At 33.8% G+C, this 62810-nt stretch overlaps 1 protein-coding gene across 3 annotated transcripts; it reads right to left on the reverse strand.

The window, feature by feature from the left end:
- Nucleotides 1-33109: 33109 nt before the first annotated feature.
- LOC136209002 (villin-3) lies at nucleotides 33110-46245 on the reverse strand. Of its 3 annotated transcripts, none has more exons than XM_066000334.1 (24): nucleotides 45883-46245; nucleotides 43587-43744; nucleotides 43359-43458; nucleotides 42612-42680; nucleotides 42253-42489; nucleotides 41960-42137; nucleotides 41662-41794; nucleotides 40602-40761; nucleotides 40375-40525; nucleotides 40192-40295; nucleotides 39924-40082; nucleotides 39070-39138; nucleotides 38921-38989; nucleotides 38662-38799; nucleotides 38387-38512; nucleotides 37525-37672; nucleotides 37366-37376; nucleotides 37145-37285; nucleotides 36862-36987; nucleotides 35988-36047; nucleotides 34929-35030; nucleotides 34401-34647; nucleotides 33728-33966; nucleotides 33110-33650 (listed from the first exon to the last, which is right to left on the reverse strand). In XM_066000334.1, exons 2-24 carry the CDS (start codon nucleotides 43640-43642, stop codon nucleotides 33537-33539), a joined length of 2937 nt encoding a protein of 978 aa, XP_065856406.1. In that variant the 5' UTR covers nucleotides 43643-43744; nucleotides 45883-46245; the 3' UTR covers nucleotides 33110-33536. The 3 variants fall into 3 exon arrangements, with proteins under 3 accessions (XP_065856406.1, XP_065856407.1, XP_065856405.1); XM_066000335.1 differs by having other exon boundaries at nucleotides 43587-43852; XM_066000333.1 differs by having other exon boundaries at nucleotides 43587-43741; nucleotides 45883-46244.
- Between the last annotated feature and the right edge of the window lie 16565 nt (nucleotides 46246-62810).

Raw genomic sequence — 62810 nt, forward strand, 5'->3', positions numbered from 1 at the left:
ATGCAATGCGACATTTGAGTGTAATAAGTTTCCGAAAGATCCGGACGTTAATGGGAGGAAGCAGACTTGTGTGTGTATGAGCGTGGGAAGCGTTGCCAACCTTATAACGTTATAATATTCAAAATCAATAATAATAATAATATTGATTTTATGTAATTGGAAGTCACCAATTAGTGAAACCTAGAAATCGATCATGGATCCAATTGAATACCGCTGTAAGATAGATCTCAGCAGAAAACTGAAAAATAATAAAAGCAAGTATTTGAGTTCAGTAGTGTCTCACAAAATCATTGACCCCAGAGTTATAATAATATAAGAAAGACAAAATTGTGTCAAGCAATAGTGTGGGAGTTGAGAATTTATATTGGGATTTTTTTTTCTGGCGTCCAACACCATAAGTTTTCGGTCATTTTAGTGTATTGAATACTAAAAGAATTAAAAGTGTTCAACTTTAAAGAAGTAGATATATTTAATGTTTTATGAATCTAATACCAATTTCTTAAAAATCATACTATTTTTTTTAATTATGAATTTCTTATAATTTTCATAAACTAAAATTAAATTTAAAACTTAAATTTTGAAGTCTTAAAAATATAAATTTGATTTAGGAAAAAAAAAATAGTTCAAAATGTTAAAAAGTTAGGATTTGAACCCATGATCTTTTACAATAAAACATATTTTTTAACCAACTCAATCATCTTAAAATATTAAAATTACACTATACACATAAAGTTAGGGAGACTATCAGATAATAAACTATTAATACTACTTAAGGACGGAACACCCGAGCCTTGAGCTGGCCCTTCCTTTGGTTTCAAGCATTGACAAACTTAAAAGCATCCCTAATTTCAAAAGGAGGAATAGGCATAATCAGACTTGTTTTCTATATATATCTCTCTTTATTTCAACCTTATTCACCTATTTGGATTTTGAGCTTCTATTAAATGGTGAAAAGAGTTTGATAAACAATTCTTTTTAGGCTTAATACATCATTTGCTCCCTGAACTTGTTCAAAAAGCTTGATTAGCCCCCTGAACTTTTTAAAGTGTTCTGATAGCCCCCTAAACTTACATAAAATGTTCAGTTAGCCCTTTGAACTTACGTAAAATGTAATCAATTGGTCACTCGATCATAAAAAAGTAAGTTAAATGCTGAAAATGTATTCCACGCATCTTAGAATGTTATTACATAATTAAAAAATAGATTAAAAATGAAGTTATTGCTTGTTCAACTATACAACTTGTCTTCTCTAATATTAGAATCGTATACTCCGATTTTGGTCGTTTTACTTTTTTTAAGACTCATGGAATACATCTTCCGCATTTAACACACTTTTTACGACCGAGTGATCAATTGATTACGTTTTACGCAAGTTTAAGAGGCTGACTGAATATTTTATACAAGTTCAGGGGCTATCGGAACACTTTGAAAGTTCAGGGGGCCAATCAAGCTTTTTGAATAAATTCAAAGGGCAAATAATGTATTAAACCTTCTTTTTATATAATATAGAATTTGATAGAATATATAATAATTGTAATTGAAGCAATTAGATAAAAAGGGCAGGGATGACATATTTGAAGGCGAAAAAATAGTGTGGTCATGGATAGAATGTGAGGCAACTACGCAGAACATTCATTTTAGCCAACTCAACTCAAACCCATGTGCTTTGCTTTTCTGTAATTCTCCGCGTTTTGGGAGGCACAAAATGTACTAAAAACGTGTAATTTTTAAGCATTTGCTTTTCCTTTATTCCCACATCTTTTACTTATAAAATACTACTAAAAAATAAAAAGATAAAATAAAGAACAAAAGAAAAATCTTTCCACTAATGACCAATCATTACTCCTAATGACAAAACTTAATCAATTAACATCACATGCCATTCTAACTTTTTTCACTTTTTTTTTTTCACAAGGAAAAAATCAAAACAAAAAATTAAACATTAACACTACAAATAAAAGACAATCCTAATAAATAGTCTTTGATGAGAGTAGCAATATAATATAAAAACGATTGAATTTGGGAGATACTACTCAACATGAGTTGGTGACCGAAGAATCCATTCTGATTAATGTGAGTACTAAACAATTGAATATGAATTGTAATAGATGTGTGAATCTACCTTAACTATGTGGTGTTCTGATGTATTTATCAGGTGTTTGGGCAACTTCAGTAGTCGATTTATGATGTATGCCCTATATGCTCTTGTAGACATGTGTCAATCTCTGAGTGACGGATGTCTGTTGTAGTCGAGGCAGTTTGTAATGTGCCTAAATTCTATTCCCTAGATTTCTGTCGTGTAATGTGGTACCGTATTCCAGTGTTAATTCGAAATAACCCTCAATGGTCCACATGTCTTGACAGTTAATCATCCTAGCGTGGTTTGATATGAAGACTCTTCTTGCACCGCACATCCTTGTATTTTTTAGATGATGACACATGTACATATCCTTATATTCGCATGATATTATATACCCTCTTCGGCTCCCGAAACTCTTTAGGGCTTCGTCCATTTGTGGTCTAGGGAACTTACATGCTTTTGAGTAAGGTTTGAGATTTTGGCTAAAGTAGAAACTATGTCGCGATATGGTGTTCCCGCGTCGTATTGTATTTTTTCTTCTTAGTAGATAAGACGTCCTAGTGCTCGTATGCTAGCAAGAAGGAATCATCAAGCTGTAAAGAACCTTGCTGCTCTTAATGCCGAAGTTCTTATAGGACTCAATTTTGTTGGGGTTTCAACCATCATATACTCTAAGGCCCTATTTGTTTTTCTGAAATTATTGGATATGATTTTTTTTGTATTGGAAAATAATTCTTTTTTTTTTCTGATGCTTGTTTATGTCTTAAGATAATATCATCGATCTTTGTGAAAAATCTCACACTCTCCGTCATTGTCAACCAAAACTTCCCATTTACCACTACATTCTCTGTCGCGTACACATTTTTTGAATTACAATTACTACTTACATATATGCAATCCCCCATTATATTCACCACCACCGACAACACGTGAAATTCCTCACCTCTCACCTTTTCCACTAGCTTCTTTGGCGTATCACCAATCTCTTGTGTTCCTTTTGTGTTGTTTGTTGCATATCGCTATGCGTGATTGTTGTGATTTGCCTTTTATGCTATTACTATGAATGATTGCCCTTTATTTATTCCGGTTTCTGACATGTCCCTAATCCATACATGTGCCTATTGCAGATATTATGAGTTATAATCCTTGGCCCCATGACACAATTCAACCTATTCTAATTGAGTATTTTATGGATTGGGGTTGGTTGACCCATGAGTTTTTTTTTTTTTAATGAGTTGGATTGATTTATAATCTAAATAACAAATTAATTTCTTATACATTCTTAACTATATAAAAACGCACTAGAACTCTACGAAATTCGCTATTGCATTAGAGCTTTGCGAAATTCACCATCTAACCACGAGATACAAATTAGTCTTTCTTTTTGTCCTTTTTAAGCATAAACTAGTCTTTGTTTGAACTATGTAAAAGTTACAATTGCCTATGTTTATGGGGAAAAGGAAGTAATTGGATCATATTGAGATTTAATTAGTATCACATCTAAAATAATAATGAGAAAAAATCACATATGATTCTGTTGAGGTTTCTTAATTGGTTATACTGTTACTGACATGTGGAGTAGTAACTATATATGGTTGGTAGTTAGTTAAAAGCATTATCACTTGTCTCCATATTAATTAAAAACAGAATTTCACTTTTTTATGTACACTAGTAATTAATAACATCAGAATTCATTAATTAATTCAGACTGTATTTCCTTTAATTGTAAACCTAACTTCATCCATAACATCCTCTTTCATAATTGCTTATCTCACTTACCATCACAAAACAAAATTTCCGGTGATCTCTTTTAAATATAAATATAGATTATATAATGTAACATTGCTATCATACTTAGTAATTTTTAATTTTTAATGTTGAAATTTGAATGTGAATTTCTTTGGCATACTTAAAAATTCTAGTGATGAATCCATAAATCTATTTGAAATTGATAAATCTTAACATGTTAACTCAGTTGATATCAAAAGTAAAGTGTATCTGAATTTCGCTGTTGAACATAATTGGTAGCTATTATAACTGATTGGCTTTCTAAAACAAGATGCAATTCACCGTGAGCAGTAGCGTTCACCTGGACCCTGAAGGACCAAATGAATTTGGTCATTCACCGTTTGATCCAGGCTCATTAAATCTACACCTTAGGATACTTTGAATCTCCATCGTAGGATTTTAATGAGCTTAAATCAAACGGTGAATGACCAAATTCATTTAGTTCTTCAGGTCCAGCTGAACGCTACTCCACCGTGAGATAGATTATAGACCAAATTCACAATTTTAGATGTAATGGATGTTGTATTTACTAATATACCCATCATAGAATTGGATATCTACACAATGAAATTTGTATCCGATGTTAGTATGTCTTAAGTCCATAATCCAAATTACATCACTTAAACTTTAATTATCATAGGCAATAATTTATAAAAATATGTTAATTCATGTACATGTAAAGCCCACATAATAGATTTGAAGAGGGCTAGGCCCGCCCAATAATGAAGCAAACCAGAAAGAAGCAGTCTTTTAGACCTTGTGATTCACTTCTATAATAGAAAGACTCGAGCGAAAATCAATATGAAAGAGAAGGAAGGAGAATACTAAGACATCTTTTCGAGAAGAAGAGCTCTAGCTGCTCGTGAGTCTTTCTTTTTTTTCCCCTAAATGTGGATACTAAACCATATTCCCCATAATATATCTGGCGGCAATGCAATCTAAACTTCAATCTCCTACTTTGTAGAAATATGGATATCGGCACACGCATAAGTGTAAATCATGACAAAATATTAAGAGCTCTAAATATGCTATCATTATTGTAAGGCATATAAACAATTTTGTACATTAACTATGACATAGAACTAAAGTAGAACCAATCATCTTTAGTGTAATATTACCAACAATGATCACATATGTCAACATAATCAAATAATATGATATAGGTATAGATGTGTAACATGAAAATTACATTTAAAGGATTAATCATTATATTACTCGAGACTAGTGCACTTGCTAGTATCTAATTTTTTTTTTAAAAAAAAAGACTAATACTAATCATAATTAAATGTTGAAGACTTAATTTTCTATTCTTAAATCAACAAAAATATTCAAACTTGTCCAAAATAAAAATAGAAATCAAATTCCACCAAAAAAGGTGGTCTAATAATTCTTATTCAAATCTAAATATACACTAGTGCTCAAAATGAAATCTTAATATGCACATTCCCTTTGCTTTATATTTTGTCATATTCATATATATAGATATAGATCTATTACCGAGATGCAAACATGTCCGACAACCTTACATAAACACGGGTAGGGATCCTCTAGAGTTGAAAAGCCTCTAGAATTGGTGGAGTTGTAATCTCAACCATTAATTACAACATTAATGGATGAGATTTGATTGACAAATTTTAATATATAATTAGTCATTTATTGATCAATCAAATCTCATCCATTCATTTTGTAATTAATGGTTGAGATGCATATAACTCCACCAAGTCTAGAGGATTTCAACTCTAGAGGATCTCTACCCACAAACACATAAATGTGAATAATAATGCTAAGAACTATTCACAAATTGTATTTAAGCATAGAAATCAAATTAACCTCAAAACAAATAAAAAAAAAACAACGGTATATTTCTTTATGTGCCAAACACAAATTTTTTATTGTGTCCAACTTTGTTGTATAAGAAATAAATAGTTTCTAAATCACGTTTCTTTTGTTCTTTAATCACATCGTACTTGCAACTTCAATATTTTCCTTAACTTATCTTTTGAGGTACATGCCTTACGAGTACATTTAGATGTCTCTTGCTGAAACATTTTTCCATCTTACATACATTAAGAAAACAGATAAGCTAATGTCCATAAACATGATAATTATAACTAATAAATTTACAGAATTGTACAAGAAGAAAAATAGAAATGAAAAATAGAATATAAGTATTTGTTATCTTTGAATTGTATTCGTAAAGAGTGTAGTAAATTTAATCTGATGCGTTTATCATATAGTATAGTAAATTCGAGCGTACTGATAAGGTTTGAATAATCTAGTTATCCTTTTTACTCACAAATTTGTTGTAGATATTTTCTAAGACATTTTCCAAATGATTTTTTGCATCTTATTTTTAAAAAAATTTAAAACAAAATCAAAATACACTAACTTATTAGAAAGATTTAGATAAATAAGAAATAGTTTAGTTTAGCATTAATTGGATAGACAACAATGTCAACATCTAAACATGTCTTGTTATTAATTATTATATGAGCTGGCTTTTTATAAAATGACCCCCCAAACCATGTCCAGCCCTTTTAAAAAAGCATGCAAAAAGGTTTATCATTATTATTATAATAATTATTAGAATAATAATAATAATTATTATTATTATCACTAAAAAAAAGGTCAATCTCATTGTTTGTTCTTTATAAATCAATCTCATTGTTTTTTTCTTTTATAGAATTCTCTTTGTTTTTGTGACCAGGGGCGGAACCGGGGGGTTAGGGGGCTCGAGCTCCGACAGGCGGTCGGAGAATTGAGAAAAAAAAATTTAGTAATGGTGTCTGGTAATATTTTGAAGAGAATTATATTGACTCTATCTAGCATTATTTCAATGTTTAAAAGTGGTTGTAATAGTTAAGAATGTTTACTTCTATTTGAAAGGTTTTATGTTCGACTCCTTTCAAACTCATTTTTTTAAAAAGTTTTTATTTATTTTTATTTTATTTTTCAATAACTATAAAAACATGTTACCATTATTAATTAATTTAAATGGACTCTTTATTTTTATTTTGATAACACTTTTGAATTCGTTTTTAAAATGTCTTTATCATTAAAAAAAAGTAAACATGTTTAATTTTCTATTAGTTCAATGCTAGTTTCTAAAAAAAAATGATAACATTTTTAGAGTTTTAATGCGTTGGAGGCTAAAAAAATTTTACCCAACCCTAAAGGGTTGGACTTTGAAAATTTACCGTCAACCGCACAGTTAATTTCGATTTTTTTTTTACATTTTGAATTTTTTTTTACTGATATGTTTGAGCCCCGAGTCATCCGGGATCCTAATTCTGCCACTGTTTGTAACCAAATCCAATTAGTATCAGATTTTAAGTACATATAATCACTATTTTCCTGTGTTTATTATTTATATTTTATATATGAAAAGTATTTTTTTTTTTAAAGAAAGGAATACCTACTTTTCTCAACATCACATAACAAATAACAAACCGTACCAACAAACAATAAAAAATAACACATAAACCAAACCGGTTTATTCCAACATTTTATATGTGGTTGGTTTTGGATTAGTAATAAGTTACAGCTAGGAAAGCAGCTCCAGCTCCAGCTCTTTTGGATGAATAGAGTCCCGAAAGCACATGCATGATGATGATTGTAAATTTTGAGTTCCACACAAACTTCAATTTATACAAAACAAATACTGTATATAAATTAGAGATTCCAAGTCTCAACGACAGATTTTCCAGCTACTAGAAGGATCAAAATTCCTTTTCAGATTATAATATATTTCCTGCCAGATTTTTCTGAGTCGATGGATGGAAATTTCTTAAAAATTCTACATATTTTTTTTCGGTAAACGTAAAATTCTGAAATTCCATTTTATGTTTTTAATTATTTTTATTATTTTTACTTTTTCTCCAGTATCAGGGCCCACGGACCCTCCGTGATACCTCTGATTGGGAGAGGTTTAAGGTTTAATCCGTTTCTTTTTTATTTGTTTCTATCAAAATCCAAATTTTTGTTACTTTCAGATTTTTTTTCGATAGGAGTTCCTAAAAACCCGTTTGTTTTACCTACTATTTGCTGTTCCTGTTTGCTGTTTACTATTCCGGTTTGCTGTTTGTTGTTACGGTTTGCTGTTTGTCGTTACGGTTTGCTGTTTGCTTTTGGAAAAAGCTGCTTTTCCAAAAAGCAGGGATTCTCTGCTTTTGTAAAAGGCTGCTTTTCAGGTGTGAAAGGCAAACAGGAGATCACTAACCAAACACTTAATACCGCTTTTCAGATTTAAAAGGCAAACAGGAGGTCACTAACCAAACACTTAAAACTCTCCCCTTTGAAATGAAAAGGCAAACAGGAGCATGAAAAGGAGCAACCAAACGGGTCCTTAGATTTTCAAACGATAATTTATTTTTCTTTTTTCAAATATACCCTTAAATTGGGATTGAGAAAGGTATTGGAATTTAGGATATGTATTAAATTCAAGGTAAATTACACTTATAGCCACTGAAATTTACTCACTTTTCATAGTATGACATTAAACTTTAAAATGTAACATAAAAGTTACTCAATTTTACATTTTCTAACATTATTGTCACTAAACTTTAATAAATGTCTCAAAATAACTATTGACGATCTCAAAATAAAACATCTCAAGAGGTGATTATAGTCTAAAAAACGTTAATTTTGATTTTTTAAGATCATTTAGGTGTTGTTTGATTAAGAGAGAATAAATTTATAGAAAGAGAAAGCTCCAGAAATTGTGATTTTGAAAATAAAAAATGTAGTTTCTTTTTAAATATCTTCTAAACAACTTTAATTTTTGAACATTTATATTTTAGGATTGTTAACGGTTATTTTAAAGTGTTAGTTAAAGTTTAGTGAACATATTAAAAAGTATAAAATTGAAATATTTTAATGTTTTGTTTTGAAGTTTAATAAGTGTGTTGTTATACTTAGCCACAAATTCTCACCCCTAGCCCAGTGAAAGGACGAAAATGCCCTTTCATTGGTTTTGGGAGGAAAAAGCCTATTTTTTTACCTTTCCGGTACACGGGCGTGTGGCTATCACGCCTCACCGTGTGGTCGGGCGTGATAGCCACACGCCTCACCTTGTGGTCGGGCGTGTAGCTATCACGCCCGACCACACGGTGTGGCGTGTGGCCATCACGTCCGACCACACGGTGAGACGTGATAGCCACACGCCCGACCTCATGGTGGGGTGTAATAGCCACATGTCCGCGTGTCGGGAGGGCAAAAAAATTAGTCCATTATTCAATTAAACCCGTAAATACCTGTTATATGTTCAAACTACACAGTTTTAATTAAAACCTGTAAATAACATACAATTTTAATTAAAACCCGTAACAATAATATAAGTTCATGAATAAATATTAACTAAAATTAACAAAATAAAAATTTACAACAACTAAACTTAACTAAAATTAACAAATTAAAATTTACAATATAAAAATTTAGTTAAACTAAATTAAACAAATTAAAAATAACAAAAATTTAATTAAATTCAACTAGATTAAAAAAAAAATTGGCATATGGGCATCACGCCGTCACCATTGTGAGGGCGTATAAACATCACGCCGCACCACAGGTGACGGCGTATGAATATCACGCCGTCACCTGTGGTGAGGCGTGAGGCTATCACGCCTTCACCTGTGGTGCGGCATGATGTTCATACGCCGCACCAGAGGTGACGGCGTGATCTCCACATGCCCCATGTTCCGATTCCGATTTTGAATAACAGTAAAATCCGATGCAAAAAACGTCCAAAAAACATCAAAATCAAACGAAAATACGTATCATAGGTCCCTTTCCTTTACCGATCCATGTTTTTGTTGATAAATTAGTAGATTAAAGAGAGTTTAAGTTGTTTGAGAGGATTTGAGAATTCTAAAAATTGTCTAAAGGGTATTTCGGTCTTTTCACATGACTATGGGTGGGAATTTGAGGCTGGGTATAATAATTCACTTTAATAATCATACCAACATGAGTGTAACTTATCCATTAAATCCATAGTTTAGAACTAATAGGATTTAAGTTGGTGCATTAAATAATTTTGAGTCTTTCTTAATCCTAGTAATAACATTACAAATGACGGATTCTTATTTTATAACACAATTATTTTCCAAATATTTAGTTTCCACCAAAATGCAACAATTAAAATCCTAGCAGCTAAGAAAAATTTCAAGTTCGTTCACTCGTGAAGAAATTAAAAAAAGCTGTTTTCTCAATGCATCCCGACAAGAGCCCAGGTCCAAATGGGTTCAATCCATTCTTTTACCAACGGTACTGGAATATTGTTGGGGAGCAAGTCACACAAGCTTGTCTAAATTGGCTCAGTTCTGGTACCTTTCCTGAGGAGATTCACGAGACAACTCTGGTTCTCATCCCTAAAAAAGCCAAACCAGTATCAGCTACGGATCTCCGTCCTATAGCGCTTTGTAATGTCATTTACAAGATCATATCGAAAGCTGTAGCGAACAGGCTGAAGCTTATTATAGCAGACTTAATATCTGAACAGCAGAGCGCCTTTATCCCTGGAAGACTAATATCAGATACAGTTATGGTTGCCTTCGAAGTTAATCATTACTTAAATAGGAAAACCCAAGGTAGGAATGGAGTGGCGTCTCTCAAACTTGATATGTCTAAAGCTTACGATAGAGTGGAGTGGAATTTCTTGGAGATGATGCTTAGCAGGCTCGGATTTGAAGAAACATGGATAAATCTGATTATGCAGTGTGTAACAAAGGTTCGATATCATATTCAGAGTGGATCGCATCGTTTGGGGCCTATCATCCCACAGAGAGGGCTTAGACAGGGGGATCCCTTGTCCCCTTATCTTTTCCTAATTTGTGCAGAAGGCTTATCGTCTTACATCAAGCAATGTGAATCCCAAGGTCTCATCCATGGATGTAAAGTGGCAAGAACTGCCCCTACCATATCTCACCTATTTTTTGCTGATGATAGTTACATGTTTTTCAGAGCCACACATGATGAATGTGATATAATCAAGGAGTGTCTAGCTAAGTATGAAAGAGGTTCGGGGCAGAAAATTAATTTTGATAAGTCGTCAATCACTTTCAGTAAAAATGTTCATCCAGAGATCCGCGACTCTTTAAGTAGAAGCCTGGGAGTAACACAGAACCAGATGGTTGGAAAATATCTAGGGCTACCTTCGGTTATTGGAAGACGTCGAATTGAAGTGTTCAGATATCTTGAGGACATGATCCAGAAGCGGATTTGCAGTTGGAAGGCTAGACATCTGTCAAAAGCGGGTAAAGAAATAATGATTAAATCTGTGCTTCAAGCACTCCCAACCTATGCAATGAGTCTCTTTCTGTTACCCCAGACACTGTGTGATGAGTTGGAGTGACGGTTAAATGCTTTTTGGTGGGGATCTAGCAATATGGGGAAGAAAATTCACTGGAAGTCGTGGTAGGGGCTGTGTCTACCTAAGAAGTTGGGAGGAATGGGTTTTAAGCGGCTTCATCTCTTCAATCTAGCTTTACTAGGCAAACAGGGGTGGCGGCTACTAACCAAACCTGAGTCCTTAGCAGCCCGAGTGTTCAAAGCAAGATATTTCCCCAATTCATCCTTCTTGGAAGCCAATATCAGCAGCAATCCCAGTTTTATCTGGCGTAGCATCCTTTCAGCCCAACCTTTGATCAAACAGAAAGCACAAAGAAGGATTGGCAACGGCACTTCAACCAAAATATGGAGCGACCCCTGGCTCCCTGATGCTGTAAATCCAAAGGTAGAATCTCTTCATGTACCTGGACTTGAAGATAAAACTGTGAGTTCATTGATGGCGACAAACAGTAAAACAGGGGATCCAGGTATACTGGAGGATTTGTTCATAAATCGTGATAAGGAACTAATTGAGCAGATTCCTTTAAGTATCCGCGATGTGGAAGATATCTGGTGGTGGAATGGTAACCCCCAAGGCGCTTTCACTGTCAAATTGGGTTATAGGTTCTTAATTGGAGATTTAAACACGGATACGGTGACGATTCAGAGTGGAGTTTGGTCTAGGCTGTGGCGCTTAAATATCCCCCCAAAGGTGAGAACCTTTCTATGGCAAGCCTTGAATAACTGGATACCAACTCATATTCGGCTCCGTCAACTTCGCCTTCAAATCGATAGCAACTGCCCAATTTGTCTATCTGACGAGGAAGACCTGTTTCACGCCTGACTGTTTTGCGCAAATGCTCGTCGCACGTGGAACTTTGCAAGATGTGGGGATCTAAGTCCCGTGGTCAACAACTTCTCTCAATTTTGGCAATTGTTAGACCAGCGTGGTGATGAACAGGAGATAGCAGAATCGGCAATGGTCTGTTGGGCGTTATGGAATAATAGAAACAATACCGTTTGGAGGAATGAGAGGGAGGATCCTGGCATATTATTCAGTAATGCAACTGCCTTGTTAACAAAATGGAGTTCAGCACAGGAAAGAGACCAGACCCTTCCCTCAAACTGTCGAGCAGCGGTGCGATGGGCCCTCCCAGCCCAAGGAATCTTCAAATTAAACTTCGATGCAGCACTATTCAGTAATAACAGACTCGGTTTTGGTTTCGTGGTTCGGGATTCGACCAATGCCTTCATTGGTGCAAAAAATGGAATCATTACTGGTGCGCCGGATCCCCTTCTAGCTGAAGCCCTTAGCTTCCAAGAGGCACTCAGCTGGCTCAAATCCAAGAGGTATTCAAACACAGTTGTGGAATCTGACTCTCAGTTGTTGGTTCTAGCTTTTCATAATATTAGTATGGTAGAGTCCCCTTTTGGTTTGATCATCGAAGATTGTAAATCCCTTGCACGGGATATATCTCTTCTCTCGTTAACATTCATAAAAATATCAGCGAATCAGGTAGCCCATAGCTTAGCTAGAGCGTCTGCTTCTATGTCTGATGTAGGTGAGTGGAGGTCTGTTCCACCACCTTATATTCTTACTATTCTTCAGTCAGAACCTTAATAAAGCATTCTTTCATTCTTTTCAAAAAAAAAAAAAAAAATTTCAAGTTATTCATTTAGATTTTCGGATATTTTTTCGGCTTTTAGCTGGAATATAATCTTCTTGGTTTGGTTTTTTTATTAAATAATTTGTTTTTCATAAAAATGCTTATAACTTCATTAGATTAAATATTTTTTTTATCATTCTTTTATTTAGAGGTTTTGTTATTTCTCATTTTTCTCCACATGGTCGTGGTCTATCTCTCTATATAGACAGTGGCGAATCTAGGACTTGAGGGAGCGGGGGGCAAAATTCTACGTAAAAAAAATTTAGACAAAAAATGTAAAATTGTTCAATTTTTTATGACAAAAAATGTAAAATTGTTCAATTTTTGGTGACGAAAAATGCAAAATCGTTCAATTGTCATGCATTATTTTCATGATTTTTTTTTGATAAAAAACGTAAATTATAATATTTCCGACTCGTAATCATCCATTTCCGGGATTCTCGGGTTGGTACGCATCAAATATCCCTAACGTTTTGGGTCAGGTGCAATTTTACCCCTAACATCTAAAATGGTGCAATTTTATCCCTAACGTTGATAAATTGGATCAATTTCAGACACTATTATAAAATACAGTCATTTTTTTCTTTATTTTGCACCAATTGCATATCAATTTTATAATTTTGCACAAATTTTACCTCTAACGTTGATAAATTTGATCAATTTCAGACACTATTATTCATGACCGAGAAGACATCTTGATGAATTATTTTTCAAATTGACCCAATTTATCAACGTTAGGGGTAAAATTGCTCTTGGCTTCTAACGTTAGGGATAAAATTATACTATTTTAGACGTTAGGGATAAAATTGTTCCTGACCCAAAACATTAGGAGTATTTTTATACTTTAACCCTTATTTTTGGATTTAAATTTTTTTTTTAATGGGATGAAGGGGGGAAAATGCCCCCTTTGAACCCCCCCCCCCCCCCCCCCCCCCCCCTACATCCGCTCCTGTGTATAGATAGTTGTGGCTTGTCTCCCTAAATGAGTGTCATCATATATTCATTCATGAAAAGACTGGATAATTTTATCTATTACCACATAGATATGACTCATTGAAAGATGGAGAAAAAGACTCCCAAGTCGATTCTAGGGGAAGTGTCTTTCCCGCCATTGTGCTTAAAAATAGGTTTAAGCACTCTCTGCTATATATTCTCTATCATGATCTATGATATCGAAACCGATTAAAACTACTTTGATATATTTATGGATTGTAATTTTTTAATTACTTATATTGAGATCTATTATTTTTTCTACTTAAAAAATTTGAAAAGTGTTATTTAAAATAAATAAAAAGAATATGGAAAAAAGAAAATATTTTAATTGACTAATCAGTAGTCTTAATGATTTTCTTTTAATATATGCACATTTATTAAAAATTGGAGGATGTAATGACCATGGGGTGTTTATTTACTTAATTTTCTTTTTATATTTACGTTTTTATATTAATTTTTTTTTGTATATTTAATTAAAGAACTATTATTTGCTTTATTTAAGAAAAACTATTATTTGCTTTATTTTAAAAAAAAAAAAACTATTATTTGCCTTTCATAAGTTGGGCAATTTTAATCTTTCTTAAGTAATCAAAGCTCTTATCAAAAAAAAAAAAAAAAAAAAAGTAATCAAAGCCCACCGAGATAATTCACGTCAATTTTAAAAATCATAGGATGCTTTATTCTTGTCGGAAATTTTCAATTTATTATTCTTCTAGAATTCTATTTTATTGGCTGTTGAAAATGGCATTAGGGAAATTTGAAGAGTGACCACAATTTTGGCTTATTAAAAAGACAATTTGTATAAATGATAAATAGAAATATTAGAAAACAATTACTGTAGGACCAAATATATGTTCCTTTCACAGATTTCAGCTAAAAATGATGCATCTAAAAGGATATTTCATGTAATGAGAATAACAATTGCCACATATATATAAACATAAATACAGATATTATATCAGTATAATTCTCTCTTACTTTCAATTTTTATAAAATTTACTTATCATAGAATATTATACATTAATTTAATTAATATACATAATTAATAATTTTTATCTAATAAAATAATTTTTACCCAACATGATTTATTCAATATTTATTATAAATTCTATGAGAAATATTTATCCAACAAAATAATCAATTCAATACTTGATTTGATTATGTAATTTTGAAAATTAGCTAGAATAAGAAATTTTTTATAGTGACAAATGAAAAATTATATTATATTTCTGATTTTTTTTTTTTGACATTTTACAAAGTAAATATAATTTTGAAATAAAACATTACAACTGTTTCTACCATTGTAGTAATATAAAAAGTTTTATATGAAATAAAAGTTTTTAATAATATCAAGAAATGACGGTTGACGATAATTTTGGATCATTCGAGGCGTTTGACGTATTCATCTGGTGCATATCAAACACGCACCAGATGCAAATATATTAGCGCCTCACGTGGTTTAAAACCTCTTTTACAACTTTCGTTTTGGATTATAAGAGGAGAGATGAAAGGTTATTATTAACATTAGTAACTTACTAAATAAGATAACATCTAAGTAACAAAAGCTTTAATGGTTGAGAACAAACTTTTTTACAAGGTAACATTGTTGGTGTGCCCTAGTTCATAGGCATTGGTTCTTATAAAATGTATTTGTGTCACATTAATAAAGGCATTAATCTAGTTCATGTATATCTTGTGCTATAATATGAATAGAGAATCTATTGATTGATAATCGTAAAACCATATCCCAAGTCTATTCTATCATGGGAATGATTAGGACCACAGACTTGTATATTCGACGACTGTATGGTAGTAATTGATACTAGCCATAGCACTTGATAAGTCAGTTGTGAATATGGGTACATATAGTATACATGTGACTGGATCGACCCGCTCGAGAAAACTACATGGTGGTTGTGATTAGTTTTCTTAAGTAGGTCTCTAACTGTCTTCAGACCAGATTTCATTATAATATCAATGTGGGATCCGGTTCACTTTGACATGCGCCTAACAGGTCTGTAACAGGATGCCAAATACGGGTATGATTGGGTGAACAGGTGAACACATTGGCATTGATAGTGAAGTGATGGAATTACCGCTCACATAATAGTGAGATGATATCACAGGCCACTTGATGAGTGAGATTGATAAGTGTGTGGCCATACCCTGATAAGTAGTTTACTTATCGGATTCATTAATCTACTTAAGATCAAGAAATATCATAAACATCAGAGAGGATGACAGCCGCCATGCCTCTAGTTTATAATATCGATATCAAATGGTAAAAGACGTTAAGAGATAACTACAGGGTCTCTGCATCTTTAGACTGCTGAAACTCTGTCTTAGTTAGAGGCAGTAATGGTTTGCTAGAACCCACTTACTGCCTGTGAGCCATAAGCCCACTGCTAGCTAAGGACAGTCCCATAGGATCGTGCACATCGAACATCTGAGTTAGAACTTATAGAAGGGTATATTGGAGAGATAGAATTAATTAATTGATTGACAGTAAAATATCAAGGTAATTAATTGGTGGTTAATAAATTGATTAATTGATACATTGTATCAAGGTAATTAATTAATGGTCTTAAGTGTTGAGTATTTAATTGATTAATTAGTTTGCGCGATGTAATTAGTTAATTTGTAAATTAATGAAATTGCATTCGGTGAATAATTAATTAGATCAATACGTTAATTTATTAATTAGTGTTATTCATTTAATTTGGATAATTAAATTTAATCTAATCATAGTTAATTGCATAGAATAAATATTATGGGTATTTATTTATGTAATTAGATTAGGATTGGATTAGTTTTGTAATTAACCAATTAACCCTAAACCAATTAGGTTTAGGAATACACTATATATATAAATTAAAACACTAAAACCCTAATTAACTACAACATATCATATGTGATTTCGGCTACCACACAGATTCACTAACAAAGTGAATTCGACAGAAACATGTTTTGAAAAGTGGGATTTGTTTGGCAAATTATATAATCTCTCCAGTTCTTCATCCGTTCTTCGGCTAGCACCGGTTCTGGCTCAATAGTTGTTCGTGCACCTGACTACGGAGATCTTACTACCTTGTGGATTCTTCAGCCGTCTCTAGAAGAGACAGTCCGGGTATGTTTATATCCTTAAACGGATCAAAAGGTTTTATTCAATCAATGGTTAACAGACAAAGATCAAGCTATAAGGGATTAGAAATAAATTTTAAACCGCAATTCCGCTGCGCTACAGTTGATTAACTGGCAATAATCCCTAACAGTGGTATCAGAGCCATGGTTTAGTCCGTTTTGATTGATTGAAAAATTAATATGATTTGGTTTTATTATTTTTCCAAATCAAATTTTTTTGAAATTTCCTATTAATTCCTCGTGTAGAAATTGTTCTAGGAAGTTTTCTACTTTATTTCTGTCTGTATTTTTGTTGTGTTTGGTTCTGAAATTATTTTAAATAGTTTAAATTTTTTAAAAAAAATACAGCAGCGTTTTTTTCGTTAAACAGAGAAAAAAAAAAGTTTCGGACACCGAACAGCAGTCACGGGACTGCTGTCCGCGAACAGCAACCCCGTTGCTGTCTCGGATCCGTTTTTGGGTCTAAATTTAGTCTAAATTTAGATTATAGGGACTGATTTTAGGTTTCAAATTTTTCTCGGGTAATTTTAATAAAATCAGGGCCCTAATACCGTTTAATTCATTAAACGTGTTTTGAATGAAAATTAATTGGTATTAAAACGTTTTTTATTGGCATGCATATTTAATTTTAATCGAATTGATAATTTGTGTAAAATTGAATATGGTTAATTTGTGAAATTGGCTCAATAGACCGTGACACCGGTTTAAATTGGGAGGGCTAAATTTTAGATATGTGACGATCCTAAAATTCAATGGGAGCAAAATTGTAATTTTGCATACAAATGGATGTTAACCGTTTGGGCCAAAGGGCCTTAGTCACATATGGTAAAATTGGCGATTTCACCCTAAGTAACTCGGCTTAACTTTATTAGATGATTTTGGAATGCCATGATCATGCATTATATTTATGTGTCTTACCGTGCAGCAATGTATTATAGAGTTCTATTGGCCCTAAATTAAAGTCGGTTTGTAATTTAATTTATTTTGGAAAATATGGCCTGTGTGCCATTCTTTCATTAATGTAATTTTAGAATAGGTTCTATTCATAAAATTGTAATTGGTCGTGAAGAAGCCCAGATGGTCCAAGCCCATGGTGGGAGCCCAAGGAGACTTCAAGCAAGCCCGTGAAGATTAGATAGTATATCTAGTTTCACTAGGATGTATTATAAGGCCCATAGAGTCTCTATGTTTATTTTGATTATACAATTGCTTAGTATAACATGAAATATAAGTAGCAACGATCACCAGATCATCACCTGCGATAATTATATGTTAAAGCCGTATCACTTAATTAATCCGGATAATGAAATATTGAGTCGCTTAAAAGTGCTTTCCAGATTCACACATCTTCCTCCCAGGTAGTGCTACAGTGTATGACGTGCCCTAGCAAGTATGCTGTAGTAATTAGTGGGCCGTCGAGGGTTAGGATACTTCGGTATGGCTAACACGTGTATGGTGGTTGGACTCAACATGGGTAGCATTAGCTCAGAGCGGGCCCTAAGCGTAGATGGGCTAAGTGTCACAAAGCCCATCAAACCAAGAGTCCTTGTGGAGGATTGGATAGTCTATCCTACCAAATCGTCAATAGTCGACGGCGGAGCCCTAGCTCGGTTGATTATTGATGGATTGTGGATCTTGGTCAAGACAGCCAAATAAATATCACCAATAATGAATTAAAATGGATTATTAATCTTTGGCTTAAGCCCTTTATTCTAACTCTAATGTAATTTTTCCACGTAGATTAAACTCCACATCAAAATTACACGGAAAAGAAAATTAAATAGCTGCAACAAGCAACAACTCACTCAGACCACTCCTGGAAAAGGAAAAGCTTTCAGGGACTAATTTCCTTGACTGGTCCAGGAACTTTCAAATAGTTCTTAGACATGAGTCGAAGGAATATGTACTGACTGATGCCTTACCAACAGCTCGTCCTGCAGGTCGGGGCGTAACCGCTGATCAAATAGCGGGGTACGACCGACATGTTAAGGATGACAGAGATGTGTCATGCATTATGCTGGGTACCATGGTTCCTGATCTTCAGAAACAGTTCATGGAGCAGCACGCCTTTGAGATCATGGATCAACTCAAAAGGATGTTCCAAGATCAAGCTCGTCAGGAAATATACTTGACAACAAAGGCGCTATGCAGCACGACGATGCAAGCCGGGACTTCTGTTAGCACACACGTGCTAAAGTTGAAGGGTTTTATTGACACATTGTCAAGGCTTGGCTCACCAGTGCCTGCACAACTAGCAGTCGACATCATTCTTGGATCACTTCCGGCATCCTACAATCAGTTTATCATCACTACCACATGCAGGGCGTTGATAAGTCTGTAGTAGAATTGCTTGGCATGTTGAAACTTGCTGAGCAATCCTGCAAGAGGACACTTATTTGATCCTAAATTAAAACTTTAAAATCAATTCGAACCTTAACTATTAAAATTATTAATTAAATCCCTGAGCTAAGAAAAATTATCAATTGAGTTTTCATCTCATCCTAAGATCAGAAATTGTGACTATTTGATATGGACTGTAATGATCTCTCTGTTGTCTCTGAATGGGTTTAAAGAAGAGAGTCTGAAACTGTTCAACCGAATGATGTTCGATGAAGACTCAATTGATAGTTTTGTTTAGTTCAGAGACATGATTCATGATTTTGTTAGTTTAAAGTCCTAATTAATTTTGAAGCTTTACTTTTAGGAGCCAAATGGATAGTATGCCTATTTAAAATGTATCATATTCAAATTTCAGAATGCTGATTTATAAAAAAATTATTTATTTTATTTTATTAAAATATATATATTATTATTAATTACTTTTTATACAATATTTATGTTTTTAATCCGTTTAAACTATTTTTCAATCATTTTTATTTATTTTTTAAACTCAAAATACTTAATTTTTTAATTAACTTTTAATTTATAAAAAATATAAAAAATCTATAACTATAAATAAAAAATAAAATTAATATTAAACTTATAAATATTAAAAATGTCTTCTCTTTTAAATTGCATATTTTGAAAAAAAAAACGAATAAGCCATTTTGGTCATAAATTATGAAATTCACGTGTAAACAATTTGGTAGTTTTATTTTGACTTGACAATTAGTAATGTGTTTGATTTCCAACTGTACACACTTCCTTTTATTCTCATGTCGTGTAATTTAATACCATTTTTTTTTTTTGAATAATTTAATATCATTTTTAATAAAACAAAAAAGCCTTCATTGTTTGACCTGGAAATAAATTTTTTTTTTAAAGAAAAAAAAAAAAGAAGGACCGACACCCCAAAAGAGCCACGTGTCAGAATTCTTGGATATGAGATAACGTAACGAGTGCAGTAGGCATTGATTGGCAAAACACATCTTTAGGTCCTTATATAGTAAAACCTCTGTAAATTAATACTCGATAAATTAATAAACTCTTTAAAATAATAATTTTTTCTGGTTCCAATTTGGACCAGTTTAGGTACCTTGTTGCTTGGGACACCCATCCTGAGTTCAGGAACTTTGTTAAGGATAATTGGCAACCCCATTCTAATGTTCTCCTTGCTGCTGAGGAGTTTAGAAGAAATGTGGTGGGATGGAATAAAAACATCTTTGGCCATATTATCCGAAGGAAAAATAAACTCTTAAGGAGGATGGAAGGCATTCAACGTTGTTTGGAGATCCGTTTTGACCACAGTATGAATTGTCATCTTAGATCTCTCCAGAACGAGCTGGAAGCGGTCCTTAGACAGGAAAAGCTCCTTTGGTTCCAGAAATCTAGGAAGGCTTGGATTAAGGATGGTGACCAGAACACCAGATTCTTCCACCTTTCTACTATTATTAGAAGGCAAAGGAACCAGATCGACGCTATTAAAGATTCTAATGGTGACTGGATTTATGAGGAAGAAGATATTCGTCGCCTTGCTCTTGAGTTCTATAAAAACCTCTTTAAAGAGGAAGTTGTGGATCTGGACAAAGCCCACTCTGGGGTCACCTTTCCTAGGCTGGAGGAGGAGGTAATTGTTGATGCCTTTCATCCTATCGACCGGAAAGAAATTGATCTTGCCTTCACCAGTATTGGAGCTACTAAAGCTCCAGGGATCGATGGTATCCCTGCTAGTTTCTACCATAAACACTGGGGCTCGGTGAAGGAAGGTGTCTATAATTTTATCTTTGGAGTCTTCCGCGGTTCCAACGAGATTAGCCTGGTGAATAAAACCCTCCTGGTTCTGATCCCTAAGGTTGAAAAGCCCTCCTCCTTTTTACAAATGAGGCCGATCAGCCTATGTAATGTTTTATACAAAGCTATCACTAAGATTGTGGCGAATAGGATCCAGTGGATCCTTCCTGAGATTATTAGCCAAAATCAAGGTAGCTTTGTTCCTGGTAGGCAAATGATGGACAATGTGGTAATTGCCCAGGAGATGGTCCATTCCATGAAAATGAGGAAGGGTAAGAAAGGGATCGTGGCTCTCAAGCTTGATCTGGAGAAAGCTTATGATCGTTTAAACTGGAGCTTTCTTTTGGATAGCTTAAGTAAAGCTGGTATTCCTGAGAACTGGAGGAGTTTGATTGAAGGTTGCGTGTCTTCTCCTGTTTTCTAGGTTCTGATCAATGGAGATATGTCTGATGAGTTTTTTCCTTCTAGGGGTATCCGTCAAGGAGATCCTATGAGCCCTTTCCTTTTTGTGATAGCAATGGAAAGGCTGGCTCACCTAATTCAAGAAGCTGTGAATAAGGGGAGTCTCCATCCTGTGTCCATTAACAGATTTTGCCCTCCTATTTCCCACTTGTTCTTCGCTGACCATGTGATGATCTTTGTGGAAGGGAATGAGGAGCAAATTGGTGTGGTCATGAATATCCTGGAGTGCTTTTGCGTTGCTTCTGGCCAGAAGATCAATGTCCACAAGTCCCGGATGCTTTGCTCTAAGAACATGGATAGAAGCCTCTGTAATAAGCTTAGCGATCTTTCGGATATCCCTCTTACCCAATCCTTGGGAAAGTATCTTAGGATCCCCCTTCATAGTGACAGAGTTTCCAAAGCCTCCTTTAAGGAGACTCTGGACAAAACTAATGGGTTATGTGCTAGTTGGAAGGCCAATTCTCTTTCCTTGGCTGGCCGTCTAACCTTAATTCAGTCTGTCAACTGCGCAGCTCCCAATCATATCATGCAAGCATGTAAGTTGCCTGAGCGGGTTCTCAATGAGCTTGATAAAATCAACCGGCGTTTTCTTTGGGGTGAGTCTGGAGAGGGTAGGAAGATTCACCTAGTCCCTTGGAAGGAGGTCTGCCAGCCTAAAAGCAGGGGGGGTCTTGGCATCAGACAAGCTAAAGATAACAATAAGGTCTTGTTGATAAAGCTCCTCTGGAGAATGTGGCAGAACCCTTCTTCTCTTTGGGTTCGATTGCTTTGTGGCAAGTATCAAAAGGACAAAATCTTTGGGGGCCCTAAAGAGAGGATTGACAATTGTTCTTTCCTTTGGAAAGGGCTCAGTGCTGTGTTTGCTGAGTTCTGCACGGGCGTTGGCCTGGAGGTGGGTAATGGTAAGTCCATAAGCTTCTGGTATGACACCTGGATCGGAGATAAACCTCTTATAGAGGTTTGCTGCTCTCCCCCGCCTAGCAATTTCCGCAACTAGAGGATTGCCGATGTGGTGGACTCTGATGGGGACTGGATTTGGTCTATGTTTGATTCCTTCTTGAGCCTTGATTCTCTCCTCAGAATCAGGGGAGTGAAGATTAGTAACCTTGAGGAGGACAAGGATAGGCATTGCTGGGCCCTGACAAAAAATGGAGCTTACTCTTGCAAGTCTGCCTTTGAAGCTTTCACTCTTGACAGATCCGACCCTCTTTCGGACACTTGGAAATCCATTTGGGCTCTGAAAATCCCTTACCGAATGAGGAGCTTCCTGTGGCTTGGAGTCAAGGACAGGTTGCTGACTAATTCGGATAGACATAGACGTCACTTGGCGGATTCAGGTGCTTGCAGTAGATGCAGAGGCCAAGTTGAATCTTTGTGCCATGCCCTTAGGGACTGCCCTAAGAGTAAGGAGGTTTGGCAGAAAGTTCTTCCGCACCACATTCTCCCCTCCTTCTTTGCCTACCCTGAGAATGACTGGTTCTCCAATAGGGTTAAAGGTAGGTTAATGGCTAGCATGGAGCAGGGAGACATTTTATTTGCTATTATCTGCCACCACCTTTGGAAGTGGAGAAACGAGGAGATCTTTGGTGAGAAGACTGTTTTTATTCAGAACTTACCCGAGTTCTTCTCTAAAAAGCTCCTTACCATTACGGGGAGCTTCAAAGGGGACCCCCTTGCCAATTCTATCCAGAATAAAGAGGTTCAACTCGTTGGGTGGTGTAGGCCGAAGGATGGGGTGGTTAAGTTGAACACGGATGGCTCTTGTCTCAACAATGGAAAGATCGCGGCTGGAGGCGTGCTCAGGGACGCGGGAGGTGCCTGGTTGTCTGGATTCACCCATAACCTGGGTTTGGGCTCATCCTTTTCAGCGGAACTTTGGGGTATTCTTTCTGGAGTCAAGCTTGCCAGAAAGCTGGGTATTAAAAGGCTTGCTGTGGAGTCTGATAATATGGAGGCTATTAGTATGATATCTAATAATCATGTTTTTTGTCTTAGTAGCCAGAACCTTATCAAAGCAATAAGAAGTCTTGGCTCCTCCTTTGAGTCCTTAGAGTTCAGCCACATCTACAGAGAACAAAATCGAATTGCGGATCGCTTGGCGGCGGCTGGGCACGAGGGGATGTTAGGTGTTTCCACCCTTTCTGATCCTCCTATCTATCTTTCTTCTCTCCTTTTAGAGGACAGAGTTGAGGTTAGCTTTCCTAGGCTGATCCCAGGTTAGCTTTTGTCTCGGTGTTGGTTTGTTTTCTTTCCTGTTTCTACCAAAAAAAATAACTCTATAAATTAATAAAATTCCATGGTCCCAACATTATTAATTTATAGAGGTTTTACTGTATTTCAATTTTTTGTTTTTTCTATCTTTTATTTAAGGCTTAATACATCATTACCCCTGAATTTGTCTAAAAAGCTTGATTGACTCTCTGAACTTTTTAAATGTTCTGATAGCCCCCTGAACTTGCGTAAAATGTAATCAATTGATCATTCGGTCGTAAAAACGTAAGTTAAATGCGGAAGATGTATTCCGCGCATCATAGAATGTTATTACATAATTAAAAAATAGATTAAAAATGAAGTTATTGTTTGCTCAACTATACACCTTGTCTTCTCTAATATTAGAATCGTATACTTCGATTTTGGTCGTTTTACTTTTTTTAAGACTCGTGGAATACATCTTCCGCATTTCACTTACTTTTTTACGACCGAGTGATCAATTGATTATATTTTACACAAGTTCAAGGGGCTAACTGAACATTTTATGCAAGTTTAGAGAGCTATCGAAACACTTGAAAAGTTCAGGGGACCAACCAAATTTTTTAGACAAGTTCAGGGAGCAAATGATGTATCAAGCCTTTATTTAATTACATGAAGACTTCCATCATTCCTTTGGAAAAAAAAACTTTCAATCGTTTATTTTTGGAATAAAATTCAAATTTATTCCTATTACTTTTTGAAATTGATCTTGAAACTTAAGAGATAAGTTTGCACTTCTTAGAAAATTTATTAGTAATGTATTTTATCTCTCAGTTTTTTATAAAAAAAATAAATAAATAATAATTTCGAGATTTTTAAAAGAGTAACATTTTGGACACTTTCACTTTGTAGAAGATGACATGTCAAATGTTGTGGTATGTTACTCACATGCTAGGAGAATTTATGTGAATAAAATTTTTGTGTAAATGGAATTGGAATGAAATAATTAACACATATGACATGTTCGTTTTTGTATGTCAATTATTGGTATTTTAATATTGGGTTAAGGTATAAAAATACCCCTAACGTTTTGGGTCAGGAGCAATATTACCCCTAACGTTTAAAATGGTGTAATTTTACCCCTAACGTTAGAAGCCATGAGTAATTTTATCCCTAACGTTGATAAATTGGGTCAATTTGAGAAATAATTCATCAAACTGTCTTCTCGATCATTAATCTTGTCATCTACACTTCACATGTGCATCATTTTATCAGTAACAAATCACAAACATATGTTGGGATGTGAAAAAAAATAAAAAATAAATAAAAAAATATAGTGTCTTTTGTACGAATTGAAAAAAATCAAAAACATCACCGAATTTATAAATATTAATCTCCAATTCTATTATGAAATTATAAAACACATGAAATCCTTTTTTTAGAACGAAGTAATATACAATTGGTGACAAAAATATCCGTGTTTTATAATAGTGTATGAAATAGATCCAATTTATCAACGTTAGGGGTAAAATTGCTCTTGATTTCCAACGTTAGGGATAAAATTGCACCATTTTAGACGTTAGGAATAAAATTGCTCCTGATCCAAAACGTTAGAGGTATTTTTACACCTTAACCCTTTAATATTTCACTTGCCTATCGAATTTGTTTAAAAAGATTGTTTTGTCTCTTAAACTTTCAAAACGCCTTAATAACCTTTGAACTTGCTAAAAAAAATGCATCATATAGATGTTAAAAAAATTATAGCGTGTGAGTTATTGAAAATAATGATCAAGAGTGTAAATATAACCATCCATCGACTTAAAATTTTAGACCATGTGATTTGTTGACCTTTATTAGAATTGGTTTCGACTAAGGACCAACAACCCTTGCAAGGATGTATTCAAGACAAGGAAACATACGTAACTTGATACAGATCGGTCTTGTCTGAAAGTTTTAATCGCAAACTTATAAAGATATTTCTTCTCTAGCTAAACTAGAAGGAATGAATCCTGGATTTTATGGACTAAATCCATACGAATATGAAATCCACATTGTTGAAGGTGAAAACCTTAACAAGCTTCTTGAAAAAGATTAATATTTGATTGATAAAAAGTTAAGGAATTACAATGAAAGACATGAATTTATATCATCTAAAACCTAATTGTTAAATTACAATAAAGGGTAAAGAACATAACTAATTAAAATACCAAGATAAGGGTAAATTGGGTTAAATATAAAGGGGTGACATGGATGATAAATAGTAAGTGGCATGGGTTGTAAATAAGGAGTTGCAGGATTGTAATTAATGAGGAAGCTAGAGTAAGGAGCAAGTTCCTTAAAATGAAGGTACGCAGAGCGTGCCCAATCCAAGCCCCACGTATGTGACCTCCTGGACTTCTCTCCGGATCAGTATCCATTCCACACGGAGCGTGCCCAAATCTACGCGGAACGTGGATTGGCTGCTGAACTCTTCTCCGGATCAAACCTTTCTTCACGCGAAGCGTGCTTTAATACACGCGGAGCGTGTCTGAGCTGCTGGTGTGTTGTGTGGCACTGTTTTGGCCTCTTTACTCGCTTGTTGCTCGTGCTTTGTTCTTCCTCCGACTTCCTTCGTACGGACCCGATCCCAGAAGGAGATGCCCCGCATCATAACTATTTTATGATAATATTAAAATCAGATTTAACAAAATTTAAATAAGAACTATCCATGGAAGATTCTCAATCGAGATAAGAATATGATAGTCTGACACTCAATCTTTGATCTCAATGAAGAATATTTGGAGAGACTATCTTAATATAGCAACAATGTAGTAAGTTTTTCCAAAAAGTTTAGTGAGTTAGTGAAACACTTGTAAAGTTCAGAAAGCTAATCTACTTTCATGGACAACTTTAGGGAGCTGGTGATACGAAATAAGCAAGTTTAGGAAGTTGATAAGACACTTGCAAAGTTCAAGGAGACAATCTACTATTTTGGATAAATTCAGGAAGCTGGTAATGTATTAAGTTTTTTTTCATTACAAATGTCCTATAAGTCTGTAGGATCGCACATATTCAAGTTGATATATCATTTATAATGAATATTATTTGAATTGGATATTCAAAATAGAATTAGAATTGAATAAAATGAAATAGTAAATATTTTAAATAACAGTAGTTATGATTTTGCATTAGGAATTCAAAATAGATATAGACTTAGAATAATAAAATAAAACATAAATATCATACATTTTTTTTTGTTTATATAAATATATAGCACAATTTTTTTTTAGAACTACAGACCTTGGGAGATACTTAGGCGTTCCGCTTCTGCATCACCGTGTCTCAAAAGCTACTTATCAGTAAGTGGTTGATCGTCCATGATAAAATGGCTGGCTGGAAAATAAATTGCCTAAATTTTGCAGGAAGGGTGATCCTAGCTAAATCAGTGCTAACTACAATCCCAACTTATACTATGCAGACGACCCTCCTTCCTAAAACAATCTGTGACCGCCTGGACAAGGTCTGTAGAAAGTTCATTTGGGGTTCAACTAGCTCAGCTAGGAGAATTCATCTGCTCAACTGGGAGTCTGTCTATAAAAATAAAGGGAACAGAGGCCTTGGTATTAGAACTGCCCGGAGAACCAACTTAGCAATGATTGCCAAGCTCAGTTGGAAAATTCTAGTTCAGCAAGAGTCTCTTTGGCTCCGTGTTGTCCTAGCCAAATACTGTGGTAACCGAGAGGGACTGGAAATGTTTCGCTCAAATCCGTCTCATTCCCATACATGGAGGAGCATCGTGGGGGAATGCAATCATTTCTGCTGGTATCGGCAAGCAAATTTTCAATGGGCAAGATACTCTTTTCTGGTTTGACGTGTGGTGTGGAAAAACAAAACTCATTGATGTTGCCATTAGTACTATTCCAACTCTTCAGTAGTGCTGGAAAGTAGCTGACTATTGGGATAATGACACCTCTTGCTGGAAATGAAGCCTTATTAATCCTTTTCTAAACTCGTCCTCCCTCCTTAAGGTAGCGGCGTTTGCAGTGTGCCCTCAGAGTAATACGTCGGATATCTGGTTATGGGCCCAAAGCGCTTCTGGAGAATATACTGTCAAAACGGGCTACAAAGCTTTGGAAGCTGCTGGGGAAAATGTGACGGACCCGCTGTGGGATACAATCTGGAAAGTTGAAGCTCCTGAGAAAGTAAAGTATTTCGTTTGGCAGGTTGGTCACGATTGCATATTAAGCAACGCCAATAGAACCCGTAGACATCTAGCTGTTGATCCGGGTTGTGATCGCTGCAATTTAACTGAAAGCTCCCTCCATCTCCTCCGCGATTGCCCTGACATCCGCGCTGTCTGGAATCGCGTTGTTCCTGAACCTGGTAAGGACTCGTTCTTCCACGCAAGTTTACGCCCCTGGTTATTACAGAACCTTAAGAGCTATGGTCATTATCTCAGTATCTCGTGGCCCCTTTTCTTCGTTTGCAATCTCTGGTGGATTTGGCGCATTCGGAATGATCGGGTATCAGATTCTACAAAGAATTTATTCAAGCTAAACAGACCCTCACTGACAGGCCGTATTGCAACTCTAGGACTATTTGGATCGCGTGGCAGCCCCCCGGAGAGGGATGGGTAAAAATTAATACGGATGGAGCATCTAAAGGTAATCCGGGCCCAGCCTCGGCTGGAGGCCTCATTAGGGACTGTCAAGGTAGGTGGTGCGGTGGTTTTGGAGCAAATATCGGGTATTGCACATCTTCAGTGGAGGAACTTTGGGGGCTTTTGTTCGGGGTTCATTTAGCATGGAAAAATGGTTGCAAAAAGGTCATCTTTGAGCTCGATTCACAAGTTGTTCTCAGATTCATGACTGAAAATATGAATTCTCATCATCCTTTCTCTTGGTTTATCCGGCAATGCATCTCTTATCGAGACAGAGATTGGGACATAGTTTTTATTCATTCTTATAGAGAAGGTAACCGTGCTGCTGACTAGTTGGTGAATTTCGCAGGGTCTTTCCCTCTTGGTCACCATGAGTTTGGTGTGCCACCTGCAGGCCTCCAATATATCCTTGCTGATGACAGCAGAGGCTCAGCGTTGAGTAGAGTTATCCACTCCTATACTTAGTTTCCTCTTTTCTTGTTCTTTGTTTTTTTTCTTTTTCCTGTTTTTCCTAGACATTTAGCCTTCCTTTGTTCACCAAAAACATTTTTTTTTTAAGAAACACAAATATATTTTCAGGTTCTCTGGACATTATTCATGATATAGATAGAAAAACAGTTAAGTGTCGTTTGGTTCCAATTATTTTATAAGAATAGAATAAGGATTCCTTGAAAATATATATTCCTATATTTGGTCGATGGAATGTGATACAAATGAATAGTTAGATTTGTAGTTCAAATGACAATATTACCCCCAATTGTAATTTCTTGTTTATTTTTAAAAAATTAATTATTATCATCAACTATTCAAATATATAATATATATTAAAGTGAACAAAGGGAAAGCGCAAAAACGAGAAAAATATGAAAACACGAAAAATGAAAAAAAAAATGGAAAATGTAAAAACATGACATGAATTTTAACTATTGCCATCAGTTTTTCACGTTTTTTCAATTGTTCTTATTTTTACCATTTTCACGTTTTTTCAATTTTCCGCAATTTTACCATTTTCGCATTTTTTTCAAAATTTCGAATTTTTTTATCGGTTTTCACGTTTTTCAGTTTTTCGTATTTTTTACTGTTTTTCATGTTTTTTCAATTTTTTTTGTATTTTTTTTACCGATTTTCACTTTTTTGCGTCTTTGCCATTTTTCATGTTTTTTTTAATTTTTTGCATTTTTACCGTTTTTCACGTTTTTACCATTTCTCACGTATTTAACATTTTCGTTTTTTCCGTTTTCACTTTTTTTATATATTTTTTGTATTTTTACTGTTTTCACATTTTTTCTGTTTTTCCTTTTTTTTTTTATTTTTCGTTTTTTCAACATTGTTTTTGTTTGTGTTTTTACCGTTTTTACATGAAATGTGAAACAAATATTTAATAGATATGAAAGGAATAATTTTAGAATTAAAGAAATATTAGTTGTGAAATAGTTATTTCTAGTTTAAACTAAAAATCCATTCCACCAAACAGGGGCGGAGCTAGGGGGTAGGGGAGGGTCTCCCGACCCTCCGACCCTCCGGAATACCCTTGACGAATAGTGGTCCAGTCCCGAGAAGCCCCCAAAATATTTAAAATTAGTACTTATAATGTAAATTGTGATTATATGACATGAAACTAAGTTTGCATAGTTGGTTGTAGACTTGTAGTGTTGATTAAAGGAATCTCTACATCCAACACGTTAGGGATAAAATTGCTCATGACTGCCAACATTAAGGGTAAAATTGCACCATTTTATACGTTAGAGTTAAAATTATTCTTAGGTGTAAATATTAGAGTATTTTTGCACCTTATCCTTACTTTATATTGAATTTAGTTGTTTTGTACCTTAATGTTTCCAATTATGATCAAATTTACGCTTATACAGGAATTTTCACATGCACCTTAATGAGCAAGTGAATTTGATCATTCACCGTTAGATATAGACTTATTAAATCTAAGCCTCAGGATGCTTTGAATCTCCACCTTATGATTCTAATAAAGCTATATCTAACGGTGAATGATCAAATTCTACATGCTCATTGCATGTGATCATGACTGTACGCTTATATTATCAAAAATTTGAAAATTTTGATTTGACTACTATGAATCAAAACCTTAAGTCGTTATTAAGAAAAAAAAAATATTCATGCAATGGAGCTCCTCCGCACCTTGAGCTCTGACTCCGCCACTGCCACCAAATAATGGAATACAAATTTCATGAAATATTTATTAGATTAGGAAAAAAAATTAATGGCTACTGAACTAATTCTTCATTTGTGATCGTTCTTGTGGATACTAGTAAAGAGTCTTCGCTTTGGGGGCAGTGCTGATCCAAGTAGACAGTTTGATAAACTGAGTCAATTTTGATCTACAATGCTATCCTTTTCCGGTTTAATTGGACCGTATATGGATCTTATCTGTGGAGATTTTACATTTTTATTTTTATTTCTTTATGCATGTTTTTATCCATTATCCAAATGGATAGAGAAATAGATGGTGATGTTGCTCATAGGATTAAATCTGGTTTGGGGAAGTAGAAGAGTGTCACGGGTTTCCTTTGTGACTCTGGCATGCCTAATAGATTGAAGGGAAAATTTTACCGCACGGCAATCAGACCAGCATTGTTATATGGTGCGGAGTGTTGGGCAGTGAAACACTGTCACATTCATAAGATGTCGGTGGCGGAGATGCGTATGTTGAGATGAATGTGTGATCATACGAGAAAGGATAGAGTGAGTAATGAAATAATTTGGACAAAAGTAAGAGTTACATCTATTGAGAATAAAATGAGGGAAACCCGACTAAGGTGGTTTGGCCATGTAAGACGAAGAGCGCTTGATGCGCCGGTTAAGAGGACTGAAGAGTGGCAAAGGGATGTAGTGGTGAGGGGTAGGGGTAGACCTAAGCAAACTTGGAGGAGGGTGATCGAGAGTGATATGAGTTTATTAGGGATTGAGGAGAATATGGTAGTGGATAGGACAGATTGGAGGGAGAGAATTTGTGTCGCTGACACGACTTGATTGCACGGTTTCATATGATGGTTCATGTTAGCCGACCCGAATCATTTCGGGACTAAGGCTTTATTGTTGTTGTTATGCATGTTTTGATTGAAAAGGTAAGGAATTTAGACAAGAATCAAGAAGTAGATTTGAAGCCTTGAGAATAAGCATGGATGAAATGAGAATAATGTTCATTTTTATGGAACTTCCTTCCCGTGGACTTTGTCAGGCAGGGATGTCCCCATCTCTTCATTCTCTGCATGGAAGGCTTATCTTTAATGCTGAAAAAAATATGAGATTCTATTTCCAATTTGTTGTTTGCTGACGATAGTTTGTTGTTCTTGCGAAATGTCATGTTATTCGTGAATGTTTCTATGTTTATGAAGTTTCTTGAGACAATAGAGTACTTTTACACAAATTATCTAGTATCATTTTCCTAAGAATTTTGGGTATCCCAATTCACAAGCTTTCAATATCTCTTTATTGGGGAAACAAGGGTGGAGATTGATTGCTTATCCGGATTCTCAGGTTACTCAAGTGTTCAAAGTCGGTTATTTTTCAAGGGGTGACTTCTTATTTGACACTTAATCAGTTCCATGATTCCAACCAGTTTGAGAGGTATCACTCTTAACCAATTAGGAAGCATCCTCTAGTGTTCAAGATTGGTGGATTCGATTTTTTCAACCGTACTTTGGGATATTTGGGATGCTAGAAACGATAAAGTTTGGCCTGCAATCTTCAAATCTCCAACTCAGGTCTTTCACGAGGCAACTTGCTTGCTGTTTCAATGGATTATGGATAAAAATGCATTGACATATCATTTGGTGCAACTTCTTTTCAGAATGGTATTGGCACTTTTCTGTAGAATTCAAATTTGCCATGACCAGGAATGACCTTTTAAACTTCTGCCATCGGACTGGTCATCTGTGAAGCTTTTAGTTGCCTAGTGAGCCCAATCCAGTGCAAGGTCCGCTGTGGAATCACCTTAAATGCAAATATCGAGCAGCGTTATTTATTGATAAAAATTTCGCAGAAATGGTTGTGTTATTCGCGATTCTATTATCGATCCTTTGAAATGCTGAAACTTTGGGTTTGGATGGACGTTTAGAGTGGTTATTGTTAAATGGGTTTGTTGAAACTAACTATCAAATCTGTTTCCAAGCTATTCATTCTTCTTTCAAGTATTTATTCTTCCCAGTCGAGTTTCTCTCCTTTTGTTCTTGGTTGCAGATTGTAAACAGCTTGAGTACCCATAATCTGGATTGTTTCTCTTGTCTATGTGGGAGAACAGACTTGTTGTATCCCAACAAGCATAGCCGATGCTTTAGAAGCAATGATGCCAAACTGTGACAATTAAAATGTTCTCTGAATTGCCACTGTGGCAATTAAAATATTCTCTGAATTGCGCATTAACGCTTTTCAAGGGAGCAAAAACAAACTGAAAAGACTTTTATACAAAAGCTATTTGACAACTTGAACAACATCTCAAATAGTAAACAAAAATTAGACAAAACAAATTGAAATGATTACTTCCTCAAATTGTGCAAAGTACAAAGTTAAAGCCCTCCTACTGTTAGAAAGTATTAGAAGAAAAAAAGAAATGCAGTACATCGCACTAGAGTCAGATCACAAAACACATACTCAGGATAACAGTATATATGGTGCATAATGGTATTATTCCAAACAACAAATTTTCATTCCTGAAATATTGTAAGTTTTCAAGTATTAAATGCAATACAGAGACCCCTTTTTTCCTATTGGCAAATAAAAGGTAAAAATACTCACAAAAATACTGACAAAATGAAAGAATTTGACATCCCAACTGCCTATAAAACTACAAGCTGGTATCGTTACAAAGAGGCAGCTGTAGATTGTAACAAAATTTAAAAATAAAAACAAACAAAAAGAAAGGGGCAAAACTCACTCTTCAGGCATAATCACAACAAATAACGAATACTAATCACAGCTAGATCATCGAAGGGCATATACTAAAATGCTAGACCAAGCAAAGGAAATCCCACAACTTGCCAATTGACCACTGAAGACCATAATGAATGAATAATTGTATAAGATGGCAGAGAAATTATTCCTTTTTATGGATTTAAAATAGATCAGCTTTCTTCTTCTGCATGTCCTGCTTCCATTTTGGCATTTTATAGAATGCATCTTTAGCCACCCCAAATATAGACTGGAATTCCTCCTCGGCTAGATATGCCTGAAAATTACAATTGAGATTAACTCAACTACCTAATAATAAAGGAAATGAACCAAACATTGAGCAATACCACACACCTCCCGCCGCTTAAAATCGATTCCTGTTACAGGATTTTCAGAATGTGCCTTCAGTTGATCATAACTGAAAGTTCTTTGGCTGCTGTCACTACCATTGTCATCCTGCTCACTGTCTTGCTTTGGCTCTGAATCCTCCCCAACGCTTTCAGATACAGATGCATCTTCCTCTGTTTCCTTAACTTCAGAAAGCTCTTCAGCACCTTCAGTTTCAGAAAGTGAATTTTCACTCTTCCCTCCAGCTGCAAGTACTAAATGCATTAAATACTTCAATTTCAAAAAATGCATCCAATTTATATTCAAGGACCACAGGTGAATTTTCACTCTTCCGGTTTGTTTCACGGAAATAATTTGTTTGGGAAAATTTTCTCCAAGAAAATATTTTCTAGAAAAATAAAACATTTTTCTTTTTGGCTTTAAATGTGAAAATGAGTTTCATCTTAATTTACGGATTAAAAGATAATTTAAGGTTCAAAATTTCTTGCTTTAGTTCAAATATTAGGAAGTTACTTTCTGTTCCTAAAAGGAGTTGGTTTCATGTGTTTTGAGAATATTGTTCGTTGTCTATTAATTTATTTGAAGTAAAGGTAAATATTTTCCGTGAAACCAATGGAGCCTCCGGCTAATTGGCTCTTCATATTAATCGATACCATTTAAGACAAATTTTACTTCTTACGAGAAACATTAGATTCTGGGGGAGGACTGCGTGAAGGAGAACTTCCAGGTGTTATCTTCTTCTCAGCAGTAAGAACTTGCGAAAGAGCAGCTACAGCTGCAGCTCTTTGTGATCCTGATCCTGCTTTAGAAATTCTTGTAGGGGTAGATTTGGGTCCAGAAGATGAATTAAATGCAGAGTTCAAGGCAGCTAAAGCTTCAGCTCTTTGCCTTGGTCCTTGATTTGACCCATTTGACCTGTCCTGGCCCTGTTAGACAGCTCATTCAGCTTATTAGTCAAGAAGTTGACATGGTAAATGAACTAAAAAACCTGCTCAGACATCTGAACAGGTATAAGAGCTCAGTAACATGTAGTTGGTAAATAAAAAGACACAAAGTGCAAAGGAGAAACAAAAAGAAATTTAAAATACAAATATAAGACACGTACAAAAGGAAAAACTATATCAGTGAAGCGTGAGTGTGAAAATCTAAAAACATAATCAAGTCCAGTTGTTTATCCAAATCAGTTGCATTAGAGCAATTTACTTACAGGAGGCAAAGGCTTCCCAGAAGATGGGTTAAATGCATTGTTTAAGGCAGCTAAAGCAGAAGCCCTTTGAGTTGGTCCTCCTTGATTTCCATTGGACTTGTCCTGTAACATAATATTTTCCACAGAATCGTTCAAATGTACAACTACAAGCTATCGCATTCATAATGTTCAATCAATCTCATATCCAACATCAAACACAATACTCATTAGTGCATTAGCATGTACAAGAACTGCCAGATCTAATTGACTTGGATGGTGAACTTGATTAGATTATATCACATTTTACCAGATAATGTTCCTTACTGATGAAGGTACATAATGCTGCTAACTGAAAGCAGTTCAACTGTTCATAAAATAAATTAATAAAAAGGCAGGCTCTGGGTGAACAAGGACAGAGTGGAAACAGGGACTGGACCCAAATAATGCTTGGAAGGGTATGTATTGAAAAGAAAAGCACAAAGAAAAACCTGCAGCCCCAAACAATTTCCACATTCTATATCCAAGCATCTTAGGACCCCCTTCTTGATGTAGGAGCCATAGCATAGCAGAACTGTCTAAGTAATACACACACAGACATATATTTGGGCATGTCATAGCTCCATACCAGCTGAACAGAAGATAAGAATGTGTAGAATGGCAAGGACGTTCTATATCCAGGCATCTTAGATCACTCTCCTTCTTAATGTACGTTTAAAACAGAACTGTCAAAAGTTTTTTTTTCTTCTCTTCTTTTTTGGTTTTATTATATCGTCTCAGTCTAATATTCCGGCGTGGCATATCCTATTCGGTGGAGAAGATATGCAGTAGCAAAGAGAGAAATTGTGCCTTAAAAGGCTGTTCTATTCAGTATTATGTCTCATACATAAACACAATAGAGGTAATTACCATGGTTAACAAAGTAACCATTACTTTTTAAACACCCTTGGATTATGAAAGCAGATTCATCAAATGAGAAAATGGACAATGTGCAAACAAAATGGTAGCAAAACAAAGCAACTCAGATGCTCCAACATACAGATACTGTATATCCACTACCAAGAATATATATCAACCATTTACCTCATGATGTCCGAAACCAAAAAGTAATGATGCCTTCTTTTGAAATGAATTTCCACCAACCTGCAGTGAAGTTGATTGAGAAAAAGTTAAAAGATGCAAAGAATCAAATCAAGGGAAAATAAAAAAAGATATACATGAATAAGGTGAAGCTTGCCAATCACCAAAAACTAGATCTCCTGGATAACTAAAACTCTCAAAATACAAAATCCTGCCTTATTATCCACAATGTAACCACCACACCACACTTGCGCATTTTAGATTCAAGTTTTTTAAAAAAAAAAAGATTCTCATGAATGCTTCTTATGCTACTTTCGCAACAGGTTGGCCCGTTTTACCCGTAAAATAAATGTGTCGTGTAAACAAGACCCACTTAACCCACTCAATTTTCATATAATATTAAATATGTTTTAACTTTTATGGGCTGATATGTCTTTTTTTACTGTAGGTATAATAAATACATACTTTTTTCACCAAAATATTTTGCATTTTATTAATTTAAATTTGGGAAATTAATATATTAGGAATAAATATTGTAATAGATCAAATTTGTGTTGAACTTCAGACAGGTAGTGTGGGGTTTCTAATCATATCATGTCAAGCCACTAACTTTCATATCGTGTTGTGTCAACCTAATTATTAAATGGGTGATGTTCACTGTTAGCAACTAATTGCATCACCACTCTGGGTCAATACGACATGCCAACCCAATTTGACATCTATAATACAGTATTTCAAATGAATATGCATATGCCAAAACCTGCAATCAAGCGGTAAATACTACCCATAAAAATAGTGTGAAGAGTTATTATGACATAGATATAAATTGTGACTTTCATAAAACTTGAGAAAATAAAAACGCTGATGCAGAACCTACCATGGCTTTTGCATGATCCCATGAAAAGTATGTTGTGAAGAATGATGGTTCATTCCCTTCTGTGATTCTATAAAGAGGCACATTTGGAGACAAACCCTCAAGAGAAGCAGCCAATTCCATGTATTTCTGTTAACAACAAATACAGTCTGTTAAAAGAACAGTGTGACAGAATATCTGCTCAACTCAACTCAGCTTCAGTTCATATTCATATAGATTAAGCTATTGCTTTTTTCCTCATTCCTCATACAGTAAATATCCCAAGAACACAGTTTTTAAGTAGTACCCTGCCAATGTCAAAAGCATTCTGCTTTTCTTTGGGATCCACAGAGTAACCAACCCAAACAAACACCTCAGCATGTGTATCAAGTATCATAATATCCTCTGTTAATAGGTCATCTTGACAAAAATTATAAATTTCCTCAACCTGCAAAATAAAACATTAAAAGTGGCTGAGTATCTGGCCAGAAAGAAATTTTATATTGCACTTTTAAGTCCACAAATTACCTGAAACTTTCCTGAGAGATTCACATAGCAGCAAAATGATGATACCAAAAGGCCAGTTAGAACGTTACTTAAAATAAGAAATTTCTCTAAGATGTTACAAGCAGACAAGAAATCAAAATGTCAGAATATAGTGAAGAACTCAATAACAAGAAAGATCACCATTATTTAATGAGAAACTGAACAAGTGAGGATCTCTCGAAATTTCCGGAGGAGCTTTTTTGCTGGTGTAGATTTGTTTGCCTCCAAGCGCAGACCAGAAAGCTGAGCTTTCTGTTCCTTCTTTATTATGTTTCAAAGCAGCTCCAGGCTGAATTAGTAGTAAAAAATAAAGATCAAACAGTGACCACATTGCTTGGCAAAAGAGATTGTATTTGTGTTCCAAATAGAGAACAAATATCATATGCTTTAAGCTGTCTACATAAAATCAATTCGATTTACACCTTTAGTTGTCATTTCATTCCATATATATATATATATATATATATATATATATATATATATATATATATCATACGCTTTAAACTGTCTACATAAAATCAATTCGAATTTATATATATATAATTATACTCCTCGGCAGTGACATTTCACAAATTCAAGAAAATGGCAGATGTTCAAAATATAGTTATGTAAATGACTTCTAACATCATGTTCTGCTTCTTTAAACTTAAACAAGGATTAGCTATATACATGAAAGAACTTTTAACTTCCATAAATATTCTTTACATGTTACAGTTTTGATGTTTGGATAGAATACAAACAAGGTTAGCAGAGTCTCTTATGATATTTGCTTCAACTTCACTTGTCAATAACTATTTAAGGGGCGCCAAAATGAATCAATTCTTTTCTGATATTAATAAATTTTGTTTTCAGAATGAAAAAGGGTGCAATTCCATCCCTTATCTTTAAGGTACTTAAGAAACTGTTTAGGTTACTTGGTCATACCCAAGGCAGTATAAACACTTCAGAAGACAAAAAAATACTTCACAAAAAGCTGCACAGATATGATGAATAAGATGACAACCTTCAAAAAGTCAGCAATTTTTGCAGCTAACTGCTGCTCAAAGGAACTTTGAGTACCATGCCATGCAAAAAATGAAGAGCCAGATTGCAGGAGGAAACATTCTGTAGAGTTCAATGATGTAGCCACCTAGAAAACAGAACAATATGCAGCCGTTATTAACAAAATTATATTTTCTAGTGAATACAAAGATGGTTGATTTAGATTTTTATCAGTCCCGAGAGCAACGGGTTATTGTCCTTAGGGGGGAAAACACACACACATACAATAGTTCATACCGCATCAACTTGGATAACATTATTCTTATGAACTGAAGTTCCGGATAACCGAAAGAGTGCAACACAATCTACTGTATAAGATTCATCTGGCAATCCTTTCTCTTCTATGTACTTCTTGTAGCCAGAGCTCAAACCACCCTAAGGAGAACAGTCAAATTTGTATAGTTAGCTATAGCCCTCCAATGTCAAACATAATAATTGCATCGCAGTTGTTAAATTTCAAATCTACAACATTTTTTTACAAGAATTTGATGGTTACCTTGAATACTACCATTGGTTGAAAAAGTGCAATGAATTGTGGTGGCTCCTTGCCTTGAAAAATGTGCCCCTACAAAAAGCATCCATTATATCAAAAGGAAAAAGAAAAAAATGAAGTAAAATTTTACAATGTCACAAACAATATGATACCTGAACAGGTCTTCCCTTCAGCGAGTTGGACATTGTATTGGCCAATCGAACAGCCATCTTCTGGTCCTCCTGAATTGGATGATAAAAAAATAAAAATAAAAACCTCCAATCAAAACTGCCCTATCATTTTAGTATATCAAACATAAACATAAGCATGAAGAATTCCTTTTAGACAGAAGAGCACGAGTCTTGTTTTGCATTATATCATATGCAGAAGAAAATCTAGAACCAAAGAACATCGCAAATTGTGAAACTTTAACACATTCAAATAATCAAATAGATAAATACCACACGTAGCAAACAATTAAAATAGTTAGGCCAAATTAATTGATCCACCGTAGCTCAAGTTTTCCAGAATAGACCAGCTACATGAAGTACAGTGGCTATATCAAATATGGGGATTTGTAAGGAAGCGAATGGGGAATAAAATTAGAATTGCTGGTCCAAATATTATGAAGTCCAATGCCCAGAATGGGAGAAGCTAAAAACCAAGTACATTCGGGTAGAAAGGGCACACAAAAAAAAAACCAAGTACATTCGGGTAGAAAGGGGAAAAAAAAACACTGACAAGTTTAGACACAAAAAATAGTGCAGACAAATATCTAGCAGAAATGCAACATATCCAAATTTAACAGATAAATGACAATGATCACTGCTACGCACTCTTAAAAGAAAACATGTGAACTGAACATAAAGAATATCTAATGTGTCTGTTTCAAAAAAACAAAAGTATGATCTGTAACAATAATATAAACGGTGTAAATATCTCAGATGATGTTATTACGCACGGGCCCACTTTCATCAAAATATGCCATTTTAATTATGGTACACCACATATCAACAAGATAAAGTACCTCGACGCTATCCTTTCCAAACCAAGAGCACAGAAAGTAATCTTCTTTCCTATCAGTTGAGTGGTAGGTATAAAGTATGATATAGCAATCTCCACTGTAAAATTTGCCAATATCCTCCTTGGCCAATGGAGTCTTTGCACTGCCATTTATGCACCATACCTGAAAATGAAAAAAGACATAAATAAATATTCTGAAAGATACCCTTATCAGCAGCCGAACACTTCAAATAATTCCATGATGCAACCCTGAGAGTAAATGCCAACTAAACCTCCATCTTTCCCCCTCCTTCAAGCAAAGGTGGTACTTCCTCAGTCACAACAGGAGCACTTTTTGCCATACCTTTGACAACGCCACCTTGTTGCTTCAGAAAAGCTACAGATAAAAATAAAACTAAAATTAATCTTGAATAGAGTTGCACCAGCCCAATTCAACACCTAGAAAGTGAGCTGACCTGACACTTTCCCTCTTCCCTCTTCAGTACTAGGAGCTGAAGTTGCAGCTGGCCAGGAATCAAAATTTGATTTGAATGCATGTGTTTCATATCCTTGAATAACACGTGTTAAACGAGTAGATTTTGGCCTGTTTTGGCTTGCAACAAATTCCTGAAAACATAAATTAGGGATGGCAATCCATGTATTTGTTAAGAAAAGAGGAAATAGGTTAAGTTTTAATCTCTACCTCAGCAACCTGGCTGGCAGCTTTTCTCTCCTCCACTTGTGTTACACGGCCAACCCAAATAAATACCTCAGCACCACAATCCAGTATATAGCATTTGTTGTTCTCTAACATGCCTTTGGACAATTCACCTTCTATAGCCTTCAACACCCCATCATTGATACTACAGGAAGCAGTTTTAGCAGTGATTTAATAATTTATCACCTTAACGACTTAACATTGTTAGATAGCAGAAGTTATAAACGTGGTAACTTCAATTCATAATTCTTCCAAAAGAAATTTATTGATTGAAGACTATAATAAAGGATTACAAAATTCAATTCCACATTATATAGCATCTCTCTTAAATAGCCAGCACATTATCAATTTAACTTATCGGTACAGCCACATTTCCTCCAGAAGAAAAAAAAAGCTAACACATCACGTATTCCATTCATCATAAGGAGGCACTGGCATTGCAGTTTCACAATTGATCAGATGCACAAAGTGATATATTTCTTTGTCACGTAAAAATAGTTCTTATATATATTTTTACAACAATTAATAGGAACTTAGTTTATGTCAACCAAAATAGTAGATTTTTTCCACACCTTACACTCATATATGGAAGACCACGTTATTCCAAGGAGAATTTTTAAACTGAAATTGTAATTACCAAAACAAAATAAATCGAAATTTTAAGTTTCATACATACATATGGAGTACATGCTTACCAATATGCATAAAAAAATTCAAATTATGGTATTTGAATTTAATTTATTTATTTGTTGTAAAAATCAACATTATATAAGGAAATAGTAAAAAGATTAACAAGTTGACAATGCTCTGTACAGAACAAAGCCTATTATGGTGGGACAAAGGGAAAAGAGATAATGGATCCAGCACAAGGAAGAAATTTGATCTAATAATAAAACATTATATGCTGATTTATAAATTAAATCGATGCATAAAAGTTCTCATGCTTTAGCACAATATAAAGAACTAGGTGTCCCAGCTCAATATACATTAACAGTTCAATCCAAACTTGAATGAAAAAACAGAAATGGAGATGATAAGCATATACCTATATAGTTTAGCAGGAGTGGACTCTGGGACAATATCATCTTCAGTCATCACTTTTTTGCCAATTGGTGCAAAACCACCAAAAAGAACCCAAAATTCACCTGAGTCTGATTCAGTATCCAGTTTCCCATCATCTGTCAGAGAAAAAACCGTTACGCAACAAGAAGAAAGATAACAGATATTCACCAAAGAAAGAAATGAAGAAAAGGTAGTAAAAGTAGGATGGGAAAAGTATGTCCGCCAAAAGCCCACAAGGGAGGAGAAAAGCGTTATAAAGCTGTAACAACACTTCTACTTACCAACTATAGCTACATCACATGTCCCCTCATGATATTTTTCCTTTAAAAACTGAATTACTTCTAAAGCCTTGGCCCTTTCTTGTATATTAGAATTTGCCCCATTGAACTGATATATCTTATTCTCAGTGTCCAAGATAAACACATCATCATGATTCAAAGAAGATCGAGCAAACGGAACCTGCACAAGAAAAAAGTATAATTATATATAATGTTACTAATCCACTCTAATTGCGTAATGCAATTCAAGAAGACTTCATCCAAATCACCAAGTCCATGCTAACAAATAGCCATACCTGCTTCATTCTGACAGCACGTTTTCCCTTGCATATATATAATCGTGTTTCAAATTCTTCTTCCTCTGGTTTTTTGAATCCACTTGCCACACCTCCCTCTAACGGTATGATACAAGGTCTGAAGTAGGACAAAAATTTGTCAGATTCATGGCCTTGCAGTTCTCTGTGCTGAACAGCACGCCCTCCAAGAACAGCATCAAGTTCAACAGTTTTAACAGCTGCTGTTCCAGCTTCATCCTGTAGTGAATTAAGAAATCGGCAGAATCATAATTTTAGTTGATATGCTTAATGACTGGTTAAAAAACGTTGAGCATATCAAAATCTTAAAATGAGCACAAGAAAAAAGTAATAAAAGTAACCTGACTCGTATCTTTTCCAATCCAGAAGTGTATGTCATACAGATGAGAACCCCCCTTGACAGATGTGGTCTGCAAAGATAGAAGACAGACATATGCATGATAAAGACATAATTGAAAAAGACTCGAGCCAATTAAATGCACAGCTAGCTACCACACTATTTGTCCACCCTTTATGAAAACAAACAGAACAGGCAGAAGAACTGAGGTGTGGAAAAACAGGGAGAACATGCCACAAACATTTCTGCTTCAAGTTATCATTGGCATTGCCCACTAGAGCAATTTTTTACATTAGAATACTGTGGAATCCATGATGATCTAACTATGTTAACTAAAGTAATAGCAAAGTCAAGAAAAAGTTTTATTACATATTTGTACGCAATAATATTTTTTAAACAAGAAGCCAAATTTCCATCTGCTGGGGTAGTAACTTGGTCAGATAGCAAAGCAAGTGACTAAGCAAAGTTGGAGGAGGGTGATCGAGAGTGATATGAGTTTATTGGGAATTGAGGAAAATATGGTAGTGGATAGGACGGAGTGGAGGGAGCGAATCTGTGTCGCTGACACGACTTGATTTTCACGGTTTTATATGATGGTTCATGTTAGCCGACCCCGAACCATTTCGGGACTAAGGCTTTGTTGTTGTTGTTGTTGTTGTTGATGTGAAGGTAGATTCTAAAGATAAAAATACCAGAATAAATGAGACCAGAAAAGAATTGGAGAGAGGAAGTTAAATATGAGAGAAGTTACCTGCAAAACAATGTAACAATCTCCCATATAGAATTTTCCATGATCAGACTTTGGAAGTAGAACTGGCTGAAAATTCTCAATTCGCCAAATTTCAATCCCTCTATAAAATGTTAAGAACAACATCCTGATAATGAAATGGAAGCATGAAACAAGTCTACAAAAGAACATGCACAAAAGAAAAGGTTTACAGCATAAAAATCCAACTAAGTTGCTTCCTGAAAAGGATACAGTTTTTGGCCCACTCCCTGAAATGCAGGATCCAAAGCTTTTGTAGAGCTCGACATTGCCTGAAATCCTCCCTATAAGCTCCGTCAAAAGTCAGGACAGACAAGTTTATAAAATTGAAGTTATCTGCTTTCTGCTACCCAGCAAGTGCAAAATGCCTGCTGAAAGAGTGAAAATTAATAACCACAATGACATTCCTCTCTAATATCCAAGTCTCAAACATGCATATTGCATAGAGAACACCAATGAGCAAGCAATCTTACATCAATCTACAACAAAAGAAAAAGTAAGAATAAAATAAAAGACAAAATTTAGTAATGACAAATTTATCAAACAAAAAGGTCATCTAGCTGCAAACCACCCATACAGTCAGATGTAACAATTGCTTTCAACAAGTTAGACTCGCATAGAAACTATAAGACCTAATGAAAAGGAGTTACAACATTCTTAAGGAATTATATCTCAGTGCTTGCTGTTATACCCATTCCGGATATCTCGCCCATTGACTCGGTTGGGGCACTTGCCATGTGCAGTTATGGTGATTTACCATATGAATGACTTGGCTGATTACCTCTGGGGCACTTTCGAATTCGATGTTCTCTGTCTATTTATCTACCTATCAATCTCAGTATCTCTTTTGTTTTCTCCTTCCCAGCTTTTTATTTTTACTTTTTTCAATCTATAAAATCTCCAACACTTTGATGAAAATTCTCTTAGCCCTCCAATTTTCTAATCTATAAAATCTCCTGTCTGTATAAATATGAAGTTCCATATTTTGTAATTTTTCTCCTTTTTCTCCTAGAGTCTGGATAACATAATATCTTCATGGAGCTTGGAATTCCCATATACACAAAGAGACCCCTTAAATAGATTTAGCAAATCCTATGCCGAAAAACTAACTATGTAGTTTCAATTTGTGTTTATCTGATCTTCTCTCAGAACTACCAATGTAGCCTTTAAGTACACATATCATCAACTAACATTATCTGATCATGCTGAATAAGCAGATTTAAAAATATTTAGCAAATACATAAAGTCTAAGAAGCCAAAACGCGAACAACTTCAATGTCACTGACATTATCTCGGTTGTAGGAAGTCCCTTATGTGTTACCAGTAATAGCGACACACATCCTTCTTGTATCATGCAAATGTTTGTGTGGAAACCAACATGACTCTGAAATATCATGAAGTCTTGAGGAACCCAGGCCATATTCTAATGCTTCCTTGCAAGAGCCTAAATATGCTCACCCTCCATACAATAGATAGTAATCTAAGTGGTTGTTTGATAGTGTAAAACGTCAGAGTTGGGCTTTTTATTTCAGCAGAAAGCACAGAAAGAACAACTAACTGATGTGCAAGAACCGTCTAACCAACTTGGTCCTTGTGCATGTGTGTGCGCACAAGCTCGTGACTTAAGTCTGGTTGTTTCCTTTGCATACACCATAAAATCATAACCCAGAATCACATCAAAATGAAGACAGAAGCGTGCTAAGGATCTTCAATCAAACCTTCAGCAGAATACGACATTCACTTTGTGTATATCTAATCCAACTCCAAGCAATTCTGCAGCTGGTAAATTCTTTTAAGTAGAGTCTAGAGATCTAAAGTTATCCATACTGTATACCGAATATGCAGTTAGCTACACTATAAACGATTGATGCACTAACCATACCTGTTGACTGCAAATACTTGAAAAACGATCGTTAATCAGGATCAAGGAACTAGTTACAAAACTAGATATGCCAAGCACTCTCTTAAAAGAAAATGATTCCAATTTCCTAACCACTTTCTGAATCAGAAACCTGAAATCTGAATTAAACTTTTGAGCATCTACCTCAACCATCAACGACAATATACCGGTTTCTTATCACGAGCAATTATCATACTCACACAGCCCAGAGACATCGTACATTAAACTCTGATGACGTATTGCAAAAACACCTGATCGCGATCCTCACAAGTATGTTTCTAACAGAATAGTTTTCACTACACGTACTGATTTCAAACCAAACAGATTATAACTCCGAACAAGAATTAAATCAATAAACGTAAATGAAAAGAAAAACACAACAATTGAGAGATCAGCCAGAAACAACAATTACAATCGAAGGAGAAACAATTGACGCCAACAAACAACAAAGAAAACGAAGTAATAATTAGATCAAAGCTTAGATCAAACAAAGAAGGAAAAAACCACAGCAATATGAAAAGATCATGAATACCGAGATCAGAAAATCAAGAGATCTAACAGAAATACGAAATCAGGAATGGAAATGCAGAGTAATAATAAGAAACATACCAGTGAAATCTGTATCTGAGCGCGTCAACGAGAGAATGATGAAGAGGGGTGGGGAGGGGGAGAGAGAGAGAGAGACGGAATGAGAAAGGACGAGGTTGGCAGAGAAAAAGGATGATATAGTAAGGAAAGAAAAAAAAATTAATAAAGAAAAGTGAATTATTGCTGTATGTGGGTTTCTATCTTATAAACTTTATAGAGAGTGGGTTTCTTTTTTATGAGATTTGTGATTTCAATGGATGGAATTATGAAATGATATGATGATCAGAGAAGAGAAGAGAGAAAGTAGAAAAATAGTAATAAAAATGGAGAAATAGATAGAGAAGACGCAGAGAGAGAAAGTCGTTATTTAAGGCTAAAAAGATCCGGTGACGATGGCACCGGCCATGTTGGCCTTCTCCTTTTTCCCTGGATGGTTTTTGTTCTTTCCTATTTCTTTTTCTTTTTTAATGTTTCTAAGCCATCTACACATTTTTAGTCTATTGTTTATTTAGAATATAAAATATTATAGTTGATTAATTATAAATTACCATTATATTCATTGGTCATGATTAGACATGGGTGTGGGCCGGTAAGCCCGCCCGGCCCGCCCAGGTCCATGCCCATTTAACCGGGCCTGGACATATAAAAATGCATTCAGGCCCGGCCCGGCCCAAGCCCGTATAAGCCCGTCAAAAACTGGACGGACTTGGGCTTTACATATTTTACCTCGGCCCGGCCCGGCCCGATACAATATATGCTATTATTATTATTATTATTATTATTATTATGTTATATAAATATTAATTATAATTTATAAAACAAAAATATAAATATATAAACATCTGTTAGACTAAACCTAATCTCCTCCTCCATAAAAAAAAAACGTTGCACATTTGTTTTAATGTTGCTTGACTATGTTCTGTTTTAGTATGTTTTAATGTTTTAGGATGTTTTAGTATATAAGCTACTCTATTTTTTTAGGATGTTTTAATTTTAAATTTAATTTTTTTTTTAAATATACAGATGGGCTTGGACGGGCGGGCTTGGGATTTATATCTCAGGCCCGAACCCAGTCCGAGCCCGAGCCCGATTAAATTACATGCGGGCTTATCAGGCTTTACTAAAAGCCCGATAAGCCCGGTCCAGCCCGGCTCATGCTGTCACGTCCGGGTCTAAATTTTTAGAATTTATACCTTGATAGTAATATATATTATAATTATTAGGTATATGATTTTTATTTGGTGTTATAGAAAAAGTTTGAAGTTAATTTGAGGGTTTTATATGTAAATTAAAAGTTTAGGATAATTTTTAAAGATTATAAAAAGATGGAAGATCAATCTTGATATTTACCATATTTGAGAAATCTATCTCAAATGTTCCAGCGGATGATCATCATCTATTATTTTCTTTCTTTTTCTTTTTCTTTCTTTCATCTTTATCTGTTCATCATCGTTCATCGATCGTTTCTCCACCGTTTCATTGATTTACGGAGATTCGACCGTCCGAATCACTCAAAATTAAAACTATAGCATCCTTATGTATAGTTCTAAGTCCTAGTCGAAGAGTTTTTGAATTTCGGCAGTATTTGAAGGGAAATGGCTTAGACAGAGTTTAGAGACGAATTGAACGGGTTTGTGGTCTTGAATTAGTAGCCAAGGTAAGTAACTATCAACTATATTTTGAGGTTTATGTATATAGATATATATATAATCAAAGAAGTTTCGGAAATTGATATTTGAAGGTTCTGCAGGAATTTTATAAAATTGAGATTTTTCACGATCTTGCTTTTATTGTGAAATTACGGTTCAAATGAAGCTATTGATTATGTTTCTATCTAAATTTCAGATTTTAGTTGATTATGTTGATTTAAGACTTAATTTGGTTGATTTACATATATGTTTTTGGTTTCAATATATCTATATATTGAACAAAATGAATTTGATGATTTCTTACGAATTGTTTTTGGATTGAGAAATCTGTTGCGGTTATTATTGTTATTATTTTGGATTGAAGTCCAAATATGATTTTTATCATACAAAAAGGCAAATTGAAGCCAAATGATTTATGGTGATGAAATAGTTTGGAATTTGATTGTGAAAGGAAATTTGAGTACGTTATGATTTTATGATTTTATATCCATCGAGAGCTATCCGGATTGGTGGTTCCATATTTGAAGACCATGTTCAGTGAGGGACATGGCCTGTGTACACAGTTTGAAGACCTATTGGGTATGGCAAAGAAGTGTTGGGTAAGACCATATGGGATAGGCAATGTTAAGAGACGTCTCAATTATATATGTGGTTATGGATTGATACTTAAGGGGAGAAACTCGAGGATGGATACAACGTTTTTAAGTTCATTTGGATTATGTTTTCCGTTATGATTGATTTTAATATAAGATTTTACGTTTGTTTGATTACGATTTGGTTTGATAAAACGTTTATTTGATTATAATATTTTATAAGGTTTTGAACTCAAGAATCGATATAAGATTATATATTTTTGGTTTTTGGTTCACTACTTTGACTATATTATGAACTTTGGTTTGAGTGTATTTTATAAGGTTTTGTTTAAATCCCTTTTTAACGGTATATATGTAGCTATGTTCAGTAAGTTGATTTTTATAACTGATAGTTTCTTACTGAGATTTTTGTCTCACATTTTCAAATGTTTTAATGTTTTTAGGTGAGAAAGTACAGGATATTGAGAAGGTTACCGACCGTTTAGGCGGGGTTTGGAAGTTGGCTGCTTATTGTGAGAATTATGGTTAGACCTTTGGTAGTTCAATATATAATGATATTTGGGTTAAATTAGAGACTCCTACGGATTGATTATGATGTTTCTATTTCATGCCCGATGCCGATTGAAGTCATCTAGGGTCGGGTATGACAGTTTGGTATCAGAGCTCTAGGTTATCTTCCTCGGACATAGTAGGTTAAATTCTTCGGACCTAAGGTTGATAGTCATGGAGGAATATGAATATGTGGGGATAGCTAAGAAATACTTGATAGTATTTGAGGAATATGAATATTTGGTGATAGCTAAGAAATAATCGATAATAATTGAGGAATATGAATATTTGGTGCAAGCTAAGAAATAATTTGAAATTTTTCGAGGATTTGATGGTTAGTAAAATATTGGGTGTATGAACATCTAGAGATAATAGAGAATTGTCTATATAGGTGTTGCGGGAGAATCAGATCCGTATCTTAATCTTATGATGCATTTTTCGACCAGATAGAGACTGAATCTGTCATGGAGTCCTAAATGAAAGTTCTTTATTATTATCTTACCTTTCCAGGGGTTTTTGAATCGCCTTAATCGGACTCCGTATGAAAAAGTTATGCTGAAAACGGCATATGTTGGTCATTTTAGCGTTAAACCAGAATTTGGTTTTTGTTTGATTTTTCTCCATAGTGTGACTTGGAATTGATATTTGAGAGTTTAATAGTGGCTGCAAAATATACGTATCTCAGATGTGAAGTAATGTTAGGAGACATTAAAATGATATGATGAGTTTTGGAGTTAAATTATATGTGATTAAGAAAGCAAAAATGTGGAGATTTCAATTAATTGTTTTGGAGGTTGATTATCAATTGGAGATTATGATAGGAGTTTAACAAGTTATGGAATCTTAAGTTGAATAAATGATCTCCGAATTCAAATGCAGATCTATTGTTGAATTTTATCGGGTTGAGGTTTAGAATTATTGAGAGTTATATAAATGATGTTTAGAGAGATACCGATGTTAGTGATCAATAAGAAGTAAAGTGGGAGAATATATTGGAGTTCATGATTTGATGATTACATATGAAAATTTGGTAAGCTTAAATAGTGTTTGAGAAAATAATTAAGAGATGAGTTTTGAGGACAAATTTGTCTGATCTTAAGAGTTTGAGGTAGGAAATTACGAGATAAATAAGAAAGAAGTTATTTTTAGTTGAAGTTTGTGTGATTATGGTTTTAGTTTATATAAGGATCAAATTGAGTGTTTATAGGTCAAATAAGAAAATCGAGTGATATTATAGATTTATTGACTTTTATGGGTATAAAGATATTATTTGGAGTTTGAAGAAGACAAAAAAAAAACATTGATTGTCGTAATTTAGATACCATATATTCATTGACTATATAGTTTGGAGAGACGATTAAAGTTTATTTGGTTGGATTAGTGGTATATATAGTGATGATTATAAAAAAAATAGCATGTTACCTTAATTGATTTTAAGGAATTAACTGGAGAATTATAAGAGTGATATTGATATTAAAATTTTATGTAAATTAGTCTTATTGATAGGAAATTGTATCATCATAATGAGGTTTATATTGGTGATGTTAATGTTGAGGTTTATGAAATGACTCTTATAAGAGTGATGATGATGTTGATGCTAATAATTGAAGATTATAATATAAATAGTTATTGGAGTGAAAAGTTATATATTTAAGTATTATTATGATGAAATATGATTATAGGTGTATGATGTTTATTGATTGGTATTATTTGAAGTTTAAGACAAATATAAGATCGTACATATTAGCGGTTCAAAAGTGATATTTTTGAAGTCTATAGAACTTGGAGATAGGTGAAATATATTTGATATATATGCAATTGATGGAATCAATTGTGATTTCAATCTATTAAAGTGAGAGGTTTGGTTTAATGATAGGAAGATATGAAAATAACGTATATTGTGGATTATGGTGATGGAATCGATTAGGTTAAAGTTTAGAGTTACTAAGAGTATATTGCAATAATGGTTACAGTGATATTGATATTGATAAATGATGGAGTTAATGGGAGGAAACATTAGAATTTGTGGTCTTATGATGATTATGAGGAATCTTGATAATTTGAAATAATTTTGTGATCTTGGAGATTATTTGAGGAAGAAAATATAGATTTAGAGAATGTGAATTTCGAGGACGAAATTTCTTAAGGTGGGGAGAATTGTCACGTCCGGGTCTAAATTTCTAGAATTTATACCTTGATAGTAATATATATTATAATTATTAGGTATATGATTTTTATTTGGTGTTATAGAAAAAGTTTGAAGTTAATTTGAGGGTTTTATATGTAAATTAAAAGTTTAGGATAATTTTTAAAGATTATAGAAAGATGGAGGATCAATCTTGATATTTACCATATTTGCGAAATCTATCTCAAATGTTCCAGCGGATGATCATCATCTATTATTTTCTTTCTTTTTCTTTTTCTTTCTTTCATCTTTATCTGTTCATCATCGTTCATCGATCGTTTCTCCACCGTTTCATTGATTTACGGAGATTCGACCGTCCGAATCACTCAAAATTAAAACTATAGCATCCTTATGTATAGTTCTAAGTCCTAGTCGAAGAGTTTTTGAATTTCGGCAGTATTTGAAGGGAAATGGCTTAGACAGAGTTTAGAGACGAATTGAACGGGTTTGTGGTCTTGAATTAGTAGCCAAGGTAAGTAACTATCAACTATATTTTGAGGTTTATGTATATAGATATATATATAATCAAAAAAATTTCAGAAATTGATATTTGAAGGTTCTGCAGGAATTTTATAAAATTGAGATTTTTCACGATCTTGCTTTTATTGTGAAATTACGGTTCAAATGAAGCTATTGATTATGTTTCTATCTAAATTTCAGATTTTAGTTGATTATGTTGATTTAAGACTTAATTTGGTTGATTTACATATATGTTTTTGGTTTCAATATATCTATATATTGAACAAAATAAATTTGATGATTTCTTACGAATTGTTTTTGGATTGAGAAATCTGTTGCGGTTATTATTGTTATTATTTTGGATTGAAGTCCAAATATGATTTTTATCATACAAAAAGGCAAATTGAAGCCAAATGATTTATGGTGATGAAATAGTTTGGAATTTGATTGTGAAAGGAAATTTGAGTACGTTATGATTTTATGATTTTATATCCATCGAGAGCTATCCGGATTGGTGGTTCCATATTTGAAGACCATGTTCAGTGAGGGACATGGCCTGTGTACACAGTTTGAAGACCTATTGGGTATGGCAAAGAAGTGTTGGGTAAGACCATATGGGATAGGCAATGTTAAGAGACGTCTCGATTATATATGTGGTTATGGATTGATACTTAAGGGGAGAAACTCGAGGATGGATACAACGTTTTTAAGTTCATTTGGATTATGTTTTCCGTTATGATTGATTTTAATATAAGATTTTACGTTTGTTTGATTACGATTTGGTTTGATAAAACGTTTATTTGATTATAATATTTTATAAGGTTTTGAACTCAAGAATCGATATAAGATTATATATTTTTGGTTTTTGGTTCACTACTTTGACTATATTATGAACTTTGGTTTGAGTGTATTTTATAAGGTTTTGTTTAAATCCCTTTTTAACGGTATATATGTAGCTATGTTCAGTAAGTTGATTTTTATAACTGATAGTTTCTTACTGAGATTTTTGTCTCACATTTTCAAATGTTTTAATGTTTTTAGGTGAGAAAGTACAGGATATTAAGAAGGTTACCGACCGTTTAGGCGGGGTTTGGAAGTTGGCTGCTTATTGTGAGAATTATGGTTAGACCTTTGGTAGTTCAATATATAATGATATTTGGGTTAAATTAGAGACTCCTACGGATTGATTATGATGTTTCTATTTCATGCCCGATGCCGATTGAAGTCATCTAGGGTCGGGTATGACACATGCCCAGGTCTAGTCATGATAGATAGTATTATGTTTCTGAAGGTAATTATTCGATTTTTTTTATATATTGTAGTTATTTTATTCTCAATTATGTTGTTTTATTTTTATTAAACAATAGTTGTTATAATTTCATCTTTCATATCCATTTTTGCCGTTACCCAGGGTACATATCTCTCGCTACTTTATTCATGTTTTCTTTTTTATTTGTCTTTTTTTTTCAAACTGATATCTCCAATTGAAGAAATCCGATAGAAATAGAAAATGCATGGACAACTAAAATTGGGAAACACAAAGGTGTCCAAAATTACAATAAATTCTTATGTTTCTCAATGTAATTATTCGATTTTTTTTCATATGTTGTAGTTATTTTTGTTCTCAATTGTGTTGCTGTTTTATTTTTATTAAACAATACTTGTTATAGTTTCATCTTTCAGAGATGAAATTCAATTTCTGTCGTTACCACCCAAGTTCTATACCTCTCGCTACCTTATCCATGTTTTCTTTTTTATTTTTCTTGACTAAAATAAAGATTTTATATATTTGTATTTTTTTAGTATATGTTGCTAGGTGTTATTGTTTCGATTGTTAACTCTAACTAAAATTTAGATTTTCGGCTTTATATGAACTCAATTGTTAGCTTTAATTGAAGTTAGATTAATTTTTCTAATTCGCTGTTGAAATCCACTCATTTTTTTTAATGTCTTGATGAGATATTACGATATGAAAATATGAGAAATCACCACCTTAAACTGATTCGATTGGATATATTGGGTTATTGTAGCATAATGAACAATTGAATTCGAATACTTGGTGATCATGATATTCCATCAAGCAAAATGATTATTATCAAAATTAGTTTGTGACTAATTCTTATGAATTTTATTTTTTTATATGTAATATATTGAATTGATAAAGTTTCTTCATGTGCAATATTAGAAAAGTATTGATTGCAATAATTTATAACATAATATATTGATGTTGCTTCCATTTTAACATAGATTGTAATTCTTTTGTATAGTAGATATAATATTTAATTTTAATTATAGTTTAATTCAATTTTTGTTTAACATAAATTATAATTCTTTTGTATCATAGATATAACATTTAATTTTAATTGTAGTTTAATTCAATTTTTAGTTTTTCATTATATTCTAATATATTTTTTAATTAATCTCCTATTTTGTTATTATTGTTTCACAGAATTCCAGTTATTAAAAAAATATGAAAACATATTAAAATTACTAAAAAGTACCAATCATTGGATTTTGTAAAAATAAATAAATCATTCACCTTTAATTAAAATTCTATAAAAAAATTAATCAATTATTTTCAAAATTAATTTAATTTGATTTGAATTATCAAAAAAATATATATTAATTTCAAATATACATAATATAAAAAAAAATTCATAGCATGATATAAAATTACTTAAAAGTAAATATGTCAATTTATTTATTTACCTAAATTATATAAAAGTTAAATATCTCGTGCATCGCACGAGTTTTTGACTAGTTAAAAATAATATTATATAAATAAATTGGAAATAAGTTTTGTTGTTGCCCTTTCAGTAATAATAGTTGGTAGACTTCTATAATAAGAGGTGGAAGGTTGTAAATTCGAACTTATCCACTATGCGCTAGAATGTTTATGAAAAACTTATAAAATGTTTTTCATTTCAGTCTTAGTTTTTTTTTCTTTTCATTTTAATTGAATTGTAAACTTCCGCTAGAACGAGAGAAATAGCAGCTTTACTTTTATAGTTACTATGATCGTCCTCATGATTCCCGTAGAAGAATCGCAAAATGTAAATGACTTCTAATTAGTGATTGCGAAAGCTGGAATAATGAAAAAACCATTTTTGCAATTAACTCTAATGGTGGAAATTATTTTTTATACTTTAAAGATGGAAAAGGGCGTATTTTCAAATTGAACATTAATGTCCAAAATTTCCAATTGAGCCCCTTTGATCCATCTTTGACCTTTTATTTATTTAATATTCTCGTCTTCTCCTTATCGCCACCTAAGGATGTGCATCGGTTTAAAACCGAACCGAAAAAGCTGAATACCGAAATTACCAAAATAATTCACACCAAACTGAATAGTATGTAAAACTGAAATATAAGGTTTTAAACCGAACAAACCGAATTTAGTTAAAAAAAATAAAAACAATAAATAAAAATCACTATATTTCATCATTAAATTTACCTCAACAACAAAAAATTTGAAATAATAAAAAAAATTAACTTATTATTAGCTTATTATCTCAATAATAATATATTTATATTTGAAATAATATATTTATATTATTAGATATGGATATTTCTGCTGTAATTTAGGAATATAATTGATTTGAATATGGAGGAGCTTGATTCGACGGGGACTGTTGGGCGATAGTAACGGCGGCAATTTCAGATCCGACGGTGGCGGCTGTGCGTTTTTTACGGGCAGATTCTTCCAATAATAACATGGACCTTGCCTTTGTGAAATTGGGCAGAATGTCATTGTGGCGAATTTGTGTTCCGATTGTCTCGTAGGCGTCAGTGAGCCCCGAAATTAATTGAAGAACGAGACGATCGTTGGATACGGCAGCCCCGACGTTGCTTAATTGGTCCGAGAGGGACTTCAAATGTTGGCAGTAGGCAGAGATATCATCAAAATTTTCAAGTCTAGCATTGGACAGTTCTTGTTGTAAATAAAGGGCTCTTGAATTTTTATTATCGGAGAATTGTTGTTCTAGGAGTTTCCAAGCGTCGGCGGCTGTTAAATTTGGTCCGATGATACTGTTGAGAAGGTCTGAAGATATGGTTCCATAATATATATTAGCTTATTATGTCAGTAATAATAATAAAAAAAATTAACTATGTAAAATCATATATATATATATATATAATAATAATAAAATAATAGAATATGTGTAATTGGGTGCGATTCGGTTTTTTTATATTTTTTTTGTTAAACCAAACCGAACAAATACCGGAATACACTTAAAAATAAAACCGACGTCGAACTGAACTATCAAAAAACCGAAAAATCAGTTTGGTTCAGTATGCGGTTTAAACCGAACCGATGCACACCTATATCGTCACCTAATCATTCCTCTACTTTTTTTACTGCTTACCTACCCTTACCTGTCATTTCGCACACCTACAGACTCAAATGCTCATGTAAGCATAATTTCAGGAACCCCCACGATTACGCGTACGGCAGATATCCAAACGACATCATTTTTCCAAGCATGATGTTGAATTCAAAATCCATTTGTGAAACATCGGTTTTACCTTCGGCCCCTTGCTTCAGCCCTTTCTCCTTCCTATTTGCTTCAGCTTGCGTTCACTTCCTTCGTCACTCCTAAAATCTCCCTAATTACAAAGTTATATCCTGATATCCCATCTCAAGTAAGGCACTTCTAAATCTACATTGATCTAACGTAGTCCAGTCTTATCAGTATGTCATAAACCCTAAGATACCTAGCATCATTGACACCAGTCCTTTGGTGGGGCAAGCACATGTTCAACCTAGTAATGTCAGGTTGTCTCCACCCCGCCGCATTGGTTTGGATCCCCGTCCCATTGCCACCTCTATTCTTAGTGAATATATCTACAAGTCCTACATGATGACCGTGATTTTAGCACAAAATATATATATATATATATATATATATATATATATATATATAATTGAACAATGATAATAGTAACAATGAGAGTTTATAGATGTCTAACAAAAGCTCTAATATAATATGTAACTCTAAGCTCCAACATCATCTGTCCATTTGAACATTAAATCTCAACTAAGTTAATAGTTTATATCGTTTTAATAGCGTTTGAACATTAACTCTAGCATTGTCTTCTCTTTAATAGTGTTTCTCCATTTTTTCCGTTTTTTATTCAGTTTTTGTTTTAGAAATTACATTTTATGTCCATTTTAATAGGATATTAGTATAAACTATAAATATTCTTGTAATATATAATAGGAAATTAATTAGTATATACTAGGAATATTATTGGGATTTAGTATAAACTAGGAATATTCTTGTCCCTCTGTTCCATAACAGATATCTTTTACGATTACGATACATGAATTAAGAAATGTAATTAATTTTAACTAGAATATTTTATTACTCCTGTATTAATTGCATCAACTAATTAATTTTTAACTATTCCCAACATAAAAATGCAACTTAAATAGGGGTATATTTGGTCAAAAATTAATTAATGTGCATAGATTGAATCAAAATGTCAATGTATTATGGAACAAAAAAAATTCTCTAAAAAAGACATCTATTATGAAATGGAGGGAGTAGGAAATTAGCATAAACTATATATATTATGTTGGTGTGAAATTAGCTTTTGTATTATAAGAAATATCATATTGTGGTATTTCTAAATTATAGGAAAGTTAGTATTAATAATGATATTATTATTCCTTAATTAACTCTTGTATTATAGGAATTTGTAACGTGCCTATATAATATATAAGAAAATACCAGATTCAAGTTGGTATCAGAGTAATTTGAAACCCAAATCTTTTTCCATAATTGATGCTTATAGATGCTTCACGCAATCTTGTTGGCTTCACAGGTTCAAAATCAGATGTTTCTCTTAATTTTTTGTAGTGGCATATAAGTATTTTGTCTTATCTATATTGGTGATCTCCAACTATGGGTGCAGATAAGTCATTTTTAGATTTCTTAGTTCTCAAATTACACGGCATGCTTGCAATTCAAAATTTGGGGCGGTTGTCATATTTTTTGGGTATTGAGGGTCTCTAGTGTAAACATCATGTAGTGGCTGACTTATTAAAACATGCTTAGATGGATGGATGGATGTAAGGGGATATCTACTACCATATGTACCAAAAAAAGTTCATGAATGGCTTGGGTGATCTCTTTAATGGTGCTACAAGTATGGTAAGCTTACAAGTACTTATGGTAAGCTTACAAGTATTTATCTCTAATGCAACCAGATTTTTCCCTCATTATTAATAAATTATCACAAATGAACCAACATTAGTCCATTGGCAAGACATCAAATGTCTTCTGCACTATCTATAGAAAATGCACACTCATGGGTGTTTCTACATAAGTAGTCTCCCTTCTTTTTACATGGTTATACCAATGTTGACTAGGTATGTGGTCTTGAGAATCATAAATAAACAACATATTATTGTAAGTGTCGTATGCCCTAGGTCATTCCTTAATGAATTTTGTATCCAAATGGCAATTAATAAAATATGTATTCATGTGTAATTATTTGTATTGTTTAATTACTTAATGAATATATATTAGTCCAAAGATTATTTACAAAGAGATAATATTATCAAGAGTTAATAATAATGAGATATATTTCTTTGGTGAAATAATAATCTTAAATGTTCATAGTCGGTGGATAATGAATTGGACACTCATCTATCCTTGGACTATCACCTCTGTTTATTTTCTCGATTAGTATGAGATATTAATCGGAAACAGAAAATCTCATTCTGTTTTATATGATGATATCAGAATAAATATGTGGACATTCAAAGAGGTGAATGGTCGAACTGTGACGTTAGATAATAATTGCATAAAGGTTTACTCCTAGTCAACATAATTATTATCTAGGTCATAATAGTGCATATAGTCCTTTGACTTGAGGAAACTTAGTTGTTCTTGCACAGGTAATTATAGTTTGTTTCTGCTTTGCACTAGGATCTTAATTCTGGTAATCCGACACTGAATCGCTACAGTTAGTTGTGTAGTGTAACAAGAGTTTGCTGATAGAGGATTCATTACTCTAAGTAAATAGAGATAAATCTTAAGATAGTTATTGATTGGTTTTTTGACGGAATGAGTTCCTGGCCAGGACAATAAGACTCATCTGATGAGATAAGTATCAAGGAATGGTTCCTTAATGAGAGTCTTATTTTATCAAAGACTTAATCAATATTTCTTAGTATCTTGACGATTAGAGCTTGACACTTTGTGACTCTAGTCAAGATCGGGATTTTTAATGAAAGAACTTTAGTGCATGAAAATTATGATCGATGGTTTATAAGAAGTTTAATTATAAGTTTACTTCATCTTCATGTGACTTCATTCTTTAATTGGGACGTCATGGCGTAGTGTGTTAGCTGGAGATCATGACCTTTAGAGGACTATAAGTAAATATAAGTTAAGCTTATATAGGATACACTTATAGTACAAGGAATTGGATTCCTAACATACTTACTAAGAGTTAGTATTATGCCTCTAATGCCAGTTAAAGATGAACCTAGAAAGTCACACACTTATAAGTTGTATGTATCAAGTTTTAGTTAAATTGATCAATTAAAAGTGTTTTAATTAATTAGTTGACACAATTGAATATGTCAATAGGATTGACAAAACATTCTAACACTGTTTGATATTCAATTGAAATGAGAAAATTATAATAAAAAATGATAATAGCATGCAGTAGGACATGTATGTGTCCTACTACATCTATATCTCCAAATCCATTTATAAATGGATTTGGTTTTGTTTTGGTTCTGTATCTTTACAGATACAACTAAAACATATAAAAAAAGGAAAAAATGGACTTAGCCATTTGATTGAGTTCAATCATCCGAAAATACAAACTAGTATATTTTCGGTTCTTAATTTTTGAGCAAGATTAATCAATTTTTTCAAGACTTGATCTAATCGACTTAGTGGACTAATTAGAGGCTTCACCACTAGAGAAGCTTTAATACCTGATTGGAATCTACAAGAGGTATTTATTCCAATCTCGTAGTATAAATATCAATTTGATTATTAAAGAACTTAATGATCCCGGTTAAGGATTTGGTGTCAAACATTTGATGTTTGACGGTTTAATCAGAGTGATTGGATCACACTGATTGTTTGTTTAGGAAAATTTTTGAAATTCGTTTACTAAATACCAGCATGCTTCCGCTTCAAATCCTTCAGTTATTCCATTTATTTGAACTGAAATCTAGTTTCATGGAGTTCCAAGAAGTAAGAATATGTAGCTCGTTCTTCCACGGAAGCTGAGTATCATGCTCTTGCAATTGGAGCTTCATAATTGGGTTGGTTACAGGTAATTCTCTGTGAGCTTCATATCTCTCTTCGACGTCTGTCGTATTTTCTTTGTGATAATTTATCTTCCACCTATCTCACAATGAATCCCATCTTCCACAATAATAGCTAGCATCTAGAGTTCAACTTATTTGTTACATGACCATGTCATGAAAGGTCTTTTCCACATTTCCTATGTTCCCATGTCAGACCAGGTGGATGAAATTCTCACAAAGCCTTTATCCAAGGATCAATTTGTTTTTCTTCAGGCCAAGTTAATCATCTTAACTTGAGGGAGGGTATAATAGAATATTAGTATAAATTAGAAATATTCTTGTAATATATAATAGGAAATTAACATATACTAGGAATATTTTTGAGATTTTAGTATAAAACATGAATATTCTTGTAACTTTAATTGTATATATATGTTATGTTAGTCATCAATACATACTGAAGGTTGTAAACATTTTTAAAATTTATTTTCCATATAACATAAAAGATTACATATATGAGTCTCAATTTATTTTCAATCAAATAAAATATCAACTGCATTAGTTCAAGTATTTCATATAAGATACAAAGATCACTAGATTACAAACAAAAACATAAATGAAAAAAAAAAAAGTTACCTTGCCATAGTTCCAATACCAATTCTCAACTAACGGAAAAAAGTTAGGGTAAATTATACCCATGACCATTAAACTTTACTCATTTTCATAGTATGACCACTAAACTTCAAAATATAACATAAAAGTCAGTCAACTTCACACTTTCTAACATTATGGCTACTCAACTTCAATCAACACCTCAAAGTGACCATTAATGACCTTGAAATTAAAAAAATTCCAAGAATTAATGATATCCTAAACAACTTTAATTCTTCAAAAAAAATTCTTTATTTAGATGTTGGTTTATTAGGAGAGAGAAAGAAATTTTTAGAGAGAAAAATCTCTTAAAGTGGTGATTTTGGAAAATAAAAAAATGTAGTTTCATGGTAAATATCATTCCAAATAACTTTAATTCTTGAACATTTTCATTTTAAGGTCGTCAACGGTCATTTCGAGGTGTTAGTTACAGTTTAGAGGCCATAATGTTAGAAGTGTAAAGTGGAGTGGCTTTTATATTACATTTTGAAGTTTAATGGTCATACCATGAAAATGAGTAAAGTTTAGTGGCCATAGGTGTAATTTACCAAGAAAATTACTTGTGGCATAAATATATCAAGTGATCTTAAGTTTGTAGTTGAATTTATTTTTTCTGTGGCTAAATGGAAATTTTCCATGAATTTCGAATTCTCTTGGCATGATTCATGGCCTAAGTGATGATTTTCTGTAGTATATTTTGTCAATATTGAAAATTACCAATAGGCAGATATTGCAACATGTACACCTCTCAAGTGAATAATGTGGAGAACACAATAGTAATACCATATTTCATTGTATATATCTTTTAAGTGGTTAGTGCAAAGCATATGTGATGCGCCCCGAGCTGACGCTCAAGAGCTCACTAAGGGATAAGTGTACCATGTCATTATCAAGTAATAATCTGGACAAATCCAGGTATCAAATCCACAGAATTTATACCGTAAGTACCAAACTATTAGGTTTCAGATGTTATTTAGGTGGTGGAAAAGTAGATTTTGGATTTTGTTCTAAATTATTCTACTCCTAGGTTGATCCAAAGCAAAGCATAAACTCCTCGAATGTTATAGAATGGTACGATAACACAAAATTCAATATGATGAACAATCTAATTAATAATATAACCTGAATTTGCATAAACTTAAAACAATTAAACTGACTTATCCTTCTGTTGGCGATATTTTTTAGTAACAAAAATATTGCCTTTACAACCTTGACTTGTGTGGGAAAAATACGGGCGTGCTAGAAAATTAGGTTCTCAACCTACGTTTAAGAAAATGGTTTTTATAGATATGCGCCTGTGTCTAATGGAAAAATGCACTACGCCAAAACCCCCTTCAGACGACGGTTAAAAACCGTCGTCCCGCGAGATATAAATCTGTCACAGGGCTCGCTGTCGTCTATTGCACCTTCAGACGACGGTTAGGTTCTGTCATTTGAAGACACTATACATGACATCAACCTAGTTTCGTACTGTCATATGAACATTGTTACGATGCATCTTTTTATTTATTAACGTCACTTTTAATGTCATCACATGACATACTAACAATTAAAAATGTCAAGTCGCTATATGGGAAATTGGCATATTGGTATTCGCGGTGACAGTTTTTATAATAATTTTTGTCGTAGTAACTTGTATCAGATGGCATAGGTCTTAATCAATCATGTCAAGAGATTTATTTTAGATGACAGATTCTTTTATTTTAATGTCTTTTTATTGTTGTTTAGATGATATTTTTTTAAACGTAAATGTCACTCCTTGCCTTCTTCTTCGAATTATTCTGGAAATGAACAATAATTATCAAATGAACAAGAATTTCTGTATATCAATGATTTTAATTTTACTGGAGACTAATGCTCATAATCTGTTTACATTTGAACTACACAATTAACTGAATGAATGTAGGGTAAAAAAATGAGCAATTAATGTACATCTCCAAATCTGTATATATAGTCAGAGGCGTGGTGGTGTTGATTGGAAAGCCAAATCCAACTTGAAATGAAGCATATCTAAGTCACCATCTCCTAGAATCCCCAAAGTCTTGATATCTGCAAAACCAATTGATGATGCTCATTAATTACATACCGTATACGGATAGACCTAATTAATCTCCTTTTACCCTTTCTCCATTCTGAGACCCTTCACTTACCCACCCACATTATAAATAGGAAGCGTTTACCAATTCTCAATAGTCACCCAGGGCAACCTAACACTATACTTACAGTTTGTTATTTTGAGCATGGATAGACTTGTAAGGAACCTCTATCGTAATGTTGAGTTTCAGATTGACCAACTCCGATATGAGGCACCCAGGTGGCTTGTCAATATAAATGGTCCTTACCGGCGACAATGGACTGTCGTGATGAAGGGCCCTCCGAACACCCCTTATGAAGGAGGTGTATTCGCAGTCCACATGGACTTCTCTCTCGATTTCCCATCCACACCTCCAGTTGTAAGAACATGCATAAACTTGTTAACACACATAAATCAGTTCATATATTTGTAAATACACTCATGATATTACTATTGTTTGCAGGTCATATTCAGGACCAAAATTTATCATCCAAATATTGGTCCCTTG

This window comes from Euphorbia lathyris, chromosome 10 (genome assembly GCF_963576675.1).
Source record: "Euphorbia lathyris chromosome 10, ddEupLath1.1, whole genome shotgun sequence".
Taxonomy (NCBI): Eukaryota; Viridiplantae; Streptophyta; class Magnoliopsida; order Malpighiales; family Euphorbiaceae; genus Euphorbia; species Euphorbia lathyris.

Excerpts from the sequence above, each read along its gene's own strand:
- LOC136209002 (XM_066000334.1), bottom strand. The coding sequence starts at position 43,642 with ATGTCGAGCTCTACAAAAGCTTTGGATCCTGCATTTCAGGGAGTGGGC. Across the intron at positions 42,490-42,611 it reads TTGGAAAAGATACGAGTCAG|GATGAAGCTGGAACAGCAGC; the intron begins GTTACTTTTATT and ends AATTCACTACAG. Across the intron at positions 38,513-38,661 it reads ATGTTATCCAAGTTGATGCG|GTGGCTACATCATTGAACTC; the intron begins GTATGAACTATT and ends TCTGTTTTCTAG.